This window comes from Rhinoderma darwinii, chromosome 2, assembly GCF_050947455.1.
Source record: "Rhinoderma darwinii isolate aRhiDar2 chromosome 2, aRhiDar2.hap1, whole genome shotgun sequence".
NCBI classification, from domain to species: domain Eukaryota; kingdom Metazoa; phylum Chordata; class Amphibia; order Anura; family Rhinodermatidae; genus Rhinoderma; species Rhinoderma darwinii.
The window spans coordinates 116,849,745-116,921,833 of record NC_134688.1 but is presented as its reverse complement, the minus strand read 5'-3'; the positions used below and the strand labels follow the sequence as shown (position 1 = coordinate 116,921,833).

Genomic DNA, 72,089 nt, shown 5'->3' with positions numbered 1-72,089 from the left:
TGAGTAAACGAAATCTGAACTGATGAGGTACAAACAACCTCCCTGCAGGAATAATTTGCGGATCAACTTGTTGACGTTCTTTAATTTCCGTTGTAAGATTGGTTGATATTGCAGAAATCACTATCCCCTTAGATAAAATCAGTTCAGGATGAAAGTCGGGGACCTGTGAGGAACAAAAGCTATGGGATAATGCGTCGGCCCTGACATTTTTAGACCCGGGTCTGTAGGTTACAATGAAGTCAAATTTGGTAAAAAAAAAAAAAGGCCCATCTAGCCTGTCTGGGACTAAGTCTTTTGGCAGATTCTAAAAAAGTAAGTTTTTTTATGGTCAGTCAGTACAGTAATTTGATGTCTGCCCCCCCCTGGAAAGAGGCGCCACTCTTCAAACGCCCTCTTTAATAGCAAGAAGCTCACGATTACCTATATCATAGTTCTTTTCAGTGGAAGAAAATTTGCGAGAAAAAAAAGCACAGGTTAATACAGAAGACCCATGAGACAACACAGCCCCCACACTTATTTCTGAGGCATCGACATCAACAATAAAGGGATTAGACAGGTCAGGTTGAACAAGTACAGGTGCTTTCATAAAACATTGTTTTAAGTTTCAAAGGCGGAGACCGCAGTAGGTTTCCAATTGACAAGATCAGAACCCACTTTAGTAAGATCTGTCAAAGCCTTGGCAATGGAGGAAAAATTATAAATTAATTTTCGGTAATAATTTGCAAAACGCAAGAACCTCTGCAGAGCCTTTAACGAAGTGGGTTGAACCCAATCAAGAATTGCTTGAATCTTAACGGAGTCCATACGAAAATCATTAGGAGACAGCACATACCTCAAGAAATTAATTTTCTTAACTCCAAAAATAAATTTTTCAAACTTCGCATACAGACAATATTCCCTCAGTACTTGAAGGACGGACCCTAAATGTTGGACATGAGAGGACCAATCGGAAGAAAATACAGGAATATCGTCTAGATACACCACCACAAAATGTCCAAAAAAAATTCTGAAAATGTCACTAACCAGGTTTTGAAAAACTTGCAGGAGCATTATTTAGGGTATGTGCACACGATGAGAGGCTTTTACGTCTGAAAAGACAGACTGTTTTCAGGAGAAAACAGCTGCTTCGTTTCAGACGTAAAAGCTCCTCGTTATATGCGAGGCGTCTGTGACGCTCGTAAATCTTGAGCTGCTCTTCATTGACTTCAATGAAGAATGGCTCAAATTACGTTGCAAAGAAGTGCCCTGCACTTCTTTGCCGAGGTAGTCAATTTACGCGTTGTCGTTTGACAGCTGTCAAACGACGACACATAAATTACAGGTCGTCTGCACAGTATGTCGGCAAACCCATTCAAATGAATGGGCAGATGTTTGCTGACGTATTGTAGCCCTATTTTCAGGCGTAAATCGAGGCATAATACTCCTTGTTTACGCCTGAAAATAGGTTGTGTGAACCCAGCCTCAAAAAGGCTCTGTCACCAGATTCTCAAATCCCTATCGCCTATTGCATGTGATCGGCGCTGCAATGTAGATAACAGTAACGTTTTTTTTTTAAAAACGTTCATTTTTGGCCAAGTTATGAGCTATTTTATATATATGCAAATGAGCTTTGAAATGGACAACTGGGCGTGTTTTTTTTCCTATGTCCAACTGGGCGGGTATTGTGTTTTTAACTGGGCGTGTTTACTTGTTTTACTAACTGGGCATTGTGAATAGAAGTGTATGATGCTGACGAATCAGTGACCAATCGGCATCATGCACTCCTCTCCATTCATTTACACAGCACATAGTGTTCTTACTAGAACGATGTGCAGCCACATACACAAGTGTCCTGATAATGAATACACATGACCTCCAGCCTCGACGTCATGTGTATTCAGAATCCTGACACTTCTGAATATTTTCTGTGAGATTTCCAGCAAGGGAAACAAAATCTCGTTTACCTCGTAATCTCGCGAGATTACGCGTGGCTTGCTGGAATCTCACAGAAAAGATTCAGAAGTGTCAGGATTCTGAATACACATGACGTCCAGGCTGGAGGTCATGTGTATTCATTATCAGGACACTTGTGTATGTGGCTGCACATCGTTCTAGTAAGAACACTATGTGCTGTGTAAATGAATGGAGAGTAGTGCATGATGCTGATTGGTCACTGATTCGTCAGCATCATACACTTCTATTCACAACGCCCAGTTAAAAACACAATACACGCCCAGTTGGACATACGAACAAAAACACGCCCAGTTGTCCATTTCAAAGCTCATTTGCATATATATAAAATAGCTCATAAATTTGGCCAAAAATGAACGTTTTTAAAAAAACAAACAAAAACGTTACTCTTATCTACATTGCAGCGCCGATCACATGCAATAGGCGATAGGGATTTGAGAATCTGGTGACAGAGCCTCTTTAAACCAAAAGGCGTGACTAAATACTTATAATGACGGTCAGGAGTATAAAATGCTGTCTTCCACTCATCCCCTTTATGGAAACAAATCAAATTGTAGGCCCCGCGTAAATCTAGTTTAGAGAACCACCTGGCTCCTGAGATCTGATTAACCCCTTAAGGACGCAGCCTAGTTTGGGCCTTAAGGCTCAGAGCCCATTTTTCAAATCTGACATATTTCACTTTATGTGGTAATAACGTCGGAATGCTTAAACCTATCCAAGCGATTCTGAGATTGTTTTCTCGTGACACTTTGGGCTTCATGTTCGTGGTAAAATTTGGTCGATATATTCAGTCTTTATTTGTGAAAAATTGCAAAATTTAGAGAAAATTTACAAAAAATAGCATTTTTCAGAATTTAAATGCATCTGCTTGAAAAACAGACGGTTATACCACCCAAAATAGTTACTAGTTCACATTTCCCATATGTCTACTTTAGATTGGCATCGTTTTTTAAACATTATTTTATTTTTCTTGGACGTTACAAGGTTTAGAACATAAACAGCAATTTCTCATATTCTTAAGAAAATTTCAAAAGCCTTTTTTTGAAGGTGCCAGTTCAGTTCCGAAGTGGATTTGAGGGGCCTATGTATTAGAAACCCCCATAAAACACCCCATTTTAAAAACTAGACCCCTCAAAGTATTCAAAACAGCATATAGAAAGTTTTTTAACCCTTCAGGCATTTCACAGGAATTAAAGCAAAGTGGAAATGAAATTTGCAAATTTCATTTTTTCTGCTGAATTTCAATTTTATTCAATTTTTTTTTAGTAACAGAGAAGGTTTTACCAGAGAAACACTACTAAATATGTATTGTCCAGATTCTGCAGTTTTTAGAAATGTCCCACATGTGGCCCTACTGCGCTCGTGGACTAAAACACAAGCCCTAGAAGCAAAGAAGCACCTAGTGCATTTTGAGGCCTCTTTTTTTATTAGAATATATTTTAGGCAGCATGCCAGGTTTGAAGAGGCGTTGAGGTATCAAAACAATGGAAACCCACCAGAAGTGACCCCATTTTGGAAATTACACCCCTCAAGGAATTCATTTATGGTTTTTGTTATCATTTTGACCGCACAGTTTTTTCACAGCACCTATTTGAATTGGGCTGTGAAATGAAAAAAATTATATTTTTTCCAATAAAATGTCATTTTTGATCAAATTTTCTTATTTTCACAGGGAACAACATACCCCATTTTGTTGCCCAATTTGTCCTTAGTGCGGCAATACCCCATTTGTGGTGATAAACTGCCGTTTGGGCCCATGGGAGGGCTCAGAAGGAAAGGAGCGCTATGTGTTTGTTGGAGTCCAGATTTTGCTGGATTGGTTTTCGGGTGCCATGTCGCATTTGCAGAGCCCCAGAGGTATCAAAGCAATGGAAACCCACCAGAAGTGACCCCATTTTGGAAACTACACCCCTCAAGGAATTCATTTATGGTTTTTGTTATCATTTTGACCGCACAGTTTTTTCACAGCACCTATTTGAATTGGGCTGTGAAATGAAAAAAATGATATTTTTTCCAATAAGATGTCATTTTTGATCAAAATTTCTTATTTTCACAAGGAACAACATACCCCATTTTGTTGCCCAATTTGTCCTTAGTGCGGCAATACCCCACTTGTGGTGATAAACTGCCCTTTGGGCCCATGGGAGGGCTCAGAAGGAAAGGACCACCATTTGGCCTACTGGAGCTTTTCTGGTGCTAAGTCATGTGTGCAGAAGCCCCTGAGGTACCAGTACAGTTGAAACCCCCGAGAAGTGACCCCATTTTAAAAACTACACCCCTTAAGACATTCATCTAGAGGTGTAGTGAGCATTTTGACCCCACAGGTACTGTGTAAAAGATAATGCGCAGCAGATGGTGCAGTGTGAGATTTGCAATTTTATATATGTATATGCCATTTTAGTGTCCAATATAGTGTGCCCAGCATGCGCCACCGGAGATATACACCCCTTAAATTGTAATGTGGGTTCTCCTGGGTACGACAATACCCTACATGTGGCTGTTATCAGCTGCCTGGGCATACGGCAGGGCTCAGAAGGGAAAGATGAGGGGGGTAAGCTGTGCGGAGTGCATCAGGGTAAATTAAAAATCAAGGGATGTATGATACATTTTAAAACAATCTTTTATACAGAGCCCTGGTTTTTCGGGACACGTGTCACATTGGTATATTGTGTTCTTCCTTATCCCCCTCTTATAGCAGACTCTGCACCTCTTTTGACTCTTTCCCTTTCCACCGGTTTGGGGACCTTCTCCTGGAAAGTGTTGCCCTGGTACGATGCGTGTGGCCTCGCTTCCAGAAGTACTGGGTGCCCCCCCTTCCTGGTCCCTAAAGATTAGATCTTGAAATTCCAGGAAAGTTCCCCTCTGGCCTGCACATCGACGTAGCACATACGCATTGTACAAAGCCATCTGTATGATGTGCCCGGCCAGCTTCTTATACCACACCGCATGGTGCTGTAGGGCTTCAGGACTTGATTTGACAAGTCCATCCCTCCCATGTACCTATTGTAGTCCAGGATGCAGTCTGGTTTGGGGGTGGCCTTTCCTTCATATATCCTAAACCTGTAGGTATACCCTGATGCACTCTCGCACAGCTTATACATCTTCACGCCATACCTTGCCCTCTTACCTGGCAGGTACTGGCGGAATTGAACCCTCCCTTTAAAATGTACCAGGGACTCATCAATAGAAAAACACTTCTCGGGGGTGTATGCTTGGGAAAATCGGGCACTGGAACGGTCTAATAGGGGTCTCCGTTTATACAAACGGTCAAAACTGGGGTCATCTCGGAGTGGGCACGGCTCATTATCAGTATAATGTAAGAAGCGAAGTATTGCCTCATTTATTTATTTTTTTAGGTTCCAGTTCATTTCTGAAGTTGCTTTGAGGGGCCCATATATTAGAAACCCCTATCAAACACCCCATTTTAGAAACTAGACCCCTCAAAGTATTCACAACAGCATTTAGAAAGTTTATGAACCCTTTAGGTGTTTCACAGAAATTTAGAGCAAAGTAGAGGTGAAATTTACTCTTTTTATACCATTTTTTTTATAACACAAAAGGATTTATCAGAGAAACACAAATTAATACTTATTGCCCAGATTCTGCAGTTTAGAGAAATATCCCACATGTTGCCCTCGGGCGGTAATGGACTGAAGCACCGGCCTCCGAAGCAAAGGAGCACCTAGCGGATTTTGAGCCCTCTTTTTTATTAGGCACCATGTCCGGTTTGAAGAGGTCTTGTGGTGCCAAAACATTGGAAACCCCCGAAAAGTGACCCCAATTTGGAAACTAGACCCCTTGAGGAATCCATTGTAGTTTTCATGGGGTGCATGCGGCTTTTTGATCAGTTTTTATTCCATTTTTAGGTGGCGTGGTGACTAATAAACAGCAATTCTACTATTGTTTTTGTATACTTTTTTTTTTACAGCGTTCACCGTGCGCTATAAATGATATATTAACTTTATTCTGCGGGGCGATACGATCACGTCGATACCAGATGTTTATTGTTTTTTTTTATGTCTTATGCCGTTTGCACAATAAAATACGTTTTGTAAACAATCATTCACTTTTTGTGTTACCTTATTCTAAGAGCCAGAACGTTTTTATTTTTCAATCAATAAAGCCGTGCGAGGACTTATTTTTTGCGTAACGAACTGTATTTTCCATCAGTACCATTTTTAGGTACATGCAACTTTTTGATCTCTTTTTATTCCATTTTTTGGGAGGTGAAGTGACCAAACAATTGTGATTGTGGTACGGTTTATTAATATTTTTTTTTACGGCGTTCACCGTGCGGGATAAATAACAAAATAATTTTGTAGTTCAGGCCGTTACGGACGCGGCGATACCAATTATGTATAGTTTATTTGTTTGTTTATATATTTTTATTAATAATAAAGGACTGATAAGGGAAAAAGTGGGACTTTTACTTTTATTACTTTTAAAACTTTTATTTTCTTATTTTTACACATCTTTTTTTAACTTTTTTTTTACTTTATTACTTTGTCCCACTAGGGGACTTGAGGGCAGGAGGCCCTGATCGCTATTCTAATACACTGCACTACATGCGTAGTGCAGTGTATTAGAACTGTCAGCTACTCACTGACAGCAAGCATAGTGGGTCCTGACGTTGTCAGGACCCACTAGGCTTCCGTCTATGGCGTAGCCGGACGCCATTGTTTGGTGTCCGGTTGCCATAGTCACCATCGCCGGCCGCTATCGCGTAGCAGGCCGGCGATGGCAGCTTAACCCCTAAAAAGCCGCGATCTCTATAGAACGCGGCTTTTAAGGGGTTAATCAGCGGGGACACAGCGATCGGTCCCCGCTGTAGGAGCTGTGACAGCTGCTGAACAAGACAGCAGCGTCACAGCTCCTGTATGTGTCGGGAGGACGGCCGAAACGGCCGTTACTCCCGAGACGTACTATTACGGCATGGAGCGCGAACGATACAGCTGCCATGACGTAATAGTACGTCAAGGAGCGGGAAGGGGTTAAACAGGTCCGGGATGAGTGGAAGAGGATATTGATTCTTAACAGTAATCTTCTTCAATTCACGATAGTCGATACAGGGTCTTACTCTGACATATTTTTTTTCAACAAAGAAAAACCCAGCTCCCACTGGAGAAGTAGGTGGACGGATATGACCCTTACGGGGACTGTCTTTTATATAATCTTTCATGGCCTGTCTTTCCGGAGCCGAAAGATTATACATCCGCCCCTTGGGCAGCTTAGCATTAGGGAGGAGAATAATAGGACAGTCGTACGGTCTATGAGGAGAGAGAGATTCAGAACCAACTTCAGAAAAGACATCCTCATAATCTTGAATATACTCAGGCAATGATGGTGTGATGCAAGCGATTTTATTAGTGGACAAAGACATGCAAGAATCATAACATTTAGAACTCCACTTAACTAAATCTGCTTAAACCCAATCAATAACTGGATTATGTGCCTGCAACAGTGGCGGTTCATCATTAGGGTGGTTCGGGCGGCCGCCTGGAGCCCAAGGCTCCCGAGGGGCCCATGGCTGCCCGAACCACGTGGGCCCCCTCATGCCCGGAGGGGGCCCCGGTGCTAGTGGCAGCCACATTCATTTGCATCTGCAGTCAAGAGCTTGATCAGGAACCAGGTGATAGGAAGATTCACAAGCAAAGACTGGTGTGAAGAGACAGATATAAATACAAGCCCACGGCTGATTGGCAGAAGGACAGAGAAGAGAGATAGGCTCAAAGCAAAAGAAGAACCGCCCAGAAGCTGGACAGGTTGTCATAGCGACCTTAAGGGAACAGGTGTTTTCCTAACAATGTATTGATTACCTTGCAGGATCTCCAGATTAATATAGACATATACAATTAAAACAAACAAACAAACAAACAAACAAACAAACAAACAAACAAACAAACAAACAAACAAACAAACAATAACCATTACCTGGCAGTAACCTATTAATATAAAATAACAATTCTGAAGAATGTATTCTTAGATATCTGCATTTTACTGAAAATGAATAAATTGACAATTTGGCATCACCATTCTCCTTGTCAAAGAAGTGAAGTACAAACACATTCTGATACTGTCCTATCAGTGCTGACTGTCAGACTTTGTAGGGTCATGCCCAGTTTCTTATTTATTTATAAATTTTCAGGAGTATTAGCAGAGGAATAGCTCAACTCAGAGTTCTAAAAAAATAATAATTCAGAATGTTTATTTCATGGGCAACACTAGTATTTATTAAAACACAGCTGACTGGTCCTCTTTAATGGAAAGTTTGGATTGGAGTTAATGGGAAAGACTTATTAAAACGGGTGCAAAGGAAAAGAGGAGGAGTTGCCCATGCAACCAATCAAGTCGATACTTTCATTTTCCAAAAGACCTTTGAAAATGACAGGTGGAATCTGATATGTTGGCATGGGAAACTATTCCACTTTGATAAAGTTTTGATAAATCTCCCCAAGTATGTCTTATGCCAGCTACCAGTACTGACCATCTGCATTTAATTAAAATCTGTACTTTCCCTGCAGAAACGCTGGCGGACCTAGCCTCATGAGATTAATCCCTTCTCTCCGAAGCAATTTTTAGTTTTCTCAACTTTGATATATTAGGGCTTGTTTCTTGCGGGACTAGTTATCGTTTTTCACGGCACCATTTATTGTACCATATAAAGTTTTGATCACTTTCTGTTTTATTTTTCGTGGGGGTTGACCAAAAAAACAAAAAGTAGACCAAAAAACATAGATTCTGGCATTTGATTTTTTTTTTTACTGCTTTCACCATGCGCGTTAAATAATGTTATATTGTTATAGTTCCGAATTTTTCCGGACACGGCGATACCAGCCTCTGGCAGGGCTTAATAGGAGAGCAAAGATGGCAGACCTGGTGGCCTTTATTAGGCCCCCAGGCTGCCATAACAACCATAGGCAACCCGCGATTGCATTACAGGGGGTCAATGGGACGTTAGAGTGGGTTGTCAACCCTGTTTCTAACGGCTTAGATGCTGCGGACGCTATTAACCGCGACATCTAAGGGGTTACATGAGTGTTGCAGTGAAGTGTCGGCTGTTTCACACAGCCGAGACGCTCATGGTCATGTGATGGACACACCGGTCCAGGGATCATCACAGGACACAGTTTTGATACACATAATGTAACTGTACCGAGACATGCACGTGTGTGTCAATCATATGACCATGGACAGAATTTTATCCACTGGAAGTAAACAGTGAATGTTCATACTAACTAACAACAAGCAGAGATCTTGAAAACCATCAGGAATTGATACAGAAAGTATTTTAGAAAAATGTGTAGCTTTTAAGTATACAAAAAAGTAACATTAATTTGCTGGAAATTGACAGCCCCTTAAATGCTATCCTTATTTTTTAAGAAAATCTGAGATGTAGAAATGGAGCAATAACATTGTCTTTCTGGTTTATAAAGTAAAATATTTTTAGATTTCCTCATTCCTCCTGGTTACTAAGACAACCCACCAGTGTGTTTCCTCAGGAAAATAAAGCATCTGTATGCCTTCACATCAAGCCAGGCCACAAAACTGCCTTTCTCCCTCAGGCCCACCACACATTTGGCAGTAGTAAAAGGTATGTCACAAATACAACCTTAGGGATCTCATATTTGTAAAAACATGAAAGGACAACAATGCAAGGATGATTTGTTTTTTAAATTTCTTCTGTAAGGCAATTTATCTAGTTTACTTACGTTCTTTTTAAAGTAGAAAAAAAAATAATTAAAAGTCTTTCACTAGTTTTAAAATGTACCTACAAAAATAATGATCTAGGTGTCTGGCTTAGTACATGTTTTAACGTTATATAAGAACCATCATACTTAGAGCCATGGACATTTCAGCTCTCCATCCTAATGCCAGTATAGAAATCTGGTGTTTACACTTTGGCTATATCTGCCATGAAGACATTAACACTCAGTATCTGCCAAATAACAGCGGGTATGCTTGGTGTAACCACCCCACAATATGATAGTTGCTGTAAATGAGTAGGAGCACTCGCCGCCATTTCTTACAGTCAGGGCCGGTTTTAGACAAAGTGTGGCCCTGGGCAAAGTTAAAAGTGGGGCCCCAAATGCTGAATTATTGTATCAATAATGTGGTCAATTCAGAAGGCGGTGTGTAGAGAACTGCATCACTGATTTCTAGCGCGTTCAGGAGTTTTGCAAGCCCCAAAGCATATGTCCCCCCTTCTCACTCAAAAAAATTATATATATATACATATACAGTTAAGAAATCATACCACTATACCAGATTAATTATTATCTGCATACTGTTGCTGAACACAACTCACTATTATAAGACCAATAATAACACAATATACGGTCCAAATAATTTTGCCACACCATAACCACAGTGACTAAATAATAGCCCCATACTGTTACTGAATAAAAACCACTATACAAATATTACCACCATACCGTGAACATATAGTGGTAGATGCCAGTTATACACAGGAGCTCTGCAGACCATATAAGTGATTATAGCACATTTACATCCAGTGACTTACAGGTGATATTTTCTCTTATTAGAGTCGTTCACTTTCCCTTTTTTCTCTATTCCAGCCACAACTCGTCTCTGCAGAATTTGACACAGACATGTGGGTTTCTCGCTTTTCCAGCGCCCTCACCACCTATACCCCATCCTCTAAACAAACTCGTAATCCACAGTGCCCCAGATGGTAATAATGATCCCTTAGTGCTCGACACAATAAAAGTGACCCCTCAGTAACCGTGCCCCCTTTGTGCCCCCACACAGTAATAATACCCCCCTTTGTGCCCTATGTAGATAGCACCACACACAGCACCCTCTTCTGGTAGATACCGCCACACACAGCCCCCTCCCGTAGATAGTGCCACACACAGCCCTCCCTCTGGTAGATAGCGCCACACACAGACCCCCATCTAGTAGATAGCGCCACACACAACCCCCCCTCTGGTAGATAGCGCCACACACAGCCCCCCTTGTAGATATCCACACAGTCCCCCTCTTGTAGATAGCACCACAAAAGCCCTACCCTCTTGTAAATAGCACAATACAGCCCCCCCCTTGTAGATAGCAACATACAGCCCCCCCTGTAGGTAGTGTGGGGCTGTGGAAACACTGCAGAAAATCTGAAGTAAATCTGCTATGTGTTTGGGTACACTAAAAACAAAAAATAAAAACTTATTTGAATACCTTACGGGTACCCACACTCGTAGTGGATTTGTTGCCGAATTTCCGTAGTGTTTCCACAATGTTTCTACAACAAAATCTGCACGTGTTACATTAAAAATGGTAGAATCTGCAGTGATCATTCAGAACAGATTGAACATGCTGCCGATTAAAACATTTGCAGCATGCTTTGATTTTTGTGCGGAAAATGTTCAGTAGCATGTCAATGAGATTTTTTAAATCCATCCAAATGGCTGGGACTGTAGTGTGCTGAAGATTTAGGGTACGTTTACACGTAGCGTAAATTTTCCTCTGGATTTTCTGTGGAAATTTTGCAGCAGATTACAGTAGCAGCAAATTGGATGAGATTTTAACAAATGTTCTCACGCTACGGGAAAAAATATGCAGAAAAAAGACAGAAAATCTGCAACAAATCCAATATGTGTGCAGGGGGCCTACGAGAATATAGAAACATTTTTAGAAAACTAGTGTGTTCTATGATAAGGAGGTTTTATGTTTACATGACTTTTGGGATGTCCTCCCTATTAGACCTATTAACTTCCATCCAAATCTAGGTACGCTTCCCGCTTGCAACCTGCCGTTTAAAATTCCAAATATGGAGGGTGGGATAATATAGGGAGAAACCAAGCAGGTGCAACAGTAATCCTCTCATAAATTTGACTTTGTGTTTACTGGCCGACTTTCAACTGTTCAAATTAATGTTTCAATGAAGTGGACACATAATGTTTTACAGGGTACATTGGTTTATGTTGTCTTGAGCACAATGCTAGATATTGCTGTTTGATCTCACTTGGGTGGCCACATTTGCTGTTCGTTACCTCAGGCTCATCAACCAGATCACTCTAATCTCCATTGTAGGCTACTTAAAAATTAGATGATCACCACCAACCAACCTGGTTGCGGTAAATTATTGGAAATGTTCAATATCAGACACAAGTATTTTCTGACATGTTTAGAAAGGAGGATTGGACCAGTTTGCCAGTGCTATCTAGCAAGTAATAGGATGATCAGAGGTCTTACCAATGGCACAACCAGAAATACACCAGCCCCTCTATAACCAGCATGTCATAATTTTTAGAGGAGAATTAAACATGAAGTAACATAATGGTCCGTTCAGGACCATGAGCAAAACATTTTATGGGAACCCCCTATTATTTTTGGAAGGAAGGGAAAATACCACCACCACCACAATGTCCAAATAACAGAGGTATAACATTCCTAAAATATAATGCCATACAGTGCCCTAATAACACCGCCATACACTGCTTAAATATGAGTGCTATACAATACCTAGATATCAGTGCTCTGGTCCTAGTTTTTAAGCCATGTACGACAGACTTATAGTTAGACACTAATATGATATGGATGGCGGATGCCCCTGTATGGTGGAGTCTCTGGAGCGATTGCCCTTCCTATAATCCAGCCCTGAATAAGCATAAATAACAAGCCACAAACTAAGGCCTTATTCACACCTTTTGAATATGGCATTGCATGTCAGCGGTATATGTAGTGCCAAAAATCGTAGCCAAACCTTTCAAAAAATTTTCCTTGGCAGAATATGATGCTGTTTTTGGCTGTAAATTTACATAGCCGTATTACAGAGGGGAATGCACCGTGGAATATAAATTGGTATAAAACCATTTCCAACTGATTGAAACTTGGCTTCTGATATCAAATGACTTCTAAATAAAATAAAAAATAAAGTTCAGTTTGTCATCTTATTTGTCAACCATTATATTGCAAATCCTGAATGACTGGTCAAGGGAGACAAATGGTGTTCTGGTCTGTGAGTATATGTCCACTGAGAAAAGGGACACCAAAGACCGGATTGGTTGTGCATGTTCCTCAGAGCAGGATTCAGCTGTCAGTCGTAATATTTTTCTCCCTAACGCTTTCTGTGGGTATTCAGTCCCTCTGTCATCCTGGCTCCTCTCTGGCTAGTTCCCGCCGTGGGATGAGGTGTCATTTCTGTGGTGAGACAATCAGGGGGTCATCCAGAAGCCAAACCACCACCGCAGGAGTGTCCACCCCGGAGTGAGTCAGAGCCAAAGGTTAACCCAGTGTGGCCTGTAACCTCAGTGAGTTATCATTCTCCCTACTGCACCTCACACATGCTGTACAGCTGCTGCACGTGGGAAGTCAAGAACCACAGCATTCAGAGAACTGTGTTCTGTTATGGCCAGCATCTTGTATACAAACCCCTGTCATACAAGAATATTCTAGAATACTTCCACAGTCTCAGCCGTATAACTTGGTCTTGAAGTTTTCTGGTGTTCTGAAAGTATATACCATAGTACAATAGTGATTTTGCTAGCAGAATGTCTATTAGAAATGTGTGCTCTTAGGCTAGGACTACACCTAGACATTTTATCTCACTACAAAAAAAATCACTGTGATAAATCATTGTCCATAGGAATGCATTGAGTAGCTTGAAAATATCTAAAAAGATCGTTCCAGTCAAGAGATTTGTTAGTGATTTATTTTTAATCACTACATGCTGAGATTTCAGAGAGATTTTAAAAAGTAGCAGCTACTTTTTTATCCTTAAAATAACATGAAAATGGTTTGGAAAACTCTTGCCAATCGGTCATTAAGGTTCGGGTTATTCTATTGAAAAAAGTCTTACTACGTAAAGTCTAGGTGTAGCCCTAGTCTTACCACCATGCAAAGTTCAATTCTGATCTCACCAGACTGGGTGAGATTAATTCACCACGCTATTATAAATCACACAAAAATTCAGTTCTACCAGGGAGTTCTACTCATATTTATAGCCCTAACGGGTATACAGGGTAAATTAGAAGAAACCTTTATAATGTATGATTTGGTTAAACAACCAGTAGAACCCTCTATGTACACTCCATAATGTGAATTATTAAAGAAATGTAGGGGTCGCATTAAGAAAGTGTGGCATAATCCTTATATATCTTATGATATCTCTTTGAATATACTAATAAGCTGTGGTTGCTTCTTATTATATTGTGTGGTGAATCAGTGTGTGTGTGTGTGTGTGTGTGTGTGTGTGTGTGTGTGTATGTATATATATATATATATATATATATATACAGTGAAGGAAATAAGTATTTGATCCCTTGCTGATTTTGTAAGTTCGCCCACTGTCAAAGACATGAACAGTCTAGAATTTTTAGGCTAGGTTAATTTTACCAGTGAGAGATAGATTATATAAAAAAAAAAAAAAGAAAAACACATTGTCAAAATTATATATATTTATTTGCATTGTTCACAGAGAAATAAGTATTTGATCCCTTTGGCAAACAAGACTTAATACTTGGTGGCAAAACCCTTGTTGGCAAGCACAGCAGTCAGACGTTTTCTGTAGTTGATGATGAGGTTTGCACACATGTTAGATGGAATTTTGGCCCACTCCTCTTTGCAGATCATCTGTAAATCATTACAATTTCGAGGCTGTCGCTTGGCAACTCCGATATTCAGCTCCCTCCATAAGTTTTTGATGGGATTAAGGTCTGGAGACTGGCTAGGCCACTCCATGACCTTAATGTGCTTCTTTTTGAGCCACTCCTTTGTTGCCTTGGCTGTATGTTTCGGGTCATTGTCGTGCTGGAAGACCCAGCGACAAGCCATTTTTAATGTCCTGGTGGAGGGAAGGAGGTTGTCACTCAGGATTTGACGGTACATGGCTCCATCCATTCTCCCTTTGATGCGGTGAAGTAGTCCTGTGCCCTTAGCAGAGAAACACCCCCAAAACATAATGTTTCCACCTCCATGCTTGACAGTGGGGACGGTGTTCTTTGGGTTATAGGCAGCATTTCTCTTCCTCCAAACACGGCGAGTTGAGTTAATGCCAAAGAGCTCAATTTTAGTCTCATCTGACCACAGCACTTTCTCCCAATCACTCTCAGAATCATCCAGATGTTCATTTGCAAACTTCAGACGGGCCTGTACATGTGCCTTCTTGAGCAGGGGGACCTTGCGGGCACTGCAGGATTTTAATCCATTACGGCGTAATGTGTTACCAATGATTTTCTTGGTGACTGTGGTCCCAGCTGCCTTGAGATCATTAACAAGTTCCCCCCATGTAGTTTTCGGCTGAGTTCTCACCTTCCTCAGGATCAAGGATACCCCACGTGGTGAGATTTTGCATGGAGCCCCAGATCGATGTCGATTGACAGTCATTTTGTATGTCTTCCATTTTCTTACTATTGCACCAACAGTTGTCTCCTTCTCACCCAGCGTCTTACTTATGGTTTTGTAGCCCATTCCAGCCTTGTGCAGGTCTATGATCTTGTCCCTGACATCCTTAGAAAGCTTTTTAGTCTTGCCCATGTTGTAGAGGTTAGAATCAGACTGATTAATTGAGTCTGTGGACAGGAGTCTTTTATACAGGTGACCATTTAAGACAGCTGTCTTTAATGCAGGCACCAAGTTGATTTGGAGCGTGTAACTGGTCTGGAGGAGGCTGAACTCTTAATGGTTGGTAGGGGATCAAATACTTATTTCTCTGTGCACAATGCAAATAAATATATATAATTTTGACTATGTGATTTTCTTTTTTTTTATATATATATAATCTATCTCTCACTGGTAAAATTAACCTAGCCTAAAAATTCTAGACTTTTCATGACTTTGACAGTGGGCAAACTTACAAAATCAGCAAGGGATCAAATACTTATTTCCTTCACTGTATATATATACAGTATATATATATATATATATATATATATATATATATACATATGTATATATGGGTTAAAAGGGTTGCAGTCATGTTAAAATGTCTATGTTTTCTTAAAGAATTTATGCTTTTAAGTTTGCCTTTTTATTCATATTTTTTATTTTAAATATAACTAAAACCAAACAAATAACCAGTCCTGCTAAAAATTTATACGTGACCGACTTAAAATGTATTATCTACATACAAATGCAAAGATATAGGTTACTCACATTTCTAGATTTTAATTTTGAGTCTCAAGAAACATGTTCGTCAATGGTTGGTTGGTGAAATTAATACTATTCCATTCATCACATTAACATGAAACCTAAAGGGGCATTCCATTCACAGACATTTATGGCATAGCCACAGGATATTTATGTCACAAATGTCTGATAGATGCGATCCCACCTCTGGGACTTACACCCATGTCGAGAATGAGGGTCCGCCGACACCAGTCCCTAATGCTTGTCACGATCTGTGGGTATGTGGACCCACTAGGCCACACCGCCGCAGCGGGGTAGCAGCTGGCCAAGCAACAGGGTACCAAGTCTATACAAAGTCCAAGCACAAGGGTATCTGTAATAGTCCAGACAGTAGCAGCGGCTTGGGAACAGATGGTACTTTGAAGGCAGATGATGCAAAATGTGGCAGGAGGTACCAGGCATGGCAGATGACACCAGACGTGGTGTAAGACAGCAGGCATAGCAGACGGCACAACACGACTCTAACACTAGCGAGGGCACAGGAACAAATACAGCACGGGATGCAGGTAGCAGGGTATGGGAACACAGAGAACAGGATACGACTAAGGAACCATTTGCAAGACTAACAGAGGAATACAAACAACGCACAGGCAAGGAGTGAAAGGGCAGGGCACTTTTTATAGTTCCGGGTGATCTGGGAGTAATTAGTAAATTCTTAACATGTGGCCCTTTAAGGCCGAGAATGAGCTCGTGCGCGCCCCCTAGTGGTCACGCATGTGCTGGCATCTCCGGGGAGGAAGACGTCGGCAGGCTCAGAGGGGTCTGCGGTCTGCGACCGCAGCCGTTACAATGGAGAGGTGGCTGTTGGTAGCTGCATCCAGGGAATGAATGTAGAGGCATGTGCATGGCTCTCTCTATTCACTTCTATGGGAGTTATAGAAACCACTGAGCATGCTTTCTTTCCAGAACTAGGATCCGCTTCTATCAGACATTTATGAAATATCCTGTGGATATGGTTTAAATGTTTGTGATGAGAAAACCCCTGTAACATTTCATACAATAGTGTTCACTATTGTCATAAGACGGAAAAGTGCAACTAATCATAATAGAAAAAGAAGTGGAAGGTCAAGATTCACAACTTCACAAGAGTATCCCTGTGTCTGCATTAGGAGAAGCAGGTGCCTTACGTGTGAGTTTGCAGCTTCCTAAAAGTGTACACATCAATTTACAGTATCACTTCTACATGAAAAATATGACTATTGGATGTTAACCTGACACGCAGAGTTGCAAAGAAAAAGCCATACTTGAAACTGGACATTAGATGGAAAAGTGTATTATGGATTGATGGCTAAGTTTGAGGTATTTGGATCAAAGATGAGCACTTATGTGAAATGTAGAACAAATAAAAGGAAGAGAGGTTGATACCGTCAGTCCAGCATGGCAGAGGACATGTAATGGTATGGGGCTGCTTTGGAACTGATAAAGTGTGATTTACAGAATGTACGCGGCCATTGTTCTTGTGTCACAATGCAGATTTTTAGCAAGTCAGATTCATTTAAATTAAGATGACATTGGTTATAATTAGACTAAAACAATTGCTTCAAGTCATTTATATGAAGAAATTATCATTAGAAGTAGACAGATTTAATAGGATCGTATGCAAAATATAACTGGGTTAAAATACCAGGAATATTATTGATTATGATTGTTTAAATAAACTGTGCTCAACTAAAGATACCTACTGTTACGGTCAATAGGCTATGGAAAGTTGGGGCCATTGCTATATTAGACAATACAATGATTCAGGCAGGAGGTGACAAGAAAAAGATTAGTAATACTAAAAATAAAACAACAATTTGTCAATTAAAAGAAGAGGTATCCTCAACATGTCAATGTAGACATAGGTTCTCCATTTATCTAGCTAGGATGGTTTTATCGAGGAAAGCCAATGTTATAGAACCAAACTATGAAGGATAAGAAATAACTTACAAAAGAGACTGACAGAATCACTGAAAAGTACTAGATCGGGTATGAATAGACATAAATTGACAGTGTGGTCAATGCCACATTTTTAAGTGGCCTTACGATGCCAATGGTAAATGAGTTTAAGATGCTTATTGGGAATGATAGTAAGTATATATACACCAATCAGCCATAACTTTAAAACCACCTGCCTAATATTATGTAGTTTCCCCTTATGCCACCAAAACAGCTGTGACCCATCGAGGCATGGACTCTACAAGACCTCTAAAGGTCTGGATAGGTGATGAATGTATGATCGCTGGAAACCACTGGGAACCACCACTAGGACCACCACTAGGTCCCCCACCATGCAAGATTATTACATGTGGCGCTACCTCCTGCTCCATAGTTCGGTCTATTTCATTTTCCCATCCTTGATATTGTGCTATAACACCGCATTTAAACACCTCTACTACCATGGCCCCCACTGTGAAACATTTGATATGTGATATTTATTCAATGTACTGTGTGGTCCACCTGTGTATTTGATTAATGGGTTCCTTAATCCCGCCTTGTTTTATGTTATAAGGCATACCATGATTAAACTCTTTTCCCTACCCCCTACCCCATCTCAGCCTTCCGTATGGTATCCTGGCATCTCCCCCACTTGTTATTGAAGTTTTCTTTGTTACTTTTCCCCTTGCCACATACTTTTATATTGTTCTTAATACAAGCAAGTTCTTGCTCATGTTATCCTCCATAGCTCAAACTGGGATAGTTTCACCTTCTTGTCAACTGGCTTGGCCAAACTTGGGTGCTGGACTCACCCCACCTTTGCTGTCATAATGAGTGTAGCTACAGTTAGGTCCAGAATTATTTGGACAGTGACACAAGTTATGGCATTTTATCTGTTTACCAAAACGTATTGAATATACTGTTGTATAATTAATATGGGCTTGAAGTGCAGACTCTCATCGTTAATTTGAGGGTATTCACATCCTAATTTGAGGAAGGGTTTAGGAATTACAGCTCTTAAATATGTAGCTGCCTCTTTTACAAGGGACCAAAGGTAATTGAACAATAATCTCAAAAGCTATTTAATGGGCTGCATGGGCTATTCCCTCGTTAATCCGTCATAAATTAAGCAGGTAAAATGTCTGGAGTTGATTCCAGGTGTGGCATTTGCATTTGGAAGCTGTTGCTGTGAACCCACAACATGAGGTCAAAGGAGCTCTCAATGCAAGTGAAACAGACCATCGTTAGGCTGAAAAAAATTAAGAAATCCATCAGAGAGATAGCACAAATGTTAGGAGTGGCCAAATTAACAGTTTGGTACATTCTTGAAAAAAAAAAAAGAGCGCACTGGTGATCTCGTGAACTCCAAAAGGCCTGGACGTCCGGGGAAGACCACAGTGGTGGATGATCACAGAATCCTTTCCATGGTGAAGAAAAACCCCTTCACAACATCTACCCAAGTGAAGAACACTCACATGGAAGTAGGTGTATCAGTATCTTAGTCTACCATAAAGAGAAGACTTCATGAGAGCAAATACAGAGGGTTCACCACAAGCTGCAAACCATTAATCAGCTTTAAAAATAGAAAGGCCAGATTAGACTTTGCCAAACAACATCTAAAGAAGCCAGCCCAGTTCTGGAACAGCATGAAACTAAGATCAAGCTGTACCAGAATGATGGGAGGAAGAAAGCATGGAGAAGGCTTGGAACGGCTCATGATCCAAAGCACACCACATCCTCTATAAAACATGGTGGAGGCAGTGTGATGGCATGGGCATGCATGGCTGCCAAAGGCACTGGGTCACTAGTGTTTATTGATGATGTGACTGAAGACAGAATCAGCCGGATGGATTCTGAAGTGTTCAGGGTTATACTTTCTGCTCAGATTCAACCAAATGCAGCAAGGTTGATTGGACGTCGCTTCACAGTACAGATGGACAATGAGCCAAAACATACTGCGAAAGCAACCCAGGAGTTTTTTTAAGGCAAAAAAGGGGATTATTCTGCAATGGCCAAGTCAATCGCCAGATCTCAACCCGATAGAGCATGCATTTCACTTGCTTAAGACAAAACTTAAGGCAGAAAGACCCACAAACAAGCAACAACTGAAGAAGCTGCAGTAAAGGCCTGGCAAAGCATCACAAAGGAGGAAACCCAGCGTTTGGTGATGTCCTTGGGTTCCAGACTTCAGGCAGTCATTGCCTGCAAAGGATTCTCTAGAAAGAATAATACATTTTTTATTTATTTATGGTAATGTTAATTTGTCCAATTACCTTTGAGCCCCTGAAATGAGGAGGCTCTGTAGAAAAATGGTTGCACTTCCTAAATGTTTCACAGGATATTTTTCTTCAACCCCTTGAATTAAACCTGAAAGTCTACACTTCAATTGCATTTCAGTTGTTTCATTTCAAAACCAATGTGGTGGCACGCAGAGCCCAAATCATGAAGATTGTGTCACTGTCCAAATAATTCTGGACCTAACTGTATACTAGGTGAGAAAGTGAAAGACGTGTAACCGGTGTGGGTGTCTTGCTTCCTCGTTATTTATATGCTTTTGTGCATTCTTTATATACTGTACTTATTCACTGTTTAAATTTGTTCAATAAAATGTAAGCAAGAATAAAGAAGTCAACAACAGTTTATAATATCAAAAAATATTTTCTGACATTAAACTAATTTAATGTTAGCACTGTATTTTCTTCAAAACGAGTCTTCCCAAGAAATATAGTCTCAAGATGGTGCAATACGTTGTGGTTATATTTTGATGCATCATTTTTTATAACTTTTACATCGGCAGAGAATGACATCCACTTGTCAAAATGACTGTACAAGCATTGCTCCTTATGTGGAAATTGTGAAGTGTCCTTGTAATTTCAGGGGAGGTGACAGACCTAAGTGTCCCGTTCACCCCCCTTGGTTAAGGCCTGCAATTCTCAGCATTGTGCGTGTGAAAGTTGCATTGTTTCTGGGGCTGGAGCCTCAGATAATTAGCTCAATTAGTCACAATAGGAGTGTAATAAATACCGGCTTAGTGACTTCCATCCCGTTCTGACATCCAAGATTAATGCAGGATGGACGGGCGCACCTGAAAAGCGTGATAGACAATTCATTACTTTGCCTCAGCGACACACAGTCGCGCCGTGACGCTCCACATTAACCCCCCAGGAGGCAGCTTTGTCTGCTGCAGCCACTAGGCAGAAGCCCCTCACCAGCAGGGCTGGGATATTTGGCTGCTTTAGCAGTGTCAGGGATTAGAGAGAAGTGTATAGGGGGGTGGGTGTTGCCCTGGAGTTGCTGCCATGATGAGTAAGAATGTCTCCAAAGGTGATTAAGGAAAACCAAGATAGTAACAGGGTGGGAAGGGTACAGAAGAGAACATGGGTGTCTGTTAACCCCACAAAATCTGAAGGAATTGATTAAACCACTGGTTTGGGAAATAAGAAAAGAAACAGTAATAAAACTCCCATCAACTCTGATAAGCTCCATTGCACTGGAGGATTAACCCAAAACTATTCAGAGCCATTACATTAGGAGATGACCCCCTAAGATTCCCTCCCAATCCATTTGTGCCCACACATTCCCATCCGTTTTAGGATTTAAACTCCTTCGAAGAGACTTAATTTTCAATGCTATTACTTGCTACACACACTTACTCTGTTGTCATTGTGTTTCATGTACACACTGATATTCATTCATTAAGGACCTTTGTTGTGTATACCAGGGCTGTGAAATGGCATCACACTGCCAGCTGTCAGAAAGAGTGTGTAGGGTGTATTATTTATAACAATAAAACCTGCTAATATGGCTGAAAAATCCTTATAAATAATATCTTTATGAACAGTGAGTTCTGATGCCGATTAATAATTGGATATAATATGATCATTATAGTATTGATTAGGAAACATTTATTATGTTAGAGGCCATCCTATATTTGGATATTAGAACTTACTTTGCGGTGTATAGAAGGACTTGACTTTGCTCATCTTCTTGTTGACTTCTATGACCAACTTCTTATTTACAGAAGGGCACTGGATATTTTTAAGAATATACATGTGGAACAATACACAAGAACAATGGGGATGATTTTTCTCTTGCTTTCCCCACTGAGTCATATATCTGCACAAGTAGGCCCAGTCCTGATGAGCAACCTGATAATGAAAAATATTGGTTTGCGTGTAAATCTAACCATTTGTGGCAATCTTAAGGCACTTGGACAGCAGATAATTGTTTTGTTTCAGTTCACTAATTGTAATGCGTTTCCTGAAACTCTTTTTTTTGCCTGAAAAGTGTTAATAAGATGTTTAAGTCTAATTCATGTGCAGTCAGTAGAAATAACACATGGCTTTATTGCTACTAATGTTTACTTTTGTGTATTTTTTTTGACAATAATTGAGAATTTTTAGGGCCCTGAAGGAAGTGCCATTTCTGTGATGCAAAAACAGGGGGCACAGTTGCAGTTTTTGTACATTTTAAACAAATGAAAAATAATTTTAAAAAAAATAAAGAAATAAAAAAATTTATCAAAAGTATAATATTGACAGTGGACAGTTAAATATGACATAATGTCTAATAACTCTATATTATAAAATAAAATAAAATAATTTCTAGTGACAATTTACTGTACAATAAGCGATCTTATATATGTATATTTACGTTGGGTAGTCCTGGATATTAAAGCATGCGCCATAGTTTATCTATGGTGCGGGCTTAAACTGGCTTAAGCCGGGATCCTAGAGAGAAGATCAATGTGGTTTTCACCACTTCTGTCTTCTCTGGTTTCACATACACAGAACTCAATGAGCGCTGTGTACAGAATAGAGGCAGCGGCAGTGCCGATGTTTATGTTGGTCCTATTGATCATGTGACTGGTCACATGATCGCCGGGATGCCGTCACTGGGAGGCTGCTGCTGTGTCTAACTAGATACATAGAAAAAAGTATAGTGTTAACATAAAATATTTAAATAATAAGTCCACCTATGGTCTTTTCTGACCTTTCAGTGCCAGAGCATTATTGTAAAAAGTTAAAAAAGCAAAAATAAATTCATTAAAAAAATATAAAAAATAACAAATGCTTTCCCCACCAATCATTGTCGTATGCTAGTCCTGACCTAATTGCGTAATATATCAAGATTTATAGACAATGACTGTCACAAATAAAGAGTAATACTACATTATTACCAGAAAAAAATAGCACAAAAGTAAAAAAACATATTTCCTTATTATTTGTTTTCAAACTGTAAGCCTAACAATTCTGAAAAAGCAAAAACTATCTGTATGAAGACAACCTCACAATAATCATTCTGTTAGCCCAACAAATAAAAAAGTTAAAGCCGTTTTACTAAAAATGCCTAAACGGAGTCCTAAACTGGTTAAATAACGTAAGCTAATTTCAAGAACTTGCTTAAAGTACCGTATACTTGCAGTACTTGGCAGTCTTAAAGGCTATAGAAACCTTTGAAGACTTTTTTTTAATGCAACAATGTATTTTAGTGTTTAGTGCAACTTTGTAATTAGTTTTTATTAATAAATGTTTTTACTTTTTGAGAGGCAACTTCTATATGTAGCTTGGTTACATAGAAGCTGTATCTTTCGCAGAAACCCGAATCTGTCAGGTCAGTGGGACTGACGGCTTTGGTGACAGGGAGTCCTACGTGTCCCTGACACGCAGGATCCAGCTGTTATCGATCACATAAAAGTTATGAATTTAGATATGATCAATAACAGGTGGATCTTACGTGTCAGAGACACGCAGGACTCGCTCTCACCAAAGCCGTCAGTCCAAACTGACCTGACGGATTCAGGTTTCTGCGCCAGATACAGCTTCTATGTATCCAGGATACATAGAAGCTGTATCTGAAAAAGTTAATTTTGTTTTTTAATAAAAAGCAATTACAAAGTTGCATTGAACATGGTCATACAATATTTTAGTAAAAAAAAAAAAAAGTCTTCAAAGGTTTCCATAGCCTTTAAGCTATATTATAGGATGAAAATAACGGTGCATCGTATACATTATATACAGTGGAATAAAAGCAGTATTAGGACAGTTCCAGAAACAAAAATATGCATTAACAATCTAGAAATTCTGAACCTGGAGTTGTCAACTAGCTGTGTATAACCCTCCAGTGTAGAATTATTTACATACATTTCCATTTGTGCCCACAATGCTGGAGATCACTTGGGGACTATGGACACATAAATAAGTAAACTACAAGAGAGGAGGTGGGTGTTGAGGATGACAGATGAGGCTATAAGTGATTGTACAGTGTTTCAGCACTCTACATATCATTCACACAGAAGATCTGTCTTTGGATTGTGTTGGAGTCCCATGACATCATGTCCCTTGTACTTCTCAGCAGGCTATCAGCGCAGAATACTCTGAAATGAGAGTCCTATTGAGCAGTTCTCTTGTATTGTATTGACTGGCGCTCATTGGCCTTCGGTTAATGATATAACCGGGATGCATTTGAATAGGAGTAACACTTTAAAAATGTCCTTGCAATAGCTCACCATGTGCATGATTATAGCTGATGGATGGCACTATGAAAGGGCGATTACATACACACATTTCCCTAGGGATGTAATTGTAAGAAAAATAAAAGGCATAGCAGTCACAAGGGGAGGATATGATTAGGAATACACAGTCACTTGTATTGAGCAACAGTATTTTGTGAGGTTATTTCATTGCATTATCCCATTAAAAAAGATTACATCTGTTTGCTTAATAGCGGTGAAAAAAATTACCTGCAGCAGAAAGGATTTCTGTAAATGACATATACGTATGGTACAAATGTGAGCGAACACAATGAACACAGAGGTGGTCAACTTGCTGCGTTATGGTGCCGGATTTTCAGCAGTTTATGGGATCGGTGTTTCAGAAAATATTCAGCAGTGTATGGAACAAGTCTAAGTGACTGAATATACGGCAGTTTATGAGACAGGTGTAAATGACAGAGAATATACAATAGTGTATGACACAGGTGTGAGAGAATATAAAGAATTATGCAAAATTGTGGATGGATATTGTATTGGGAACTGCTGTTTTTGGGACACTGGCACATTGTGCGCTACATTGTGAGATACAAAAGAGAGTGAAGGAAAAACTAACGTAGAAAAGTACATGTAAGGTAATAAAAATGGATAAAATGCAGTCAGTAGGTCACAATAATAATGTGTTAAGACTTTTGTGATCTGTTCTTTTTACTGTTAAAAACTGAAGTGGCCAGGTGGTACTGTCCTCTTATTTCCCCTTTATGGCAAGAATTTTTTGATTTATTATCACACATCGCCGGATCCTAGGTAGCCCCTTCACCTGCCTTGGCAGTGCTATGTATATGTCTCTCTACTGACTCACATAAGATTAGACGGGTTTGTGGCCACGTATTAACAGCCACCCGTAAGGTTATATCCAGGAAATGGAAGTTATCTTTCACGAGTATTTGTAAGGTAATATCCTTGGTAGATCAATATGTGCAACATGAGCTTATTTAGACCCCTCATCTGCAGTCCAGGATAAAAGAACAAACTTATTGGAAGGTTTGAACAACAAGCCCCTATGCCAATGCTTTACCCAATACAATAACATTAGAATCCCTTTACAAACTTCTACATTATGTGTTATTAAGTGTTTTATTGCGTTTAGAACTATGCAACTTATCCAAAATGTGCCAACCAAATTATCAACCAAGGACATAATACTTAGATGTATGACCGAACGCATGTATTCTCAGTTACTGCTGTTAATTTAGTTATTTTAATTATTTTCGTAATCTCGGTGTACACGTTAATAAAATGTACGATCATAAGTGGTTATTTCTAACTAATAACATATTATTATGTACACAATGTTGTCTTTACTACAAAGATATGAAAATACTGATTTTGATTTTCTGTATGTTGAAAAGTTTTTCAATAAAAATTATAGTGTTAAAAAAACTGGAATTAGGCTAAATTCACCCTACCGTTGTCTCCCGTTTAGGTCTCTTCCATCAGGGCAAGAGATAACAGAAAATCCAAACGGAAAGCATTGCTTCTGTTTGAATTACCATTCATTTCAGTGGTAATTCTTTTGTTTCTGTTGGATTCCATTTGCCTCCATTCGCTAGGTTTCTATTTTATATGCACTGTACTTTTGCTTCCTTGAAAAAAATGGAAGCCTAGCGAATGAAGGCCAACGGAATCCAACAGAAACAAAAGAATTACCATTGAAATCAATGATAATTCAAACGGAAGCGGTGCTTTCCGGTTGGATTTTCGGTCATCTCTTCCTCTGACAGAAGAGACCTAAATGGGAGACATCGGTAGTGTGAATTTAGCCTAACCAGAGATTTGCCAGAGTGAACTGTTTTTCAATAAATAAATGTCCCGTGATTGAAAGATAAAATTAACCAACCATATTAGAAACAAGCCTTATCAGGAAACTAGCCGATCTGGCATCAGTGAGACAAAGGTAGGAGACTACAGGCTGCAAGTAAACTGTGATTTGCGGACTTTGAGTTTTTGTGCCCTCTGCATAAAGTAGGTTTGAGGGAGAAGGCAATAACAGAAATACTGCTCTACATTTTCAGCAATATATATAGTTCTCAGCATAGTCTACTAATAAACCAAATAAACACATGTACGCTTTCACCTACATGCATTTTTTCTTAGATGAACCATTTGGGTTTCTTAATCTGGTCTAACTCATAGACAGATATTAGCTTTTTATTTTTTTATTTTTTTTTAACCTTTCCTAAGGTGCCCACGTTGTTGCAGCATGACCCATGTAATTATTATTTTGTTTGGTACATATTGAATGGCCACTCACATATGGGATATCCATCTCGGCACAAGTTGAAAGAAGGAAAAGACAACTTGGTGCATGGTCAGATTGTGGGTAATTTCCTGAAAACAGGAGGTTTGTGCCCCTAGTGATGCGACTATAGACTAAAAGAAAATAGCAGATTAGTAGGATCAGAGCAATAATAAAATGAATGCCTGACCTCCATGATGACAAGTAGTTGCCCACTAGCTTGTCATAGGAAAGTTTTAATAAGCCACTACATTGACACACATTGTTAAAGGGGTTGTCCAGCGCATAAAAAAATATATTTTTAAACAGCTCCCAATGCTGTACAAATATGAAAAAAGCACCTCACGGATTTCGTTCTGCCGCTGCCTAGTCCCCCATCGGTCTCTACCTACTACGGCGGGGATGATGTGCTGACACAGGGATATGTGTCCGCTGTAGCCAATCATTGACGGGATATGTGATCTAGATGTGTGGATGTTGCATCCTGTCAGGTCAAGGTCTAACAATAATAAAACTTCTATAGGAGTTTAACATTTAAGGGGTAATTTCTTATACTTCTATTTTAGATAAATGCATAATCAGGAGCCCCTTGCTTTATTATTACATTAATTCCGCAGATATTGAAAATCTATAGAAACAAAAATCAATGAGGGGATTGCTGTATATACACAGTTACTTAATATATTGTAGAAGCACAGATGATGAGTCTTTATTTAAAAATATGTCATAGAATAGGTCAAGTCCAATACACCAAAAACAGCTGAAAGCTTAAGGGAAATCTGTCAGCACTATTGATCCTCAAAACTGCTGACAGCGCTATATAGTGGAGGGGGAGGGCAGTCTAATAATTTGTTGTGTCGGTCATGTAAGTGGCAGGACCGAAAATAGACGATTTAATTCCCCCGATGCAGCGATTACAAGTGCTATTGAGGTGGCCCTTTGATGTTCAGGTACTCCTGGCTCTTCTCAGAGAATGCTGACAAATCCTCACCTCTGAGTGACAGCTCTAGCTGTCTCCTTATTGGATGCTAGAGCATTTATTCAGATCAGAGAATGGCACTTTTGACTGCCGCATCGGGTGCATTAAATGCCAATTTCTCAGTCATGCAACTTGCATGGCTGACCCAACAGGTATCGTTACACTGTCCTCCCCCACCTCTATATAGCGTTGTCTGCAATTTTGAGGGCTCAAAACGGTTGACTGATTCCTTTCAAAAGCAACACAATCTGTAACTCCAAAAAAATACAATATTAAGAAACATTCACCGGTACTGGCCTAAATATAATTTTAACCAAATACTGTGCAATTCAGTTCATATCAGTAAAGGACATTTAAATATGGATAATATCTTCATGCTCATAGGAAATCTAGACTGTTTCATTCTTGTTTGTAAAAGCATCCAAACTCGAAATGGTCCCTCTTGAGATCAGTTTGGTAGTATGAAACACTATATCACTTTCTAGTGCAAACAGTATATTGCTATCTTTCTTTGCCCCCAGAGTGCTCTACCACACAGTGGGTGTTATTTTCTTATTCCAGGATTTTAGGTGTGCCCTCTCTGGAAGAAATGAGTAAGACATCTCTGATATTCTCATTATACCTTTTTTTAACTCATAACCCCTGTGAAGTTTTGTTATTTATTTCACTTATTTTGCAGAATTTACAGGGATTCTCCCAAAACTTATGACACGGACCTGAGATTATTTTCGGACCAAATGACATGTTTTGCCCCAGCGTCTTGTTTATTTTGTCACCGCATGAGGAATTATGTATTTTAAGATCCAATATTTCCACTCATCACTTGCTCCAGTGGGTATTTGCAGAAACATTCAAGCAGTTGAGATGATTGTATTCCTCTCACCCCTCTTAGAAATCTCCTGCCAAAATACGCCCACCCACCCACAACAATGAACAATAAACTCTTCCATAAACCTCCACTGTAAATAGATAGCTAAGGATGGACAAAGGCAGACAGAGAGCAGTGCACATGCTGTGTATGTAATTATAAACATGAGCAATTTGAAAAACACGGGAAACCAGGGGCCCAAAACTAATACAACTTTGTGGTTTTCAATGTAGGATGGAAAAGACGGAAAATGGAGAGTGGTATGACTTATCAAATAAAAATAAAACTCCCAGCTGAACATTTCATATTACATACCAGAAGACTTATCAAATATCTTCATGACCGATAACATAAATAAACAAAAAAAAAAACAGAACTCTCATATACTGTTTAAAGGGGGTTTCCAGGATTCTTAGATTATGTACAAATATCCATGAGGTTTTCAAAATAAGTGACATAAGGCCCTATTACACCGGCTGATAATCGGCGAGACATCATTGATCGGCGCTCGTTTGCTCCTTTCCCATGGAGCTATGGATGGGGAAGAGTGGTCGTTACTCTGATCGCTCGTCCCCATCCTTTATTATCATGTTGGCAGCGGGTCTCCCTGTTTACACAGGGAGATGTGCTGCAGTCAACGATAATATTTTACTTTTTAAAAACGATGCAACCATCAGATGATCAAGCGTTTGCTCGTTCATCTGCTGATCGCTGCCCTGTTTACACAGGGCAATTATCGGCCAAGAGCGTTCTATGAACGCTTGTCTGCCCGATAATCGCCCAGTGTAAAACCCCCTTTACTGTATATGAAAGATTTTGCCCAGGCCCAGGGCCCAGCTGGAGGAATACCACCACCTTATGTACACAATACTGCCTTGTGGCACACGGCCGTGCCTGTAATTACGGACCATGATTGCGGGCACACGCCGACGGCCGCGGACAGCCGCCGGCATTTTCGGGCCCTTCTCCCATACAAACTATGGGAGTATGGGAGCACGGCCCGTAAAAAGCAAAAGATATGACATGTTTTATCTTCTACGGCCCGGACACCTTCCCGTAAATAACCGGAAGGTGTACGTGGTCAATAGGAGTGAATGGGTCCGTAATTTCGGACCATAATTGTGGTCTGCAATTACGGACGATTTTTACGGTTGTGTGCATGGGGTCGAAGGTTTTACCACAGCAGGACAATGTAGAAAATTGGATTGTTTAAACTCTAGTTTTTTTTTTCCCATGGCCTTCTTGCGGCTTGCCAGGGTTTTTCAGGTGCCACAGTTATGCCATGCTTCTGCATCTATCTTAACCGTTAGTTTGGTTGAGAAAGACATATATCCAACACATTTAACCTAGGAAGGAAGCACGCGCAAATCCTAAAGGCTCAGAACAATATTTTAAACCACTGGCAAATCATTGGTGGTATGAAAAACGGCTCAGAGTATCTAATAGTCATATTCATCAGAACAGTCATCAGGGAAGAATTTCTTTCACCTGTCGGGAAGCATAATTTAATAAACAAATCCTAATAATAACTGCCCAGTGTAAACAGGCCTTATTCTTTTCCTGCCTGATCCAAAAGCTGGTAAAAAAAACACCAGAAAAGCTGGCCATACATATGAGAAAGCTGTCAGACAAACAAATATTTCTCCTGACTGCACCATAAACCATTCCCTTCTCCCCATTAAAATAAACATGCACACTCAGCCGAGCTGACACCTTTTTGCAGCCCATTCTCTCCTGCGGGAACCGAATTTTTCCCCCAAAATCTGTTGTCACGGAGGATTATGTAGGCTGATCCCGATGAAATCGGCAGGTTTGGCTGACTTTTATCTAATGTGTATGAACAGCTTAAGGCGTAGTAGGAAATAATTCTTTCCATTAGAGTGTAGTAGTACTGTGGAACTGGATTCCGGCTGATGAAGTCGAAAAACCAACTGCAAGCAGTTTAAAGCATGTCTGGGAGAGACATAGAAATAGAAGATAATTAAAGGGTAACTAAACATTCAAAAAACTTCTGACATGTCATAGTGACATGTCAGAAGTTTTGATCGGTGAGGGTCTGAGCAGTGAGACCCCCACAGATCGCTAAAGCAAAGGGGCAGAAGCGCTCGGGTGAGCGCTGAGCCGCTTAGTTTCTGATCGGCTTTTCTTGGAAAGCCGAGGTAACGGTACGGACTCAATAGAAAGTCTATGTGCCCGTACACCAATTACTCAGCTTTCCAAGAAAAGCCAATCAGAAATTAAGCAGCTCATCACTCATCCAAGCGCTTCTGATGCTTTATTTTAGCGATCGGTGGGGGTCTCAGTGCTCAGACCCTCAACGATCAAAACTTCTGACATGTCAGAAGTTTTTTGAAAGTTTAGTTACCCTTTAAAAACTGATCAAACCACAAAATAAATAAAGAAGCAAAGTCCTCATGGCCTTTTTCTGCCATCCGATCCTATATTTCTTTGTTTCAATTCAAAGGGAGAAAAAGTCCTTCCTAAACCCAGAGTGAATCAATGTTCCAGCATTATTTTTAACTGAAGAAATGCAAAAGTATCTAAACCTTCCTAATATCAATTCCTATGTTAGGCTATTCTTTTCATGTAATCGAAGACCTTATAGCTTCACAATAAAGAACTCTTTTGGATTCTAGAGTTGAACCTTTTTCCCTCCAGGCACAGAAGTGGGGGAGATGAGGCTTGGTAGGTGATATAACCAATGTAAAGCATGCGTGACATGTCTTTTTTGGATACTATGTGTCTCCTATTTAGTTCAAAACAGTACTAGATAATTTAATCCGTTCCTATCCGGTGATTTATGCTGCTCTATCTGAATATTTATGAGATTTGGTACAATATTTCTGAGTAAAAAGCAGAGAAAATTCTGACAAGACTCTTAGGAAAGACACTGAGGGACCTGCTTACACACACTGATCCAGGGAAAGCAGTAAATCACAAATTGTGGGCTGGGTAAGCACGACCCTTAAAGGAACAGTGTCACCACAATTTTTTTTTTTATATGTTAAAGATATTAGTGCTTTATTAAAAACGTTTGGATTAATTTGTGTGTTTGTGTGTTACTTTTTCTTATTTTTACACTTTTTCTTCCCTATGGGGGCTGCCATTTTTTTTTCCATTTCTGTATGTGTCGATTAACGACACATACAGACATGGAATACGGCAGCTCCAGTCCCATAGGGACTGCGAACGGGGCCCGTTCCATCCACTAACATGTACGCCGCTGTGTGGGAACGGCGCATTCGCCGCTCCCACACAGTTCAATTTGAAATGCGCGCCGTCCGGCGCCATTTTCCTGTGGACCGGAAGTCGCGGCCGGACAGTAAGATTACTACTTCCGGTCGCGGCTTCCGGACTTGTGCACATGGAGCAGCGGCAGCAGACGGAGCGGATGGACCGGAGGGAGCGGCGGCGACTGGAGCAGGTAAGGGATTTCTATGTATGTTTGTGTTTCAGTGTGTGTTTACTACTGTATGTAAACCTTCTGCACTGTGTGTTAGCTCAAAAAATGGCGACACACAGTGTAGGAGGTTAGACCGTTCAAACCCCTCGTTTCTCCCGGCACTAGCCAGGATAAAGGAGGGGGGATGCTGAGAGCTCACTAGAGCGAGGGCTTTTTACCCAATTTTGCAGCATAAAGCAATGTGGTTGCTTTACCACATGCAATGCTGCAATTTTGGGAATGGCTCCATCTAGTGACCAGCAATGGGAAATATTATAAATTAGAATCCAATTGAATCCAATTTATAATATTTCCTGACTCGTGAAAAAAAAAAAATAATTAGAACAATGTTTAATCACCTATACACTAATTGTTTAACTAAAAAAAACAAAACATGTTTTGCTGGCAACACATTCCCTTTAATGTCTCTACTAGGAGTCCTGTAAGGATTTACTCTGCATTTTACTCTGTGCCCAGTACAAATCTATGCTTGAGAAAGATCCTGAGGGATTGAAATGTTGCATGGGTGAATAAAGGTTTTTCTACATTTTGGAAGTGCTGCCTCCTTGTCCATTTTTCAGTACAAATCACAGACACTGACATAAAATGTACACTTCGTGACATAGAGATTTTGATCCAGTGCTACATAATAACGAAACCCGCTGGAAGCCTTGCTCAGAATGGTCAGTAGTACATATAGTACCTGGTGACTAGTGGCATATACAATTCTTTATAGCAAATACAAAGTGATATGGTTCTTGACCAGTGCCATATACTAAAACATCACATGGTATAAATCACTGAAACAGGGGGGCTTGAACAATGGTCAAGAACCATTATTAGTAGTCAATATGGAAAATGCATGTCCCAGAGCTTACCTTACAACCTGCCAATGGCACTGTGCATATAGTGAAGCTATGTTTATTCTTCTGCATTTGGAGGGCATTCAGAGGACAGGAAGGACGATTGATGTTTTCTGCCAATTTAGGTCTTGTGCTGTTTATTTTACGGTCTTCTGTTGGAAGCCAGTGCAGTAGAGAAAAAAGACATGAGACTAGGAGTACTTAGCCTGACACCCTGGACCTATGCCCAGGGTGCTTAGACCTAGCAAGACTCCCGACACCATTATATGCTTCATTGACATAAATCAATTTTTTAAGCCAGTTTTGACCTAAGTATGAAAGAAATTATATAGTAGATCAACACTTAGCTGATAGTTGCCAACAAATCATTTGAATTAGTACAATAGATGTTACTCTTATGTGTGAAAAATGTGTTCATACACTGAAAGATAATATCAACCAGTCCACAGCATATATTAAAATGGGAAAAGTGAACTACTCAGGAGCCATTGTCATGTCGTACACAATCTTGTCTGTTTTTATCCATTATGAATTTATGCGTTAATGTGGTCATTTTGTACTTGGGCATTTCATAACAGTAAAGATTAACATTGGACACACACACACACACACACACACACACACACACACACACACACACACACACACACTCAAACACACACGCACAAACGCACCACACTATGGTTGAATACTGTTGGCTCATTCCTACACATTGTGAATCTGATGTTCGTCAAATTCAGGAGTATTAAAACAGATATCTGGAAAAAAATACTTTACTGTAATTTAATACATTTATATGTGAATTATCAACATAACTTATTTTCACCCAGATGGATCACATCTTCTGGATCTAATTCATTTCAGTTACATAAATGCTGTGATTTTAGGATTCTCACTACCTAACTTAAGTAAGGTTTATCAACCTATAGTTAAAAACTGAGGGCTAGTAGAAATACTTAAATATATTGCTCGTGGTAGTAGTAAATCCTGGTAATAATACACTCAATGGAGCACATAGAACAGAGGGGAACCCATAGCAAAAATATGGAGTCCCCTTCGGGTGCTGGTCCATATTATCATACCCAACCATCCCAGGACAGAAAGGCTTTTGCAGGAGAACATGATGTTATGATAAAGGGAAGAAGTCCTGTAGAGGTTCACAAAGACTTATTCTCAATGGCCTCTGAACAGCTGCATTATCTGCCTCTATGATACGTCAGTGTCTGCCCTTGTAAACACGGATATTTCTGCTGCTACTGGATATGATCATCAATAAGTCATCAATATCCAATCAGAGCCTGTGTGACAAGAGACAAAGTGGCACGATGCTGGAGTGACACTGCTGCAACTTTATTGGGGGGTCATTGTGGTTAGACACCTGCCGATCAGACATTGGCACATACTAGCCTTGTACCTCCAATGTCTATCCTGAGACAACCCATTTAAATTATACTTTGCAGGTAAAGGACAGAGAACATTTGGACCTGATTATGGTAACAAAGGAGAAATCTGATGACCAACAGCTGGATGTGTAAAGCTATCCATGGGAATAAAGTTTTCCACTGGTTCCCTTGAACCCCTGAGTGTTCAGGTTTTATTTGCAATTGAGACACTTGTTGGGAAAAGGGCAAATAGAGCTTCACCATAATACTAATGATTTTTACTTTTACCAGTTCAGGACCGGGCTATTTTGCGCCTTCAGGACCAGACACTTTTAGCCATTTTTAGCACGTGTTAGTTAAATGGCTCTAACTTTTTTATTTGTTGGGCTAACGACGTGATTTTTGCGACATTTTTTTCCGTAGACAATGCAGGTTTCTTTTTTTATCGTTTTTATACACACCTTTTTTGCTATTTTAGAATTTTTATTCATAAAGTTTGAAAATAGTAGTAAAAAAAATAAGCTTTTTTACGTTTCAGCTATTTTGTTTTTGGTAATAACATAGTTTTACCCTAAAATAGACCTTTTATTTGTGATCGTCATGGTCTACCGTAAATGTTAATATATTACATGTCTATATTAGGGTAATTGGGTCAGCGCTAGCGTTACAACAATGATTGGCGGGGGAACGTTTTTTTTTGGGGTGGGTATTTTATGTGTATTTATTATTTAATTTTTTTTTGCACTTTACTTTACTATTTTTTTATTACTATGGTCTGTCCCTCAAAGGTAAAAAAAGACCTTTGGGGAACTTTATATATTTTTTTTCTTTCTTTTACACCATGTTTTTCCACTGTAACTGGAAATCAGCCCAGTTACAGGGGAAATCAGCCCTCTCATAGTGACGATTGTCACTAACTGGGCTGTGCTGGGTCTAGTAAGACCCAGCAGCAGTCTGTCAGTAACAGCACCGGGCGATTATGTGACCAGTCACATGATCACCGGGAGGAATAGAGACAGCGCCGCTGCTGCTGTCTCTATTCCTATACACAGCGTTCATTGAGCGCTGTGTAAAAGACATCAGAGAAGACAGAAGCAGCGAAAGCTGCTTCTATCTTCTCCTCAGGGTCCCCGGCAGTCACTGATAGCCGGAGACCCGACATTCAGCTGCCCGATCGCGCGGGCAGCAGGTTAAAACCCGAGCTGTAAAAAGTCTATGGCTCGGGTTTTAAGGACCCTGACCGCTGGCCGTAAAAATACAGCATAAATGCAGATAAATTGCGGCCGCAAAAACACGGTCGTGTGCATGGGGCCTAAGGAAAGATCTGTATTTTGAGAAATAATGTATCATTTTGCATTGCTCCACTTTTATTTTTCTCAGACTATAGTACTGTAAGGGTATGTTCACACGGCTTAGCAAAATACGTCTGAAAATACGGAGCTGTTTTCAGGCGAAATCAGCTCCTGATTTTCAGACGTTTTTGTAGCAACTCGCATTTTACGGACGTTATTGGAGCTGTTTTCAATGGAGTCAATGAAAAACGGCTCCAAAAACGGCCCTAGAAGTGACATGCACTTCTTTTATGCGGGCGTCTTTTTACGCGCCGTATTTTGACAGCGACACGTAAAATAACACCTTGTGGGAACAGAACACCGTAAAACCCATTGAAAGCAATGGGCAGATGTGTGTAGGCGTAATTGATGCACTAAACTGACAGAAGATAGGTAGCAGAATAACAGTCTTATAATATGTCTACATATAGTGCTGCAAATGTGACTATATCTTGGATACAAGCACCACACCTGTCTCCCTTTACCTCCCAGTGTCTGTTTCTTGCCTGACCACAGCCTGAGGTTACTAGGACGAGGCAGGGAAAAGCTCAGGAGGACCTCGCCCTCACAGCTGGTAATTACCCCTCCCCCCTTACACACAACCAACATCTGTAAATTAAAAGCAGTGCTGGAGAAAAAATGAGCCATTTCCCTGTGTGTCCTCCTGTGTGACGCGTGTGTTGTGGGGATTTGGGCTCTTCCCAGGAACCACATCTTCTCTCAGATGCCAGTGTGTGTCCATCTGCCCTGAGAGGACTGGCAAGGTACAAGGGGGAGAGCTACGCCCAGTCTGGGCCTAATTGGAAGCAGGTGAAGAACATGCTGAAATCTACAGCTTTTATTTTGGGATGGGGACGTCTCATAAGAGGCAGCACTGCCCCTTGTGCATTCCTTCCTCACTTCTTCTGTGACTTCTAGTCTGTGCTGCGGCCGGGACTGTGTATAGACGGCTGCCTATAGTCCTGTCCTGTCTCTGCTGTGTACATTATTGTGGATGGAAACTGCACTGAGGATTTCAGCACCACGTCTATGGACAGCTCCCATTGAGACCTCACACACTCCAATTCACCAAGACTTGTCTTTCCAATGCTAAACCAATGGGGGCGCAGTGAGGCGGAGTGGAATATTAATATATAGAGGGGATATGTTACTCCATTGTTTCGTTTATTAAATATTGCATTATAACTTCTGTGGTGGACACTTTACTTCTTATGTCCTACGTACACGAACTATACCTCATAGTCCATTTACCATGGTCCACTTTATACTGTGTCATGTTGTACTTTTATATTGTTACTTATTTGATAATGCTCCACTAGTTCTTCTCACTGCTCCCAAGACTGGAATTACACACACACAAACACACCACCTCTATCTTTCGCGCGCTCATACACACACACACACACACAGACACACGCACACACACCTCTATCTTGTACACACACACACACACACACACACACACCACCTCTATCTTGCAGACACACACACACACACACACACCACAAGTATGTTGCACACGCGCACACACATACACCACCTCTATCTTGCACACACACACACACACACCACCCCTATCTTGCACACACACACACACACACACGCATCTATGTTGCACACGCACACACACACCACCTCTATCTTGCACACACATACACCACATCCATCTTGCACACACACACACACACACACACACACCACCTCTATCTTGCACACACACCACCTCTATCATGCACACACACACACACACACACACACACACACACACACACACCACATTTATCTTGCACAAACATACACACCACATCTATCTTGCACACACATAGAATTTAATTCCAACACACTCATAGATGGAGGAGCTGAAAGTTTCATCCTTGAAATGAAAACTACAGACAGCAGCAGTTGGATATAAAAGTAGTCACAATAAATAGTTTATTTACAAATCACAAGTACCTGAAGGGTTATTTAAAGGTAAAATTTAGATCATCTACATTAAAATATAATTCTAGATTTGCCCTAAAAATATTGACTAATTTATACAGTATAATATAGTACAGTAGAGTAAATAAGGCATACATTTGGCAATATTGAAGAGAAACCATATACTGCAGCAGCTAAGTAAGTGGCATCAGGAACAGACCTGATATAAGTAGATGCACAGTGATCCCAGGAAATGCCTGGGCTGTTATAGCAGACGGATACAGTAGTAGTGACACAGATGAAGAATCATGGTTGTCAAAAGGTACATGAATCATATTTATATACATATAACACATATGATAATGTCCATCATGATATTTAAGTTGGGTGGATTAAATTGTGAAAGAAAATGTGTCTTAGGCAAAAGTCCCTGTTATGGGATTTACTTTAATATTCATGACTGACGACTGCTATAGTAAATAAAAAAAAAAAGAGCTCAAAAAAATAAAAACAAAGTAAACCTTCATGAATAAATTTTATTTTAGCTGGAATTTTGCATATGAATGAGCCCTATGGTATAGTTTCAACTTTCCCCTATGAAACGAACAGTATATTTTTATGATAAGTTTAATGTCATGAACAGATACAGAACGCGATGAAATTCATAGGCCAGGTCCTAGCTTGTAGCTTATCTACATATTGTAATGTAGTGTGCAAAGTGGTTGACAGATTTGTATTTAACACAAAAGGATGAATGCAAGTTGATTTAACCCTGTACATGTTTCCGGCTTTTGTGTATCATATTATTCAAAAGCATTGACATAAACATTAGAAGCAGATCCTGTCCAGCACAGAGGGCCCAATGCAAAATTGTAACAGATCCGCCACGTACCAAGTGTCATTTATAATACCGTTGTCTTCTAAGGTGATAAAGGGGCCTTTGGGGTACCTTGGCCTCGATGCAACTACTACCTCTGAACCCATATAGCTACACCCCTGGTCCCACTGTTCCCTGGTGTCTGCTGTTGGGGGAAACAAGGTTCAGTATGTTGTATATAACATGCATAATTCGGTTACCAGATTCTCTTTTAGTAAACTGTGCAGATAAATGGGACATCAGTTACAAACCTTAGTAATAAAAAGTAGTAAAAACGACATAATCACCTCTTGTGTCACATATTGAACATTTTATAGTAAGGCAGGTACACTTTAAATCTTTCCAAACTACCATGTTTTGCAGCTGGGGTAGAGATCCTTCAGTCTGTGGTAGAGGCCCTAGGTAATTCACCCTTTTTCCCTCCATATACTCTGGCCCTGGTTGTGGTTGACTTTGTCATTTCACTATTTTTTTGTTTTATCATTGCAATGTTCTAAATTTGATCATTCACCATATAGGCAGACAGTATTTATTACTGTACTTTAGTGGTATGATAAAAGAGATGATGCTAGACATTAATATTCACCTATTCTGTGGACAGTGACATCACCACACTACTATGACATAATGAATACAGTATCATACTAACATAAATGTTTCTGTGAATTTATATACAAGGTTTATACCTTTCATGAACTCATCCACGCTTAGTATAGTAACATGTGAGAGAAAAAAAATTAAGAAATGAGTGGCATTAGATCATACATTTTACAACTGCTTTGATAAATCTGATAAATAATATAAATCATTATGTGCCCAAGCCCTGTCACAAGATAGACATATGCAGGTTTAACACTAAAGTAGGTCTACCAGAAGTGCTATATAAAGACTGTACATTTGTACGTGAAAAAAAAAAAATGTCCACATGGCAACACTTCCTGTTCAAGTTCACTGGTACTTGTGGTACTTTTTATAGGAACATTGTGTGAATCCAAATCAGCATCCACATCAATATCCACATCTAAACATGTTTGAATAGTGGCAGTTATTTGTATATACATGTTGGCATTGATGTAGATGGTGATTTGGATTCAAGTGATGTAACTTGCATGATGGACAGTCATTAAATGTCAGTTGTCAATAAAAAATATGCGGGAAAAGAGACAAATATGGAGAACTTAAGTAGAGCCCTAAAACATGAGTCATATATAAAAATAAAATGTCATTTTTATTATTATTATTATCTGTAATTAAAGTAATATAAATACTGATTTATTCAGTGGTCTCGGAGACTGAGAGTCTGATGTATTGTATTGTCTTTCTCCGCTAGACTATAGTTGACTTTAGTATGAGTGGATTTGTAGAATTCTCCTATCTTAACTGTGGAAAAATATGTGTCCTTGTCCACTATAAATTATAGGCGCTTTAAAAGGAAATACATCTTGTAATAATAAAAGTGCATTTATATAAAGACTTTGTGCCTTGTTGTTAAAAGAAAAAACTCTTTAAAACAAATGGTCTTACGTGACAAGTTTTAATTTCTTCTGCTTCTCAGTTCTTTGGTGCTGGGGAACAATTTGGCCCGTTCCCTAAACAAGGCCTGCGAATAACAGATATTGGGAACTCGGCATCTTCATTTTTGTTCCCACCACTTATCCAGCTGAGTGAGTAAATAAAACGCCCTTTGTCGTACTCACATCCTAATATTATTCCCAGTGGGTATTCTGTCACTATGCTTCTTCTTGACAAATTTTCATTCATGTTTTAAAGTAGAATTTACTCCTACAGGAATTGCTATTGCTGTGAGCAGCTCATTCTTTGCCTATCTTCACTTACATGGCTCTCTTCACCATTATCCTGAGATGAGTTTCTTGGGAGGCCCTAGATCTCAGACATACAGGCTTTGTTAGATTTAATCTTCTTAGCACCTCTCCTTCATATTACAGGCTGCTATACTGTTGATACTGACACAGTGTTACGACACCGTGCACTAGTAACAGAAGATTCATTTGACTGTGAATAACATATTGAAATGAATTGTGGCCTCATAGTCATAACTTGAGATGTTTTGCCTTGAGAAACCATCACACCTTGCTACTGAGTATATCTGTGGTCCTTCTGCTTAGCAGAACAGTGTCCGCTTTGTTTTCATTTTTTTATATTATTTCTGTTGAGGTACTTTGGTTTGGCATGAATACCTATGTACAAGTTATGTGAGGTTAAGCAGATAATGCTGTTATCAGTGCAGGATTATCAGTGCTAGCTGAACAACTCTTGTTTGCTATATACACATATATATATATATATATATATATATATATATATATATATATATATATATATATATATATATATATATATATATATATGTATATATATCTGTTATATATAAATTTATATATATATATATATATATATATATGTATACATATGCATTGACTGTAGTGTACTATACAATTCCGTATGGCACCATGGATTTATGTATCATTTTTTAGTAGGAGATTGAAGAACTCCATGCTGAGAAAGCTGTACATCATCTATAAGTTGTAATTGTAGAGCAGTATCTTATGTCCCTGATTTTTCTGGGCAGTGCCAGCCTTTCAGAGTGTTCATGTGCCAGTGCTAGTTCTTGACCTGTAGTCGCACTACTGCTGCTCCCAAATAAGAGGCAAGTCAAAGTGGTAGTATACTCAGTGCAAAGGACGGGAGAGTGAATTTCACAAGCACTCATGGACTATCTGTGTGGTAGTGCAGTTTAAACAAGTGACGTGACAACACCAGTGAAAGGTGCAATGACACCTTTCAGTGACCTTTTCCGCTCGACTCCTGTAACCTCGGCCACAGCACAGAAGTTCACAACCATCCAGACCTAAAGAGGTGCTGTTGCATATTCGCCCTGTTGTACCTGGAGTTCCAGTCTTTTCACTTGGGCTGCAGAAGTTTGGAGACTTTTCAAAGTACACCAAATCTCTAGAGGAAGGCATTGCATGAGAGGGGTTCTCAGGTTCCAGATGGGGGAGGTCACTACGAGAATTTCCACGGTTGCTGCCATTATTACTGTAGGTGACTTTTGAAGCACCATCAAATCGATCTTTCAAAGCATCACCCACTGCCCGAAATGGAGGAAGACGCATCCAGCAGGTGCGAAGAGAGCAAGATCCTGACATTCCATGACATTTGCATTCTTGGCGCATCTCGGACATCACAGTCTATAAGACATAAACAAAATCCTTAAGCAATGCAGGTTAATAATATAGAGCAACGTGTTATGGTTTCTCAAGGCAAAGCATCTCAGGCCCTAACACACGTTACACAAATAAAAATGAAACATTGTTAAATGATTAATGTTGTTATGCGCCTGCCTCTTTCAGATGAAGCCATAAACAATATGTGGTTTCAGACCATCAGAACATGTGTAAAACCTTATATTACTGCCCGTAGATATTCACTGGTTAGGACATGTGGTGTAAAGTGAGTCTTAATACTGTGACGAGTACATATAAAGTACATTTCCATGCAATTTAGTTAATGAAATACAATTATTAATGACAATGCAAAACCTAAACTTACCATTCTGCCTGCTTGATTGTTGTGTAGGTTCACCAGATACTTCAAGTCTCTCCCTCTTTCACTGGAGTCAACAAACTCTTTTCCTATGAACCTTCCAAACTCAATGTTGTCACTGCAGCCTCCCCAGTGCCAATCTGGTCCCCCAGGGCCTCGACGCCGGTAATCACATGAGCAGGACTCAATAGAACCCTCTGAACAGGAACGAGCCACAGAATGAGTTACACCAGCGCTGGTGATAGCAAACACAAAGGCCGTCTCCCTGCAGCCTGCAATAGATGGAAAAATCTATTACTGTGTATCCATTTAAATACATTTAAAATGCTTTAAACCTTGACACATGTATTGAATTGTAGCTAAGAAAGTACAAAGAACTTAAGAATTTCTAGAGACTCTCAGAACTGATGATATTTTAAAGAAGACATTTTTTTGAACTTCTTGTCTTTAACCCTCTTGAAGAAGACTTTGCCATCACTCTCAACTCAACCTGGAACAGCTCCTTACAGACAACAGGCAGCATCCACATGCATAGTAAGTGGATGTAAGACATACTTTAGGTTTGATGTTTCATATATTCATATTTTCACTTCTTGCTATAAGAATTCTGCAATAATTCTACTTATTCCTTACCTCGGTTAATTATTTTGCCAAACACCTGGTTTCCAGGTCCAGTTGGACAGTTCCAACGACGGTTTCGGAATTGCCACTTGCATTCTCGGATGGCACTGAGAAGCCCACGTGTAATGCTTTGTAGGATTCCTGGGTTTTGACGGATTAGACGCCTCTGTCTCCTACTTAAAAGTTGAAGACTTGGATCTAAGACAAGAGGAACTGGGCCTACGTCTGATCCTGGAAGCAGGTTTCCATTAGAAGCAATGTTTACTATACCCCTGAAAGATACAAAAAGTGTTAGACAACGGAAGATAGCGAGCATCAATACATTGAACTAAATAGGAGTATACAGACTGAGCAATATGTAGTACTTATTGTTTTACTTGACAATATGTACATATATATTCTAAACATTTTTCTACATTCTTAATGCAAATATTTCTGTGTGCACCGATACCAGCTACTCATATGTCTAGTCATAGTTGGACCATCACACTCTGTATTTATAGAGCTATTATAAGTATCACCTCTGCTCTATTTACACTATGGGCAACCACATGGCTCTTATACGTCCATATGGATGTGTAAGTTACAGTGTTATGTTACCATGACTGTGGTTAGATGTATATCGATTGATGAGGCAAGCAAGGGAAGTGGAGATTGTGATTTCATATAATTCATAGTTCGGCTGCTTTGTGGGTTCTAGCTAATGAAACAGTTCATATGAAACCACTCTGGTACTGAATTTGAGGACAGGTTCAATCTGCAATTCTAGGAAGTGTTGTAAATAAACAGATTCAAATGTATTATGACAACGTGCAGCAACAATATAATAATATACGACTTTGTCATAATACATTTTTGCCTCTTGTTATATTGTTGTTGGTATGTGCTTTATTTAGTGTAATAATAAAACATTATGACATTTAATTCATTATAGTAGATCAGAAACAAATGATACAACTATCTTATCGTTAGGTTTCTATACTGGGGATAGGAAAATATTGGAAAATAAACTGAAATGCTATAATTCATGCAGATCAGACACCATAAAATTGTAATGTTGTAGACTGTGTAGCTGATATAAATAACAGTAACAAGTATAGATTTCATTACATTTGTTTTTTTTATTGTATTATCCTTTAATAATAAAGTGCTAACACATTATGCAGCATAAAAAAAATCGGTCATAGAGGTCACGGACTATTACCTGGTTACTGGTGAGATGCACTAATGTGTACTATTATAGTTGATACGATTATAGGTATATTGATATGATAATATTTATGTATATATGTTGAATGCATATGTCAAAACTAGTATGATATTGGATTCATGTTAAGTACTGTACTAAAATAGGTACAGGAGCAAAGGTATATTGACTGCAGATTGATTTACTCTGAGTTCTGCGGAAGTAAACCTGATGTAGAAATTGCATATTATCCATAGTGTGCTTGTACACTGTTAAACTAGAAGCATATTAGGAACACTATTAATGATAATGCATGCACAATATGGACTGGTGTACTCTATGAGAAGAGATGTGATTTTAGATTAATCCTAAATACGCCTATGGCTGAATGTTTTCTGAATTATTATTATTCTAATATTATGTTAGTACACTGTTTGTTTGAGTGTTTATATAGTTCAGGTCATATTATATTCAATGATGTGCACTGTTACAATGAGCAGCATAACGGTCAGGGATGCAGAATAGGTGCATTGTTATTAGATATTTTACAGGTTAGGTATAGATTATCACCACTTTTGTATTGCAGTCACAGCAGATCTGTACCTGCCCCTGAAATTTGCTTTGTTAGGAGGTGCTGACTAACGTCATGTTTTTTTTGCAGTGAGAATATATATGCTAGAATATAATACATATAAATGAGATACATGCTATGTACACTGTTATACAGGATGCATGCAGTCTGCTAAACCATAGTGCAGGTGCAATGCAATGAATAGCTCATGTGGCTCTCGAGTTGTACAGCATGCCTAGATGTATTTCTTGTATTCTGCATTGTTTTCAGTGTATTATCATACAGTTCACACAATAATAATAAAAAACACCAACCTGACATACATCTTGTCAAACCAATCCCCCATGCTTTTGTACAAAATATTGCATATCTATACATGTAAATATTGCATATCTATACATGTACAACTATCAGGTAGATAAATATAAATAAATAAATATATATATATATATGAGTTTGTTCTTATCATTGCATGCACTCATACTCCACATCTAGTGCAGCATGGTGCATAGGACCACAGCAGGGACCACTCACCACCACTTGCCGCTGTTATTCACAGCCATCGTATTAGACAACGAGGAGAATGCCAAAACCCATAAAGTCTTCAGGCCGACCAGGAAAGTGAGGATCCTCATATCTGCAGTGGGTGCAGCAGGTGTCTCTGCGGGATGGACCAAGTCACTAGAGGCTTCTGCTCATAAGTTCAGGTCCACCTGAGCTTGGGAAAGAGGGGACTAGAGATGCAAGCAGCTCAATGTCAGCAAATACTTTGAGGTATCTTTCATTCAATTTTGAGTTGTCAGTATTTCTGTTGTTGCTGCTGGTCCAAAAAAAAAAAAAAGAATGTTGCTAGGGAGGTGAGTCGTCTTGATGCAGTGATACATGAGAAGATGTAGTGGAAAGTTGAAGACAAGATCCCAGCCAGCACTGAATAAGTAGACCTCAGCTTATGCTAACAATGAAGACCCAGGGACATGTTCTGCCCCTACTGAGTAGGTGACACAGCGGTCAGGAGCTGTCTTTCCATCAGAGGAGGCCAAAGAGAAAGAAGGTGGAGAGAGAGATTAATACCCTTAATGGCCATAGAGTCCAGCTCAGTCATTGTACAATTCCTCCCCAATCCTTCTCTGCATGACAGCCACTAAATCCAACACAGAGGGGGCAATCCTCCCACCCCCACATCTTCAGATTTTACTTCTTCAACTATGGTGAAAAAAAAAAATCAGAGCCAGAAGGGGCTTTTTGTATTCCTCCAGTAACTCAACAAAACCATCTAACACACGTTCCCCTATGGTTCAGTAAAATGTCACAATGCAATGGCTTTGGTTGCACAGTCACTGGCTATGGGATGAGCTGAGCAGAAGTTCTGAGGAGCCTTCTATGTGCATGTTTATTGACAGACACCAGGTTCTGTCCAGACTGTGCAGTGTGCAGGTCTTATTATTTGTCCAACAGATCCCACACAGTCTTTTTTTGCCTCTCCCCTTCCTGGAATATCCTATCACTCTGACATTAGAGGCTGCTACACGTTGAGGCTACTCTGGGAGCTCAGCATCACTGAGGTTTCTCTAGTGGCTTTTTTCCTTCAGATTCTTTTTTTTAAACTTTTGCTTCTTTGGCAGCTGCTCTACAAACGTCATTTTGGTTTATGCTTCTATTACCAATGTGCTGTGTCCGCCTTTTAGCCGGGCAGGGTCTTGCATTGCCATCTTGTGCAGGAAGTACATTGACCACCAGTGATAACAGCAAATTATGTCAGTATCTTATGTCATAAATAAACCCCAACAACTCTAAATAGTTAAGAAAAATAACTATCCTGTTTAGTAAAATAGAAAATATATACAATCTATTATAAGAACAGTCACTATCACTCATGATAAAACCTAATTTAGACTATTGTCCAAGTATTGTACTAAGGCTACATGCATACGACAGTTGTTTTCATCAGTATGCTATCTGTTGGTTTTTTTTACACATTGGCACACTGTCCCATTCTTTTCTATGGCCCCATACACATTAGCATGTTTTTCACAGATCAATGAGACCAGTTAACCAGTTAACTGGTTAACAAAATTCTGAAGGAAGCATAGGAAGGAATCACTGGAAAATCCACATGCAAGAGCCCAATACAAAATGCCCAACAAGAAACACAGGGGTACATTTATAAAGATGTCACAGACAGTATTTTGGAATAGGAGTGAGGTAGAATACATATTCTGGTCTCCAGTTTTCTTTTTGTGGATGTGGTGAACAATGTTGTAGACATTCCTTTTATTTATAAAGTGCATGCAATGTTCCACTCCAAAAATCTGTCGAGTCAACCCTGGCATACACTATAGAATTTTTTTTTGTGAAAGGGTGAAGTGTCCGGTGCTTGTATAGTATGATGCATCATTTTATTTGATGACATTTCAGCTATTATGCTCCAGATTTATTCATATACTCCGTTTGTTACCATATTCCCTCAGGCACCAGGGCATGGCCCACCTCTACTTCTGCGCCCATGCTGACTGGCATATTTGAAATAAAAGTTCATACTTGCTGGAATATTTATTGGACTGCTTGTATGTTAGTGCGGAAATTATTGCAATATTTTTTGGCTTCATTTTGTACATCTGTCTGATGATTCTAAAACAACACGTTCGAAAATTACATGACAGAAAAAAAGTATGTCCCATAGCGTATAGTAGACCATAAACTTTATTCTGGAGATGTTTATTTAAAAGATGTCTTTTGAGGAATTTTAATGTTACACAATCATACCTAATGTTATTTGCATGACCTCATTTTGGGGAAAAGGAAAACTTGGGCACATGACTCCTCAGTGACTACTAACCTTCTTATCATTTACAGTAGGTGGCACATTATACCCTATATCATACATGGTTGGTATAGCATTTGTATAGCTTTACTGCTGTTTTCTATACACTTTACATTAGTTTACCTGTTAGGCTGGGTTCACACGACCACATTAACGTCCGTAATGGACGGACGTATTTCGGCCGGAAGTCCCGGACCGAACTCAGTGCAGGGAGGCGGGCTCCTAGCATCATAGTTATGTACAATGCTAGGAGTCCCTGCCTCTCTGCAGGACAACTGTCCCGTACTGTAATCATGTTTTCAGTACGGGACAGTAGTTCCACGGAGAGGCAGGGACTCCTAGCATCGTACATAACTATGATGCTAGGAGCCCGCCTCCCTGCACTGAGTTCGGTCCGGGACTTCCGGCCGATATACGTCCGTCCATTACGGACGTTAATGTGGTCGTGTGAACCCAGCCTTAGGAAGTAAATTCTTGTGATCTATAGGTTTGGTGTTTGTAACATATACACATATTTCTTAAGAAAGTCAAATGGATATTTATATATTTACAATGAGCCTGTTTCTTTCAAGAAACCCTTTGCCGCGCTACATGAGGTAAACCCTCTGATCATGTCATGTGCATTGATTTTTTCCACTCACCTGGTTTAAGACTTATTTTCATGCTGCCATCTTATACTCACATATTTTATCTGGTCATTCCCAACATTGGTCCAAAAATGAATGTTTCGCCACTATCTGTACGTGTTTAGTCTTCACTGACAGTCATATATTTGGTTAAAAATGACCTTGCCACCGAACCAATGTTCCACAATGGCAGATTCCATCCAGCTCCAGTAATTAAATTGCAAATCTGATCTTATTGCACGGTTGATGATAGGCGGGGTGGTCAATATTACATCTACTATTTGTTGCAGAGAAGCCTATATGATAAAGGTCCTGCAATTCATTTAAAACAATATAGATTTCCGTATATTCCTGATCTAATCGTAATTTTTTTATTTGATTCTATAACTTTCCATTTTTTAGTTTTATGAATTTGGTTGACACAATCCGAACACAAACCTTTCCAACTAATCTCTAGCTGTCATCTATGAAGGAAGTTCGGCTCTACGCTTCTCTCTTTACTTCTAAGGGTATGTGCACACGCAAACTCAAAAACGTCTGAATATACGGAGCTGTTTTCAAGGGAAAACATCTGATTTTCAACCATTTTTTAATCAAACTCACGTTTTTCGCTGCGTTTTTTTATGGCCGTTTTCGGAGCTGTTTTTCTATAGAGTCAATGAAAAACGGCTCCAAAAATGTCTCAAGAAGTGACATGCACTTCTTTTTCGTGGGCATTTTTTTACGCAGCCATTTTTCGGGCTGTTTACGAAAATAGCCCGTGTGAACATACCCTCAGGGCCTCATGCACACAGATGTATTATAGTTCAGGACAAGTTCCGAGTTGTATTTATATGCACCTGAAATCTATGAGGCCCTACTGATCCTACGTATGCTTCCAATTTCATATATAGTCATATGAATGTTTTGTTTTCTGTCATATTCATATGAAATCCGACATGTGCCATGTTCCTCTGCATGTGTTTCAATTCCTCATGATTTTCAAGATCACTGCTTGTAGTCATTGAATGGCAAAGATGAATATCTATCCTGGTCATGTAATTCTCACAGAGGTGCAGGCATCGTTACAGTTGCAGTACAGTAATCACAGCCCTCTCTCGTAACAAGCCACGTACCTGTGTGATCACATGACCAGGACATATTTTCATATCCTCGAAGTAAGCAATGAAAGTTGTCATTCAATGACTATAAAGTGTGATCTCAAAAAACATCTGGATTTGATACACACAGTTTATTACAAAATTGCATAGCTTTTTATTATGCAAAAAAATAAGCTTTATTTGTTGAAACTTTTAACTACCATTTATTATGTACCATTTGTATACAGATATATCTATACAGATACAGTAAAGATGGAAATGATTGCAGTGGTAATTTAAAAAAAAAAATCTTTAATATAAAAAATACCATAATTTTCACCCCCAAATTAACTGTTTACTTCCGCTGAGGCCTTCATCCAACTATCTTCTATGACAGTGAGGGGATTATAGACAATCTCTGAGAATTTACATTTTTAAGTCTGAAAAAAAACCTCCTTTTGGTATTCAGTTAGAGTCCCAAAAGATTCTGAGGATTAACCCCAGGGGAGATGCACTGTCAAGTGGCCTTTCAAGCCGAAAATAAAGTGTATTAAACTCTGGGATACTTGGTAATAGGTTTTACACTTTATTGGTTGACAAATATTAATGATTCTTGTGCTGTGTCCTCTTCACACTGGTTAAACTATATAAATCCCAGGATGAGGTAAATAAATGACATGTTCTGATCAAGAATAGAGTGCGACTGTAAAAATAATGCAGTAAATAATATTTAATATAGTGATATGTTATTATATCCTAACACTATTACCAGGGACAAATGTACTGAATATTATCCTCAAACTTTCTTTTCTTTTTACAGTGAGGCAACCAAGAATTTAGATGAGGCTACTTATAAAAATACACAGTAGGAATGTCCATTTTCTGACCATTTTCTGCTTATGGGGATTGAGTGGTTATATTGTCACAGCTATATTATATGTTAGAAGAAAATGTAAAAAATTGAAACTATCGCGGATCATCCTTAGGCCTTATTTACACGAACGTGTTTAACGTCCGTTATACGCGCGTGAAAATCACGCGCGTCGCACGGACCTATGTTAGTCAATGGGGCCGTTCAGACAGTCCGTGATTTTCCGTAAAACTCACGACATGACCTATATTTGGCCGTTTTTCGTGCATCATGCACCCATTGAAATTAATAGGTGCGTGAAAATCGCGCATGGCACAAGGAAGCACTTCCGTGTGTCGCGCGTGATTCGCGCAAAATTAGATAAAGAAATGAAGGAAAAAAGTACTTCCTTCATTTCTTTTTATAAACAGCAAAACCACGTGTCATAAGGATGGCATATGCGTGAAAATCACGCAGCCACGCAGCAAACGCTGATGACACACGGAACTGCAATGCGTGCAAAATGCAGCATTTTTTGCCCGCGCAAAATGCACACGCTCGTGTGAATCCGGCCTTATAGTGCTATTAACAGGCAGGTTATACAGTAGCATAGCTGGGGGGCTGTCAAGAATGCCTACTCGGTGTTTGGTACTGGAGGGCGTGGGATCGCTAACAAGTCACTCTGCCTTGTCCAGGGTATTTAGATGAAGGGCTACGGCAGTGAACGGAATCTCTGCCCTGACAGGAGGAAAGCCTTGCTAACATTCCTGGGGTTATACATAACATCAAAAAAGCATATCATAAATCAGAAGTCCAGTTTGACTTTATAAGTAGCGATGGATAAAAAAAATACATGGTACAAAATTTGTGGTGCATGCCATGTGTTTGCATTTTTATTTTATTTTTTTACCCAAACATTGGGCTCCTAACACAGCATTTCTTGCCCAAGTTTACCATCTTTTGTGTACATATATGCCAAATTGCTAAATTAATCCCATCATTTTTTGACGATTTCCATATTTTGCCAGTCATCTCTGGTTTACCTCCATATCATGCAATTGTGTTGCAACATCAGGAGCTTTCCTGGTCCAATTGATGACTACATCTGCACCACTGTTAAAAATGGAAAAAAAATGAAAAAGAAAACCCAAAAAGAAAAAACAAATAAAATCCCTGTGTGTTATTTGCATTTGCTGCTCATTTATTTGCCATCAGTAGACGATGGATTAGATGAATCCCAACTAGAAATAGGCAAATACTCAGGTATTTGCTATTCAGTAGTAGGTACTCAAACCAAAAGCATCATAATGAAAACAAGAACTAATAAGTAGGAAAAGTAACAAGTGTTAAAAATTAATTTCTGGAAATTTTTGACTTAGTACTGGCCGACTCCACAATTTTATACCTCTTTTTAAGACTTTATTAGGACTGTTAATGAAGAGAGGGATTTTTTTTTCTAGCAAAATGCTCTCCCCCACATTTGCTAGGGTACATTACCTGTGGAGTGAGAGGAGCCTCTGAGGATCCTGAATAGATTCATAATGCCAAAGAGGATGGGCTGTGGCTCCAACAGGATCACCCTTTCCACACAGGCCCATAGAAGGTACAAGGGCTATCTATATGGTATGTATACTCTTGGATCTTGAGCTTACTAGAATTTTCTTTTTTTGTTTAAAAGTCTATTGTAGTTTTAACAGGTTCTCATTGAAAGTCAAAAATACAAACATAGTAGAAATGCACATATTAACCAGGTAGGGAGCGATGAACATGTAAATTCACAATACAATGTAGACATAATCATGATGCAATGATAAGATAGTGAGATACATTGTACATACTTTATATATTATTATTTAATAATCACAGTGAACATACAAAAAGAAAAAAAAAACTAAAACAAGAAAAGCAAGTCTCCATATGCAGGAAAAATATATATATAATAAACTAAGATATCAAAAAAATAAATAAATAAATGAAAGGAAGTAGTATGGCCAATTAGCTGTCTTGTCTCTATGTAAAAAACATACGATCTTAAAATCCTCATATAATAAATTAAGAAGTGAGAGAATGGGTTATACCGGGGTATTAAGATAATCAGCCCATGGCTTCCAAGTCTTCTGGAACTGGTCCATTGTGTCAGTCCTGAGGGCATATAGCTTTTCATAGAGCATACTTTTAGATACTCTGTCTTTAACAACTGAGATTGAAAGGGTACGTGTTTTCCATTGGGCTACTATATGTATTAAAGGACTATTTTAAAAGTTATAAAACAACTGATATTTACGTGTACGGTCTCAACTGCATGGTGTACCGGGAATTAATATATCTTGGTTGCAATATGTCTTGGCAATTAACATGTATAGGAACATTAACTGTTCACGCTCTTTTCACCTCACATGATACAGTTATTCGGCTAATTTGATTCATGCATGTAAATTGTGGATTCCTTTCTAGTCAAAAACCACAGGTGTCTCTGGAAATACGGCTTAGGCTGTAATTCTTTATTATTCTATAATTATTGATACCGTAGATAGTTTAACATTTGAATGAATATCATCTACCAGAAGTTCTAGAGTAAAGCTGGCCAAACACCTTAACTGTCAACTGAATGATAGTTCGGCCAACAGCTATTCCTTTACGACTCCCCCATACACATGCACACTCGGCTCGGCCAAGTGTGCATGCGTTAACAATAGGGAGAAGGGAGTAAGCTGCTGCCAGACACCTCTGACAGCGGCTAATCTACTAGCGAACAAAAAGCTCTGGCATGTTGAAATTCAACATGCCCGACTCTTCTCTCCTCCGACATCCGCCGCCAGGGGAGGGTTGGGATGCCACCATACACATTAGATGATTGGCCAGTGCTATCAACGGGTTTCGCAGACATACATCTAATGTGTATGGCCAGCTTAAGAGTCCAGAAGCATACATCATGAATACAGCTCAAGAGCCCACATCTTGGCATTCTGCATTCAACAGTATATTACTTCCAATGGGAACCTTCTCAATGCAGGGCCCAAAGGCCCCTCTGCCACATAAGAAGATACTGCTAATTTATAAATGGCACATGGTAGATGGTAGTCCGTGTTTCAGATTTTTGCATTCGGCCCCAGGAACACCAAGTTACGTCCCTGTCTCAAAGTACTATATGAGCAGGTTCAGACATGGCGGAATTGCTGTGGAATTCCGCTGCGGACAGTCCGCAGTGGAATTCTCCAGCGGCTGTTTTTTACATTTGTTTCAATACATTTTTAGGCAAGTTAGTTCAAACGTTGCAGAAAACTCTGCTGCGGACCATAGGCTGCGGTGCGGAATCTTCCCTCCGCAGCATGCACTGTCTGTTGCGTAGAAGAAGCGGAATTTCACTGCGGATTTCAGCCTTTGCAAGGCAAAAACTGAAATCTGTGGCAAGTCCACTGTGTTTTCTGCAACGTCTGAATTACCTGTCAAATATGCAAATGTTGGTGCAGATTCATTGCGTAATTGCCCCAAATCTGCACCAACATTTGCAGCGGAAAAACTCTGCCACGTCTGAACGTGCCCTAATAAATGAAGACTCCATACCATAGCAGCCACTTATGAATGCAGGTTTACTCAGAGACTCAACATATCATAGAATGTATTTATTAGTATGCAAGTCTCTTGGAAAACGAATCACCATATACTGTATATCAGCCTCCAACAAAAGGTTGTCTGCTTGCGTATTAGATAATTAAAAAAGTTTGCTGGGATATTGACAGTGTATATGCCACTAAGAAAATGTCACTCTGCATTAGATATTAGCTAAATATACACACTTATTGTTATAGTGAGTTGTGGAGGACATAGGAAGAATGAAAAAAAAAAATCACATCTTCTTGCCTTATTCATATAGTGTGTTGAGATCACAATTCTATGATGGATATAGTGGATGGAGGCAGTTGCCTGTTGCAACAAAGTGCTATTCCCTCAACTCATTTCAATGTTTCTATATTGTTTTACTAAAGTTTAGACTATGCTCTATCCTATATTAGTTCTAAAATATCTTTGTTTTTGTATTGGTCAAAATTTGGTTTTACCTCTTTATACCTCATTGAAAATCTACATGAAGCTGTTATACACCAATCATCTAGCACAGGGGTTCCCATTCGAGTTTCTGGATAGCCCCAGTTAGGGATTAAGAGAAAAAAACGCTCTGATCTTTTAGAGATGGCCCTGTTCCACGTGTCTGGGTCATTTTATAGTGCTGGCTAAGAATAAAATCTGCCATATGTGTCAGCCAGCCAAATCGTGCCTTTGACTGCCCCCATGTCGAGCCCCAATGTGTTAGCGAGAATAGAACATGGTGGCAGAGGAGGATCAACGCCTAAGGAGGACTCAGGGATTGCAAAAAGAAATGTAAAATTTTATCCATATAATGGATTCAATTTTAATTTTCAGGCTCCGTTGACTTGGATGAGGAGTTTACAATGGTCATATGGCATCTGATGGAGATGGCTGCTCATGGAGTTATGTGAACTTCTTACAGAAATAGGGTTGTGTGTATTGCTCCATTGACTAACATTGGCACTTTATTATAGAACAAAACAAATGTGCTGTGAACAATGAATACTGTAATTCCCTCCAACAGTCAGAATTAAGTTCTATAAAAGGAATCCATTTTAATAGGCACGGACAGCAAATTTCATTAGGATATACACCCAGAAATTTGTATTATTTATTGCTTTCATATGTAAACATTTTCATTCTTTTTTCTTTTACTGTTCCTATTTTTACTACCCATCCCCTGACAGAATATAAACTGCATACCACTTTTGTTATGTGGCATTAAGGTATGTCTAGGCATACATGCTTAGCTAGGACTGCCACCTTTTCCACCCAAATATAGCGGCCAGGTTCAGAGTGTATTTAAATTGACTGGTTTTGTGGCATTTTTTGTCATGACGTTGCGCAAATCACTGCAAAAAACACCACAAATGCGGCACATGTAAATGCAACACCCTACAACATGAGTAAAATTTGGATGGGGTTTTTTAGGATGTGATTTCACAGTAAGCGTGATTTAGATGACACTAGGTGAGGGAGCCTCAGACAGACAATGACTGTAACTTAATCAGTATCTTCCTCTGACCTCTTAAAGAGGCTCTGTTACCAGATTATAAGTGCCCTATCTCCTACATAATCTGATCGGCGCTGTAATGTAGATAACAGCAGTGGTTTTTATTTTGAAAAACAATCATTTTTGAGCAAGTTATGAGCAATTTTAGATTTATGCTAATTAGTTCTTAATGACCAACTGGGCGTTTTTTAACTTTTTACCAAGTGGGCGTTGTACAGAGGAATGAACAATTTTAGATTTATGGTAATTAGTTCTTAATGAGCAACTGAGCGTTTTTTTTTACTTTTTACCAAGTGGGCGTTGTAAAGAGAAGTGTATGACACTGACCAATCAGTGACCAATCAGCGTCATACACTTCTCTTCATTCATGCCCAGCTTGTTTCACTGCACAGCGTGATCTCACAAGATCACGCTTTGACTGGACTTCCTCCCACAGGTCCTTCACCGGAGCGATGGAAGAGTCAACAGACATCGCCTCCAGCCGTGCCAGGACGTTTATCCGAATCTGCAGTGGCTGGAGGCAATGTCTGTTCAGTCTTCCATGGCTCCGATTAAGAACCTGTGGGGGGAAGTCCCTTCACAGCATGATCTCGCGAGATCACGCTGTGCAGTGAAACAAGCTGGGCTGGAATGAAGAGAAGTGTATGACGCTGATTGGTCACTGATTGGTCAGTGTCATACACTTCTCTTTACAACGCCCACTTGGTAAAAAGTAAAAAAAAACGCTCAGTTGCTCATTAAGAACTAATTACCATAAATCTAAAATTGTTCATAACTTGCTCAAAAATGATCAATTTTCAAAATAATAACAACTGTTGTTATCTACATTACAGCGCCGATCACATTATGTAGAAGATAGGGCACTTATAATCTGGTGACAGAGCCTCTTTAACTCTCAGTGCTGCGCAAGCAGTGTGCACATGTCCGACTGCTGAATGAGAATGTAACCGGCTCTCTATGTTTTGCCAGCTGCAATCTACCATCTGTGCCAATCCACACTTAGTTCAACCTAGTCCTGAAGTCCCTACGTGCCTGCATCACTATTCAATCCAAATCGGTTGTAACCTGACTACGCATGCACGTATTACATCTTATTCCGTGAAATTACCAGCACTTGCTATTGCAAATGTAAAGTAAGCTTATGAATAATGCAATAAAATCATACCTTTACTGAAAAAAGCCAAAGTTCGCTCCCAAAAGATGGTTTAATTACAATACTCTAATAATGTGAACTGTCTCAGTCGAATCCAAGCAATCATTAAAAAGCATTCATTACCTTTATTAGTAGTGCACCACATAGTATCAATAAGATTTCAGTGTTTAGTCCAAAAACACATAACTTTAGGCAAGCAATTCTGCATGTGTATCAAAGTCTTATTAAAGGGGTTTTCCCATTAGGGAAATTTATGACATAACCACACCTCTGGGACCCGCACCTATTTCTAGAACGGGTCCCCTAAACCCTGTTCTACCGCTCTGTGTTGTAGCTGAAGCGTGTGATTCCCGACCATGAAGAAGAAAACAGCATAGCTCGCAGTTTCGGAAATAGAGTAGTTCGCATGCTACAATGCTTCCGTAACTGCCATTCACTACTATGGGAGTTACGGAAACAGCGTAGGCAGATTGTGAGTAGTATATATATTTTTATTTTATAAGTCTGCAATATATGCAATTTGCTGCTGCATTGAAAATAATTGTGCTTTATAGGTAGGGAAAAGGCTTATAGGTGTAAATAAGAACTGCTTTAGAAGCTGTTAATGGCTTTAACCACCTACTGACTGTTTATTTATTTATTTGAAATGATCATGTATAATTAATCAGTGAATAAATTGTGCAATTTTGAGTGTATTTTAGATATTGTCCACTAGACGTGCTATGTATGTATGTATACATGTCTGATTCAATGTGTTTTCACATGCAAAGAACGACATGGTGGGCGGACAACTCCAACAACAGATTCTCAGAAAAATATGAGCCATCACTTAGTCCAAAGACAGCTACACAGCATGAAAAAGCCCACACATACCCCTATTGTGCCGACAGCATGCTGAGCGACCCTCCTACACAGTACAGGATTCATCAGAATCAGGAATACAGTTTTAAGTATAATGACATAATATGACAGTAAAGTAGTATAAAGCTTGTCTGTCTGTCTATCTATCTATCTATCTATCTATCTATCTATCTATCTATCTATCTATCTATCTATCTATCTATCTATCTATCTATCTATCTATCTATCTATCTATCTATCTATCTATCTATCTATCATCTATCTATCTAGACAAATGGATTCAGCAGCACCGGTATAGTGGCTTGAGAAAGGCTCCAGAGGAAGGAGCTGAAACGTTGCCTATGGGACAATAAAAGTACCCTCTTTTTTTCACCTTTACAAACGGAGTGCTGCCTGATTTTTGATCGATCTATCTATCTATCTATCTATCTATCTATCTATCTATCTATCTATCTATCTATCTATCTATCTATCTATCTATCTATCTATCTATCTATCTATCTATCTATCTATCTATCATCTATCTATCTATCTATCTATCTATCTATCTATCTATCTATCTATCTATCTATCTATCTATCTATCTATCTATCTATCTATCTATCTATCTATCTATCTATCTATCTATCTATCTATCTATCGCAGTAATATCACATATATTTGACATTGAAAAAATAGCTGCTTACTACTGAATGTAAGAGTAGATTAAAGAGATTACTCATAAATAACATGCATAATATATCACTTAATCACACCAGTACAACTGTTTGTGAACTCTCGTAAGGGTGGTCAACACCCTTGTGGACTTACCTGTCCGGAGTCGGGAGTGAGGTGGGGTGACGTCGGCGGCTGTCAGGCGCTCGTGCATGCGCCGGAAGAGAAGTGAAGCCTCCAGGAGGAGGACGGAAAGGACGCGCGTGGTCAGAAGGGCACGAAGGCAGGGAAAGAGGGGAGTGGAGAGTGGAGCGGCGGCGGAGAGCAGCAGCAGGAGAGTGCAGCGGCGGAAGAGAGAAGCGGCAGAGAGACCAATGTGAGAAGAGAAACAAGGTAGGCAGCCTCGGAGAGTGGAAGAAACAGGAGAGACACAGTGGGAGGAGGAGACCTGTGCAGGACGAGTTTGTCCAGAGAAGAGGCCGCAGTGAGTATTCAGCCCCCAACCCAGAAGCCACCAGCAGTAGCCGCCCCACAGCCACCAGCATTAACCGCCCAGCAGCCACCAGCAGTAACCGCCCCGCAGCCACCAGCAGTGACCGCCCAGCAGCCACCAGCACTAGTCGTCCGGCAGCCAACCGCACCAGCCGAGCAGAGGTCCAGCCGTGCAGAGGTCCAGCTGTGCAGAGGTCCAGCTGTGCAGAAGTCCAGCCGGGCAGGGGTCCAGCGTGCAGAGGTCCAGCCGTGCAGAGGTCCAGCCGGGCAGAGGTCCGGCCGGGCAGAGGACCAGCCGGGCAGAGGTCCAGCCATGCGATGTCCAGCGGTCCAGCCGTGTGGTGTCCAGCGGTCCAGCCACGCAGAGGTCCAGCCGTGCAGAGGTGCAGCAGCCAGACTTTGGAAGCAGCCCCAAGGATGAGGGAGATGACACTGAGGAGCACAGGTACTGGATTTGTTTTCCCCTGGGCGAGGACAAGGAAGTCTAAATCCTGTAGTCATGCATCAGAGACTTGCCCACACGGGAAAGATGAAACAGACATTGAGCCTCGCACTTCCACGTCCCAACCTCCCGCCCGTGGCTACCTCATGCCCGGGTACCGGCACCCATTTATGAAGACCTGTGTTATCTGAAGTCAATGTTTCATCCCAAGAAAGAGATCCGATTCTGATTGTCTACAGTAAAATAAAAGTTAACCCAACATCGGTGTCGTATCTACTGCCCACTACTACAGAACCCACCTACACTCTATCTTAAATTTCAATTGGCACATAATAATACATTATTGCTAACAGCGAGCTAAAAAACATCGAACTGTAAACTGATGTTAAGAAAATATAGTTACTTAACAAAACACATCAGTCAAATGAAAGAAAAACTGAAAATCTGAAATCCAGTGATATGGGAAGACTCAGTGCCCTGGTAACATTGAGCTATATCAGTGCCCATCACAGCATTTTTATAACTGTGTCAGCCACAGTACTCCATAATAGTGCCAGCCAGAGTGCCCCCGTGACAGTGCCTTATATCAGTGCATAGTGCCCCTCCAACAATGAACCTGACTTCTGTGCCCTTATAACAGTGGTTACCTCCAGTGCCAGATTAAGGGCCACATGGGCCTGGTGTTTAAAATTATGGAAGGCTGGGGAGGGGGGCGTGGCATAGGCTTACTGGCGAGTGGACGTGTTTAGAGGGAGCTCCAGACCAGGTCCCTGCATATCAGGAGATTTCGCTGCAAACATGAGGAAAGCTAAGACTAGAAGCTCCCTCAAAATCTCACAGACACCGGGCAAATCTGATGTCCCCATCAGGAACTTTTTTCAGCCACTACAAGAGCTGTCAGGTCCGGACGAAGAGCGAGGCGCGGCCTCATGTCTGCCGGCGCCATCTTCCTCACACCTCGAGGCTGCTGTGCCTCGTCCAGGGACGGAGCTGGACGCAGAGACGGCTTCCTTGGACTCTACAGAGAGTGAGTCTGTGCCCGACAATTGTCCCTCAACCCAGCTCTCCACATGCTTATAAGAGCGCTGGGTATGGAGGTTGCTGACGCTGCTCGTCATACGCTGGGACATTTGGCAAATACCCCGGCTACCTCACCTGCGCCATGTGCAACGTCCTCTCCTCCCAGCCCGCTGCAACCTTCTCTGTCTCCAGGCGGTTCCGACAGGGGACTGAGCCCACCAGCGAAGAAGTCGCTATTTCAGAATTGCACGGCCGAGCTTAGCCATCTACCCGCTGATAACTCTCATCACAGCTCCTTTTGTGGGGATGCAGCTCCCTTACCTGTCCGTGAGTCAGGACATGGGCTCCGTCGCATCCAGCCACCTGCTGGCGACGGTGGGGTGATTGGCATGTCGGGATTGCCCCCGCCTGATGAGGCAGCTATCACCCTGAGGGGACACCCAGAATTGCAGGCATTGCTTGCCATCCTGCCCACAAAAAATGACATGTCCCTCTTAGCTGCAGACCTTAAAATAGCCTGGCGTCAGGATCTTCAAAGAGTACAAGGAGAAGTTAATGTTCTGCATGCACGTGTTGAAGAATTGGAGACATTTAAATGTCACATTTCAAAATCCGTACAGGACTTGGAAACAATCAGTGTGAACCAGGCTGCGCAACAACGTTTTCTAGCATCGCAGCAAGATGACCTGGAGAACAGAAATAGAAGGAACAATATAAGAGTTCGTGGCCTCCCGGAAGCTACGCGCACGTCGGATCTCCTTCCCACTGTTAGACGTATATTCAACGGCCTTATGGAGAAACCCGTGGATTCTCATATTGAAATAGATCGAGCCCATCGAGCGCTTCGGGCCTGCAGTGTGGATCCGAGCAGACCCCGGGATGTAATTTGCCGCATCCATTATTTTGCGATCAAAGAGGAGATCATGCAAAAAGCCAGGGCCCTCCAGACCATAGACTTTCACGGAGCTACTATATCGCTGTTTCCGGATCTCTCGAGGTGTACCCTGCGACAAAGAACAACGTTGAAGCCGCTTCTGTCGGTGCTTCAATCTCGGAACATTCCTTATAGATGGGGATTTCCTTTTGCACTCCATGTGAAATGGGGTAACTCGATGCCAATTCTCGCTGTGCCAGAAGATCTTCCTACTTTTTTACAGGCCCTAGATCTACCGAGGATGTCTCTTCCAGCTTGGGAAGGCTTCCTCAGCTGTCCTCAGCTACCTCCTGGGACACGTCGATTGCTCCTGGAACGGCACCTTCTCCGAGACCTTAACGCCTTTGTCGCAGACCCCTCAATCCATCGAGATGGCCTCGTGACCGCTGATTTTTCATCCTAGATTTTCCGCTTACATTTACTTGGTGACTATGTTGATGTTGCTATTATTGCATGTATGTTCTATTGCCTTCCTTTCTCCTTGATATGTCATTTGCATACTCCTGTTTAGTACGTTACTTCTTAATGCTTACGTTATGACCTGATCCTTAATGCAGTATTACCAGCCACTGGTTTAGTCTTTCACGACCCCCCCATAGGTTTAACTAGTCTACTAGTATTGAATTAGCGCGAGCGCGCTTCACTTTTAGTATACTTTACTGACAGAATCTGCTGTCTTCTTATTTTGTCCTCTTCTTTTTCTATCTCTTCTTTATTTTATTTTCTTTCTTAGTATTACCGTCTTTGACAGTCGCAGCGTAGGTTGATTGCCTGTCAGTGAGATGGAAGATGTATCTGTGGCCTCTTTCAACGTATAGGGCTTTAATGTTCCTCAAAAGAAATCTCAAGTCCTTTATGCTATGCACAAACAGAAAACACATATTGTATGCCTGCAAGAAACCCACTTCCATACTGACCACTTCCCTACTCTGAAAAACAGATATTATACGTCCATGTACCATAGTAGCAATTCCGAGGGCAAAACTAAAGGGGTATCTATTTTCTTCCATAAGTCTCTCCCCCATAAAATCCTGCAGGTAAAAACGGATCCGGATGCACGTTTCCTCTTTGTTAAGTGTGAGATTGGATCACATATATATATGATTGCGAATATATATATGCCCCAAACATAAACCAGGTTGCTTTTCTAATTAAGACACTAGACGAGTTGCAAGCGTTTAAGAGAGGGGGTTTAATTTTGTGTGGTGATTTTAACATTCCTATCAACCCATTCTTTGATACTTCCACTGGGCGATCTAGCATTGCACATAATAAACTGAATAGGATTAGGAAACTCTTCCACGAAATGCAGCTCTGTGACGTCTGGAGAGTGTGTCATCCTGTAGATAGGGATTACACCTTTTTCTCCCATGTATACAACTCCTATAGTAGGATTGATTAGATTTTATCGCACCATAGTTTACTCACTCAAATTTCCTCGTCAAGTATCGGTAATATCTTGTGGTCTGACCATGCCCCTGTCTTTTGTGCGCTTACTCTGCTCCCACAATCTAAGGGCTCCTTCACTTGGAGACTCAATGAATCACTCCTGCAAGATTCTATATGTAAACTCGATCTCGAGAGAGCTGTTGCACACTTTGGACAGGATCATGCCTCTGATACTACCTCCCCGCCGATAAAGTGGGAAACCCTCAAATGCGTTTTGAGAGGGATCTTAATAAAGCATGGTGCCCGACTGAAGAAAGAAGCGAGTGTGAAACTCAGTTCTCCGCTAGCAGAACTCCATTTGTTGGAAACCCAACATAAGCGTACACTACATTCAGATTCGCTACAAAACTTGCTACTAAAACGGCAAGAGATTCAACACATACTTAATAAAAAATATGCCCGTTTGCGACAAATATTTTCCCGCTCTATGTACGAATGGGGAAACAAACCGGGTAGGGCACTAGCCTTAGCGCTTAAGAATAGGTTGTCAGCTTCCTAAATTCCTTCGATTAAAGATCCTGCTGGGGTCGTAGTTCACACCTCAGACAAAATAGCGGAGGCTTTTCTACATTATTATCAAACGTTGTATAATCTCCCCGCCCCTAGTGAAATTTCGAGCCCACATAACACGCCTTCTTCTTTGACACAGTATGTCTTAGATACAGCTCTGCCCACGCTGGCCGACGCGGATGTCGCACAGTTGCCGTCCCCTTTCACACTAGAGGAGTTAACGAACGTGATTAAACAATTACCAGCGAGTAAAAGTCCTGGTCCATATGGGTTCACAGCAGCCTTTTATAAGTCCCTATCTGACGGACTTTCCACGTTTTTGCTAACTGTCCTGCAGGTGCTGTCCCGAGGTGTTCCAACTCCTTCAGAATTTTTACAAGCCCATATTAGTGTTTTCCCCAAGGAGGGCAAAGATCCACAATTGTGTACTAGCTATCATCCCATATCACTGATAAACACGGATGCTAAAATATACGCTAAACTTTTAGCTAATAGATTGGGGGGGTCTGCTTGGGTCCCTAGTCCACCCGGATCAGGTTGGTTTTGTCCCTACCAGAGAGGCCCGAGATAATACTCTCAAATCCTTTTCTCTTATAGATTATGCAAAACGGACTTCTCTTCCCTGTATGTTGCTATCACTTGATGCTGAGAAGGCCTTTGACCGGGTGGACTGGGGATTTATGTGGAGAACATTGGAGCAGATTGGGGTTGGTCCATTTATGTTACAGAGCATTATGGCACTGTATGCAGGCCCGCAAGCCAGGGTTCGCATAAATGGCCTCTTATCTTCCATTTTTAGAATACACAATGGCACACTACAGGGTTGCCCTTTGTCTCCCTTGCTCTATGCCCTAACTATGGAACATCTTCTGCAGGCTATAAGAAGCAATCCTGATATTAATGGCATACAGGTTGGGCCACATCAGGTTAAATGCTCGGCTTTTGCAGATGATGTTCTATTGTATCTTACGCAGCCTCGTATTTCCTTGCCTGCATTGATGTCAACTATTGGCGAATACAGCCGACATAGTAACTTTAAAATCAATCTCACTAAAAGTACCGCGTTAAACATCTCTCTTGATAACTGCACATTGCAAGCCTTGCAATCCTCTTTTGGCTTTGTTTGGCAACATAGAGCACTTAAATATTTAGGTGTCATGATACCCTCAGACTTTACGCAGGTTTATGCGCTGAATTATATACCCCTTTTACAAACTATTAGAAGAGATCTTAATAAATGGGAAGGCAAGTGCTTATCCTGGCTAGGGAGAATTAATGTTCTAAAAATGAATGTTCTGCCTCGCTTATTGTACCTATACCAAACGTTACCATGCACACGCCCTAGTACACTGTTTCGCGAACTCAATGTTTGCTTAAAAAAGTTTGTCTGGGCATCTAGAGGACCACGAGCAGCACATCATATTTTGGTACAGAGGAAAGATAGAGGGGTGTTGGCTTTACCGGATTGCTTCTTATATTACATGGCGGCAACTCTAGCAAGGTTATTTGACTTCGCTCATGCACCGTCTCGGAAACTGTGGATACAGTTAGAGACAGTTCAGGCGGCTTTACCACTGCTCTCCTTCCCTTGGGCGCCCGGGACGACCTGGCCCAGAGCATCGACCCTGTCCCTGCCTCTAGTGATGGGGGACTTGCTTCGGACCCTTAACAGATATCTTACTCAGACTGGTCTATTCTCTAGAGATGGACCACTGACGCCAATCGTGGGAAATAAGGATTTTGCCCCGGGCTTACAGTCCTCCTTTTTTGGGTAGAACTGGACGGTCACTGAAAAAGGTTTCACATTTAAAAATGTTCCGGTATCGGGCCAACTGCAACAATATGAGGAATTAGTGGCAGTAGATTCTAGGTCTTCAAGGTCAAGATGGGACTATCTCCAGCTACAGCACTACTTTAACAAATGTAAACAGCCCCTTCACTTGCTTAGGGAATTGACTCCTTTTGAGCGTTTGATCTCCTCGCCCTCCGCAACGTCAAAAAACGATAGCTCTGGTCTACGGTCTCTTGTTAGATTAGAAGAGGGAACCGAAACCCTCTTATGCACTTAGCTGGGAGAAGGAACTAGATGTATCTATTCCTCCCGAAGACTGGTCTAAAGCGTTTACTTTGTGCCATAGATTTTCAATTTCATGTATGGCGCAAGAAACTAATTTTAAAATCTTGTCCAGATGGTATAAAGTTCCTGCTGTCCTGCACAGGATATACCCTTCTACGTCTGATCGGTGTTGGCGTTGTGGACAGGCGAGGGGTACGATGACTCATATATGGTGGGAGTGCCAGTTACTTCGCCCATTCTGGGACTCGATAATCTCTCTGATTAAGACCATCCTTGATATAACTTTGGATGATTCTCCAACCGTATTGCTCCTATCCATCATTCCAGGTACCATTAAGGTTCTGTCCCATACGCTGTTGGGCTACCTACTGGTTGCAGCCAGGACAGTGATTCCACGACATTGTAAAAGTAGCATTGTCCCCACAGTGTCAGAGTGGGTTAGGGAAATTTCACATATTCATGATATGGAGGAATCGATAGCTCTCGTTCATCAGCGCTCCGACTCTCACTTTCAGATCTGGCAGAAGTGGCTGGACTTTCGTAATTCTCCAGAATTTTGTGCGCTTAACCCCTAGGTCTGGGGTGTGAACGAGGAACTGGAGGTTGCACGGGAAACACTTTGGATAGGTCACAGTCCTATGTATTAGCCTTTGCTCGCCTGTCTGGGTTATCTCTCTTCTTTTTTATTTTTCACCACGTCTATTTAGTTCCTTCCCCTTTTCATTCCTTTATTTTCTGATTAGTAGGCACCATGATTACTCCTGGTAGTAATGCAAAGTCAGCCTTCATGCATGTTGTTTATGCTCTTGATACACCCGATTTAGGCAAATGACCAGATTTTTCACGTTATGACAATTTTTTTTTTACATACGCATAATTCATGTTTATTCATATGCTTGAGATTCATTGTGAGATTGTATCTTGTTATGACAAATTTTCAATTATGTGTCTACCCCCCTTCCCGTTTATTTTTTCCTTTCTGTATTCCTTTTGCAATTTCTGTGAAAAAAATTTCTTTAAATAAACAATTACAAAAAAAAAAAATACAAAATTATGGAAGGCCTATTGTGAGCAGCAGGAAAAGTTTATTTTTTAACTGTTACATTTTTTTTTTTTAGTACATTGTGATTTTGACAGTCTCCTATTAAGCTCTGCCCGCTTTCCAATGCTTTAGATGCCGGTTATGATCGTAGCATCTGAGGGGTTAAACTACCAGGATCGTGCTCATGCCGCTCGATACCCTGAAGTGTCTGCTGTAACATACAGCCAACACCCGCGTTGCATGGAGCGGGCTCAGCCTCTGAGCCTGCTCGATGCTTCCCGTACCCAGCTATAACGTAAGTTATATTTAAGCTCAGTTCACAAATATGTTAATAAAAATGTTACCAGAACTAAGATTAGTAGAGAGATGAAGTCAGTGTAACCCCTGCTGTTTAATACTCATAGTTTGTATCATGCGAAAATACAGCTCCCGGTATATCATGAACAATAGTAAGAGTATGATGGGAGTTGTTGGTTTTTCACAAACAAGAATTATACCATCCATCATCTCGCTGTAGACCTTATGAGTAAATCCAATATTGATCTGACATAGTCAGAGGCAGGATAAACAATGACTTTCAGTGACTCACAGGCAAAGTCTCCTTTGTTTTGAAGTCGTTCTCTTTACTTCTCCATCTGCCCCAGACCAAAATGACAACTTTCCTGGCCAAGACTCGACTTTGCTCTTTCTAACAACACAAACTCCTCATCCTGCTGAACCTCTTTACCAGTGTCAGCGCCTCACATAGCTCTAGCCTACTGCCCCTAATTTCAAGGCTGTTGCTGCCACAGTATTGTGCCTGCTAGTTCCCTCATACTATGTTATGCTGCTACTTCTACAATACTAGACATTTATTTTGAAATAGCATTCCCGTAGTGCCCCCTATCCTATAATAGTGTCACACATAACCCCCCTAAAATAGTGCTATACATTCAGTGTAAATTAAAATAACGCCACATATATGAAGTGCCCATGGACATTACCTGTCCCCGTTCCCATTAGGCATGACATGCCATCACACTAGCTTGCATCTAAAAAATGGCTTTCCCCACAGACTGGTAGGTTTAGGGAACCTAGGGCTCCCTCGTACTTGCTGATGCAAATTTTTTTAAACAATTGCATCCGCATCCTGAGGACACATATACAATTGAATTTAACCGGGTTGGAGTCTTACTTCTCTGCTATTTCAACAACCCGTTTGGCAGAACTGGGGAGAATTGGCTAAATCCCACCCCTGCACACTGGAGCATAGCTAGGAAGCTCTGGGCCCTCGCACACGATCAGCCACATGACTACTAAATGCAGGACGGGGGCATGGGAAGCATCAAATCCCAGGCAAGACCCCTAAATATATTCAGACCCTAGACCAAACGCCTATACTAATTCAGATACCAGACTCCCTAAACTAAAGCATACCTCAGACCAGACCTCTAAATTAATTCAGTCCCCAGACCACTCTCCCCCAAAGCAATAATCTCCTGGACAGCATTGATCAAGAAGATAGGTAAAAATGTGGTCGTTTTCCAATTAATACCATGACATTTAGAAGCAGTATTTATGGCCAGTTATTTCGTTTGCAGAGGCTAACATGGTAGTAAAAATGTAAAAGGGACAGTGTTCTTGGTTGTTGTTCGTGGCTCATTTTACTAAAACAAAAGTAAAGTAGTATAAATTCTATTCATTTTTATTCTGAAGTAATGCAGATCAGCTGCTTTTCCCAGGTTACATACAATTTATATATTCCTAACATCATAGATTCCCTTACAAATATATATATATATATATATATATATATATACATACATTGTAGCAGTGCAGCTACTGGACAGGGCAGAAACTCAGGTTTTAAGCAACCAGGGAGCATGTACAGCAGAGAGGGTTTTCTCTGCTGTTGCTTGGGCTGTCTGATTAGCCTAGTTATTCTCCACCTGAGACGGCTCTTTATATCAGGTGTGTGCTGTTCACACAGGGCTCTCAGTCTGGGGAAGGTAGGCATGCTAGCCTGTGAGAGTCACCACCGTGTGAGGTAAAACTGAAGGTTTTGAGGTGCTGGGCACAAGGCTCAGTGTCACATAGTGAGGGACACTGAATGTGTTAGTTAGAGGCTGGACGGCCTAGGGTTTATTTTGTATGTTTAATGTTGTACCACTGATTGCTGTTGTGAAGACAATAAAGCTAGCTGCGGCTGGTTTAAACCTTTTTCTCAAGGAGTTGGAGTGAACTTTCTATGTGTGCCAACCATCTCACCTGGGAGATGGCGATCCCATGAGCTAAGTGGTCCCCAAGTTGTCACAACATATATATATATATATATATATATATATATATATATATATACATACACACTCCTCAACATTGAAATTGCAACACCTAGAAGGGCAAGCCGTAAGCAGAAAATAGAAGTGTCGCTGAGATCTGCAAATGATCAAATTTTCAAGCCTCTAGCTCCAATATGTGTCATTTGGAATGGGCATAAAAGCCAGCTTGAAAGCAAAGTTTTTTAGCCACATAAAACCTCAAAAAATTGATCAAATGGTTTGGGATTATTCTGCGATGCCAGTTATCGCCACTTGTCGCAAACGGAAAGGGACAGAATCCTTGAACTGAGAGACCTTAGTTTATCATTCTGGCAGATCACTACGTGCCTAGGCTGAGATGTCAGCATTGTTGCGTGTCCCGGAGGTTGGGAGAACAAAAACGCCTGGAGGTGAACCACTGCACGGACTTTCTGATTGAAAGAATGGCGCATACTGATCCATTCTGTACTGCAATTGAAATTGGACATGACATCCCAAGCCCAGGGCAGCAGCCAGTGTCGACATAAACCATCAGAAGGCATTTGCATGACATTGGGCTATGAGCAAGACGACCAGCTATAGGTGTTCCCTTGATCACATGCCACCGCTCTCAAAGGCTATCATGGTGCACAGCAAGACAGCAATGGAGGCTGGAATGAAGGTCTATACTCTTTAGAGACAACCACACGGGCAACGCCATGAAGAGGCCTTCACAAGGGAACGTCACACCGGTCCTACTCTTGGGATTATGGTGTGAGGTGGCATAATGTAAAGTAGCCGGACCCCTTTAGTCTTTCAGGTACAATAACAGCTCAGTATTACGTTCATTTGGTCGTGGAAGCAGTGGTACGGCCATTTCTCCCAAGTGTCCCAGAAGCCATTTTTCAACAGGACAACGCCAGGCCGCATGTTGCTTGTGCTACTATAAGCAGCCTGTGTGGCCTAAACGTGCTACCAAGTCCTGCAGTGTCTCTGGACTTGTCTCCCATCGAGCACGTCTGGAAAGTCATTGGTTGGCAATTGCAAAGGGAGCTGCCAGCAGCCAATCTTGATAATTTGCATGCCCAAGTGCATTCAGCATGGCATAACATTCCTCAGACAACCATTAATAACCTCATTGATAGCATGCCAAGGCATGTAAGCGTATGTATTTCTGCGTGTGGAGCTCATACTCGATACTGATTAAATCAAAATGTTTGGAATATTTTTTTCCATTTTTTTATTTTGCATATCATTAACATGTCTATGAATCCTGTGATTTCCACAATTCCAAAACTTTTTCTTTTTGGTGTTCCAATTTCAATGTTGAGGATGTTGAGGATTGTAGATATACAATGCATTCGGAAAGTCTTCAGACCTTTTCCATTTTTTCACATTTTGATATGTTGAGGCCTTTTACTAACATACGTTAATAAAAATTCTAGTTTTTCCCCATCATTCTGCACTCAATACCCCATAATGACAAAGTAAAAACAGAATGTTAGTAATCTTTGATAATTTATTGCAAAGGAAAAAATAAAATATTGCATGATGGACATAAGCATTCAGACCCTGTAATCAGTACTTAGTCAGTGGACAGCCATTTTCAGGTCTCCAGAGATGTTCGATTGGGTTCAAGTCAGGGCTCTGGCTGGGCCACTCAAGGACATTCACAGAGTTGTCCCTAAGCCACTCCTGAGTTGTCTTGGCTGTGTGCTTAGGATCATTGTCTTGTAGGAAAGTGAACCTTTTGACCCAGTCTAAGGTCCACAGCACACAGATTAGGTTTTCATGCAAAATATCTCTGTACTTTGCTCCATTCATCTTTCTCTCAACCCTGACCAGTCTCCCTGTCCCACCGCTGAAAAACATCCCCACAGTATAATGCTGCCACCATCATGTTTCACTGTAGGGATGGTATTGGGCAGGTGATGAGAAGTACCTGGTTTCCTCCAGACATAACGCTTAGGCTGGGTTCACACACCCTATTTACGGACGTAATTTGGGCGTTTTAACCTCGAATTACGTCAGAAAATACGGCTCCAATGCGCCGGCAAACATCTGCCCATTCAAATGAATGGGCTTTACGATGTTCTGTGCCGACGGTCATTTTTTTACGCGCCGCTGTCAAAAGATGGCGCGTAAAAAAGACGCCCGCGTCAAAGAAGTGCCTGTCACTTCTTGGGACGCAATTGGAGCCGTTTTCCATTGACACCATAGAAAAACAGCTCCAGTTACGTCCGTAATGGACGCAGCAAAAAACGCCGGCAACATGCCATTACGTCTGAAATTTAGGAACTGTTTTCTCCTGAAAACAGCTCCTTGATTTCAGCCGTAATGGACGCTGCCGTGTGAACATACCCTTAGAATTGAGACCAAAAAAATTTAATCTTGGTTTCATCAGACCACAGTATCTTGTTTCTCACAGTCTGAGAGTCCTTTAGGTGTTTTTTTGCAAATTCCAGGCGAGTTTTCATGTGTCTTTTTTTTATTTTATAGAGGAGATGCTTCTTTCTGCCCATTCTGCCATGAAGCCCAGAATGGTGGAGTGATGCAGTGAAGGGTTAACTCCTTGTACTTAAGGCCGCAAGACTCCTTCCTCTTGCTCCTCCATCTGTGGCTAGACTGTTTAGACACACAGATGATGTCAGCTATCAGCCAATCACAGAGCAGCTCAGAAAATCATAGAGGCCCTGTGATTGGCTAACTGGGATGATGCAGAGTCTCTGGAACCTATGAGACACCCATGGCGAGTGTGAGCAGGTAGAGAGCACAAGGGAAGTATGATACTTGTTTTAAAAACCCCTGTGGCCAGAGTGGGCCTCTCCCCCCTCTGGGCCAACAAATGTAAGTCCATGCATTGTCCTAATGTATGAAGACTTTTAACCCCTGAGTGACAACCAATATGACTTTTCACGGTGGTCACTAATGGGCCTTAGGCTAGGCCGCCACCTTTTCACGGCAGCCTGGCCTAAGTCCTACATAGGTGCCCCATGCAGGTTGGTGCGAGTGCTCGGCTGTCTGGTGACAGCTGGGCTCCAGCTCCTATGGTAACGATCAAAGTTTACTTAGATCGCGGGCGTTTATCCCCTTAAATACTGCGGTCAATAGCAATATTGCTGCCTTCCACTAACCAAAAATGTACCACAAATATAGACACGCACATACTGGAACATATATACTGTACATACATAAAAACACATATTTAGACAAACAGGTAATTTGTCTAAATATGTTACCTGCAGTCCTATGTAACACCACATATAACACACAGTGATAACTCTCTGAGTACAGATAATGTAGTAGATGTTACCTGCAGTCCTATGTAGCACTACAGATAACACACTGATAATTCTGAGTATAGATAATATAGTAGATATTACCTGCAGTCCTATGTAACACCATAGGGCACGCGCCATATTGTGGGAATGCACATCCGCCATACATACACGGATGGCGTTGAGAGGTTAAAGGGGTTGTCCAGGTTTAAACATTTTATGTGGCAGCAGGAGAGGAGGACTTCAAATAAAAAAGAGCCCATACTTACTTCTCTCCTCCCAGACGTTCCTGCGCCGGGGGCTTCTGTCACCTCTGTTCTCTGTATGTACACAGAGCAGCTGCAATGGTGACATCACACTGCTGAAGCTATTAATAGGCTGCCGCGGTGGTGTACTGTCGACGTGATGTCTCCGCTGTATACAGAGAACAGAAGTGAAGGGAGCCACCAAACGCAGGAACGTCTGGGAGAGGTAAGTATAAGTACTTTTTTTTATTTTAAATCCTGCTGCTTCAACAAAATATTGTTTTTTATTCCTGACAACCCCTTTAAAGGCTATGTACACATTTTGAAAAAGCTTTGTTTTTTTGTTTTTATTAATAAAAATCAGTGTGTTTTGTGCTACTTTTTATTACAATTTTTTTTTACTTTTTTGAGATACAGCTGCTTTGTATCCTGTATACAGAGTAGCTGTATCTAGTGCTGAATCCTGTAATCTGTCAGGTTAGTGGGACTAACGGGTTCAGTGTCAGCGGGTCCACGCAGGATCGAGCTGTTACCAATCACACCTAAGTTATGATCTTAGATGTGATTTGTAACAGCCCGATTCTGCATGGACCTGCACGCAGGACTCGCCGACACTGAACCTGTCAATCCCGCTGACCTGACAGATACAGGTTCCAGCACTAAATACAGCTGCTCTGTATATGGGATACAAAGCACCTGCAACCCAAAAAGTAAAAATAATTTAATAAAAAGTATTTAGAAAGTTGCACCAATCACACTGATAGACTTTTAAAAAAAACCAAA

General features: G+C 40.6%; 1 protein-coding gene across 1 annotated transcript; it reads right to left on the bottom strand.

Moving 5' to 3' along the window:
• Window positions 1-40,902: 40,902 nt before the first annotated feature.
• On the bottom strand, window positions 40,903-45,278 carry WNT1 (Wnt family member 1). The gene is made up of 4 exons (XM_075850212.1): window positions 44,934-45,278; window positions 42,655-42,914; window positions 42,028-42,293; window positions 40,903-41,666 (listed from the first exon to the last, which is right to left on the bottom strand). Exons 1-4 carry the CDS (start codon window positions 45,032-45,034, stop codon window positions 41,175-41,177), a joined length of 1,119 nt encoding a protein of 372 aa, XP_075706327.1. The 5' UTR covers window positions 45,035-45,278; the 3' UTR covers window positions 40,903-41,174.
• Between the last annotated feature and the right edge of the window lie 26,811 nt (window positions 45,279-72,089).

Coding starts and splice junctions, on each gene's coding strand:
- WNT1 (XM_075850212.1), bottom strand. CDS start 45,034: ATGAGGATCCTCACTTTCCTGGTCGGCCTGAAGACTTTATGGGTTTTG. Junction 42,915..44,933: donor AATAACAGCGGCAAGTGGTG/GTGAGTGGTCCC, acceptor TGTATCTTTCAG/GGGTATAGTAAACATTGCTT. Junction 42,294..42,654: donor TGGCAAAATAATTAACCGAG/GTAAGGAATAAG, acceptor CATCTATTGCAG/GCTGCAGGGAGACGGCCTTT.